This window comes from Rana temporaria, chromosome 3, assembly GCF_905171775.1.
Source record: "Rana temporaria chromosome 3, aRanTem1.1, whole genome shotgun sequence".
In the NCBI taxonomy this organism is placed as follows: Eukaryota; Metazoa; Chordata; class Amphibia; order Anura; family Ranidae; genus Rana; species Rana temporaria.
Window position 1 is genome coordinate 372,035,818 of NC_053491.1, and position 69,342 is coordinate 372,105,159.

Sequence of the window (69,342 nt, forward strand, 5' to 3'; positions counted from 1 at the left end):
GCAGGTCGGCTCTGCTGGGCGAGATCGCATAGATCTACGTCATCTCGCCGAACAGCCAATAGGGGCGCCCCCGCTCGCCCCTGACGCCGACGCACGTGCCCGACGTGCACGATCACCGCTGGGCACCAGCGATCGCTCGTTACAGAGCGAGAACCGGGAGCTGTGTGTGTAAACACACAGCTCCCGGTCCTGTCAGGGGGAGAAATGCCTGATTGTCTGTTCATACAATGTATGAACAGCGGTCAGTCATTTCCCCAAATCAGTCCACCCCCCCTTCAGTTAGAACACACCCAGGGAACATACTTAACCCCTTCCTCGCCCCCTAGTGTTAACCCCTTCCCTGCCAGTGGCATTTTTATAGTAATCAATGCATTTTTATAGCACTGATCGCTATAAAAATGCCAATGGTCCCAAAAATGTGTCAAAAGTTTCCGAAGTGTCCGCCATAATGTCGCAGTACCGATAAAAATCGCTGATCGCCGCCATTACTAGTAAAAAAAAAATATTAATAAAAATGCCATAAAACTATCCCCTATTTTGTAAACGCTATAACTTTTGCGCAAACCAATCAATAAACGCTTATTGCAATTTTTTTTAACGAAAAATATGTAGAAGAATACGTATCAGCCTAAACTGAGGAAAAAATATGTTTTTTAAATATTTTTGGGGGATATTTATTACAGCAAAAAGTAAAAAATATTCATTTTTTTCAAAATTGTCGCTCTATTTTTGTTTATAGCGCAAAAAATAAAAACTGCAGAGGTGATCAAATACAACCAAAAGAAAGCTCTATTTGCAGGAAAAAAAAGGACGCCAATTTTGTTTGGGTGCCACGTCGCACGACCGCGCAATTGTCAGTTAAAGCGACGCAGTGCCGAATCGCAAAAAGTGGCCTGGTCTTTGACCAGCAATATGGTTCGGGGCTGAAGTGGTTAAGAAGAAACCCCTGCAAGAGATAGGCATAATGAGCTAGTATGCATAGCAGTTACTTACCTGAGATCGAAGCCCCCGAAGCGACTCTCGTTCCTCACCTCCATTGATATCCGAGTTACTTCCGGTTATTGTGTAGGTTTAGAAGATATTTGTTGCACCTACAGGTAAGACTTAATCTAGGCTTACCTGTAGGTTAAAGTGGTCTGTATGGGTTTACAACCACTTTAAGGGACAACCACTCCAGTTATTAGAGGCCAGTTATGGAAGTCTGAAGAAGTACCAGAGCAGCCTTATTCGCTAGCCAGGGACGATGAACAAGTGGGAAAGCTTCAGCAGAGTGCCAAGCCAGGGACCCAGTGGGTTAGCAGGGGTGACGCCTGAGCAGAATACAGCTGGTTGAGCTGTGGAAGAGCTCAAGGGACAGCAGTTCTAAAAATACAGTTTCTGCATCAAGCTTAAAGGCCATCTACCTGTATAGCTGTCTGCCTACTATTTTTGTCTCAAAGTCTGCCAATTAATATTGCATCTGCCTAAGGGTGTACTGGCCCTAACCCTCCCTCCATCAGTACTGTTAGGATACAATAAATCTCTTTTTATTGCATTAAAAAAAAGAATGGGGCCCAATAATTAAACTTGCAAATCATGCCTAATAACCAGGGTCGGACTGGCCTACCGGGAGATCGGGAGATCTCCCGGTAGGCTGCCTGTCCTGCGTCCGGTTTCAGTTGCGGGGGCTGCAGCGCTCTCTGTCCCCCCTCTCCTGTGTATCATCACGGAGCTGGCCTGGCTGCCTGGGTCTGTGTTCGGCGATGACGCTGTAACACGGACGGTCCCGCCCCCCTAGAACGGCTCATGTGATAGTAGATAGAACCAGTCTTCATCTTATCACACGAGCCGGTCTAGGGGGGCAGGACGGTCCGTGTTACAGCGTCATCATCGAACACAGACCCAGGCAGCCAGGCCAGCTCAGTGATGATACACACAGGAGATGTCATGCCCGCCGCAAAGCCCGCCGAGGTGCTTAATAGGAGGATCGGATTTGACAGGGGGCTGCATATAGATTAATTGAGCTTTCTATATTCCTCCATACAGCCGCTGAATACTTGCAGGAGGGAGAGGGGGAGAATCAAGCATTCCGCGGCTGTATGGAGGAATATAGACAGCTCAATTAATCTATATGTAGCCACCCTGCTTCTCCTTCTATCAGGTTCTCCTTGAAGCTCACCCACCACAGTTCTCTCTACCCCTGTTCTTTCTGCCCCCCCCTGATCTCCCCATCCTTCTCCAGCCACCATCCCAGTGTATGCCCCCCCCCCCCACACTGCTCATCCACCCCTGTCCCCCCCCACAGTGCTCTCCACCCCTGTCCCCCCCTCAGTGCTCTCCACCCCTGTCCCCCCTCAGTGCTCATCCACCCCTGTCCCCCCTCAGTGCTCATCCACCCCTGTCCCCCCCCCAGTGCTCTCCACCCCTGTCCCCCCTCAGTGCTCTCCACCCCTGTCCCCCCCCAGTGCTCTCCACCCCTGTTTCCCCCCAGTGCTCTCCACCCCTGTCCCCCCCCGTGCTCTCCACCACTGTCCCCCCCAGTGCTCTACACCCCTGTTCTCCCCCCCAGTGTTCTCCACCCCTGTTCTCCCCCCCAGTGCTCTCCACCCCTGTCCTCCCCCCAGTGCTCTCCACCCCTGTTCTCCCCCCAGTGCTCTCCACCCCTGTTCTCCCCCCCCCCCCAGTGCTCTCCACCCCTGTTCTCCCCCCAGTGCTCTCCACCCCTGTTCTGCTCTCCACCCCTGTTCTGCTCTCCACCCCTGTTCTCCCCACCCCCCCAGTGCTCTCCACCCCTGTTCTCCCTACCCCCCTGTGCTCTTCACCCCTGTTCTCCCCCCCAGTGCTCTCCACCCTTGTTCTCCCCCCAGTGCTCTCCACCCCTGTTCTGCTCTCCACCCCTGTTCTCCCCCCCCCCAGTGCTCTCCACCCCTGTTCTCCCCCCCCAGTGCTCTCCACCCCTGTTCTGCTCTCCACCCCTGTTGTCCCCCCCCCCCACAGTGCTCTCCACCCCTGTTCTCCCCCCCCCAGTGCTCTCAACCCTTGTTCTCCCTACCCCCCTGTGCTCTCTGCCCCAGTTCTCCCCCCCCAGTGCTCCCCACCCCTGTTCTTTCTGCCCCACCAGTGCTCTCAAGCTCCACCCATCGCTCTCCAGCCCCCCAGTGCTCTCCACCCCTGTTCTTTTTGGCTCCCCCTCCAGTGCTCTCAAGCTCCACCCAGCACTCTCCGCTCCCTGCCCCTGTACTCTCCACTCCCCCCTGCATTTTGCCCCCACCCATGTGCTCTCCAACCCCGCCAGTGCTCTCCGCCCCCCCATAGTGCACCCAAGCCCCCCGTACTTTCCACCCCTGTTTTTTCTGGTCCCCACTGGTGCTCTCAAGCTCCCCCAATTGCTATCCACTCCCCAGTGCTCTCCACTCCCCCCTGCTCTTTGTACCCCCCCAGTGCTCTCCAGCCCCCGTGCGATCCACCCCTGTTCTTTCTGCCCCCCCAGTGCTCTCAAGATCCCCCCTTAGTGCTCTCCAGCCCCCCCCCCCCTTCAGCCTCCCGTGCTCTCCACCCATGTTCTTTTTGGCTCTCCCCCAGTGCGCTCAAGCTCCCCAGCGCTCTCCGCTCCCCACCCCTGTGATCTCCACTCCCCCCTGCTCTTTGCTCCAACCCCGCCAGTGCTCTCCCTTCTCTCCAGCTCCCACCCAGTGCTCTCACTTCCCCAGGATCAGAGGACAGGCTGACTGGGGGCAGAAAATGAGGACGGCTGAAGGTGCAGGTGGCCAGGGACCACTCCATCTCACAACAAACAGATCCTCTGGAAGGAGCATCCAAGATGAGAATAGACCCTGCATGCTGATGGCAATCATGGATATCCTTCTGGCATGGAAGGTACCGTACCGAGCATCAACAACACACCTTCCCACAGACAGGGACTGCAGACTGGGACATGGGCCACAGGAGGGGCTGCAATAATGGGGACAGTGAGACTGCATTTGATGGGCACAGTGAGGCTGCATTTGATGGGCACAGTGAAGCTGCAATGATGGGCACAGTGAGGCTGCAATGATGGGCACAGTGAGGCTGCATTTGATGGGTACAGTGAGGCTGCATTTGATGGGCTCTGATGAGGCTGCATTGAGCTCTTGTATCATATCTGCAACCTCTGACCATCTCCTGTATCATGTCTGCAGTCTCTGAGGGAGTCTGGAGAGGAGTCAAGAGTGGGAGCACCGCTGGGATGGGGGCCATGGGAGAAGTCAGATAGCTGTGGACTGTGGAGAGGAGACTATATAGGATAAAACTAGAGCCACCAAACTGGAGCCGACTGACTGAGCCCTGCATGGTGCACCTGAGAGGAGGTCGGTGACAGCACTGCTAGGCCAGTCTGAGGGGGGGGTCACTGATGTAAAGGGGAAGTGAATACGATAATGTAAGGGGGCACTGATTTAAAGGTTTCCCCCTTATATCAGTAACCCACTACCCTTACCGTATTCCTTCATGTGGAAGGTGATCCCCCCCCCACATTCTGAGTTCCTGGGGTCCCCCATTATGATTGACCACTTTTACCTGGAATTTGCCTTTATAGATATAAAGCCCTCTGTGCTTTCATATCTGTCTTATCTATATATAATACACTCTTCAAATGTGCTTTAAAATGTATGGTTTTCCCTTTCATGAACAAGAAAATAATGACGCTGTGCTGTTACGCTGGTATAAAAATGCTGTGGGGCGTATGAAATTTTTTCCAAGGCTGGTTTTTATTCCCAGTCCAGCCCTGCTAATAACCCACACTACAAGGAAGGATGTCAGCCCTCCCTGACTCTGGAGGTCACCATTAGGCCTTTGGAGGTTGGGGATGCTGCTTCACAGGGTACATGTAAGCAGGTTGTAATGTGTTTCCCTTAGTATGTCAGAGGCAGATCACACATATGTGTAGCACTACTACTAAGGAGCTGCTGGTTATTTTCGGGGGCCATGTTACCTCTATCTTCTTGCCATCCAGGGTACTAGATGAGAGCTGAGAAAATTCAATGTCCACACCTTGCACTTCTTTTTCTAGATTTATTTGCTGAACTTGATAGGAAGATAAAAGAAGTTATTGAAGAGGTGGAAGGTTAACAGGTAGATAGCCAGAGTGGGTCTTGGGCACCCGGATAGGCCTCTCTCACTAGCCTAGCAGGCGGGGTGACACACGGAAAATGGTAGTCTCTGCCACAGACCTTCCCACAGATGGAGACACTTTTCGGTCCAGAGTCCTCACGGTACAGGATTCAGCACCCGGATCTCTCCAGAGTAACTTCTTGTAGACCTTGTGACTGACAGGCGATCACCGTCAAGCCTTTCAGTAAACAGTGCATCCTTCGATGAAGTCCAAGGCCTCTCTTGAGACACCAGTCTCGTGCTTGGTCCTCTCCAAGATAGGTCCTTCATCAAGCGGCTTCCTCCCTCAGGACGGACAGCACAGGATCACCTTCCCATGCATAGACCCAATCTGCCTACTGAGCCTACTCAGAAGATCACAACCCCGGACCAACGTGGTCCTGGAGCCAGGATTGCAGGAACACGCACCCCCGGCCAGGAGGGCCACACGCGGGGGGTGGTGGGACAACAGACTCAGGATCGACGACCCCAGTCCAGTAAAGTCGGTCCCTTAAGTACCCCTCCCCAGCATGCACAGCGGGATGATCAAACCCACTGATTGGCTGCCGAGGGAGAATACTCAAATCACCTTGACCTAGCTGCTGCCACCCTTGGCCTGGAGTAACAACTACACCCCAGGCGAACAATAGTGGTCACTCATAGCACAGCCATGGCTGGAACAGAAGCCAAATTTTCTCAAAATTACAAATGTCTGACTCTCAGACTTCCCTCTAAATTTACAACAGCGCTGGCTCAAAAAGAGCAAGCTGCTACATATGTATTAATTATAGCCATGTTAATGTAATCTGATAACACATGTGTATGATGTACAGCTATGTTTACGGAAGCTACAGACCACTCAAGTGTATGGAGTACAGCTGTGTTTATGGAGTGTACAAACTTATTACAAATGTGTATGGAGTACAGCTGCAGATACAGAGGGTACAGACTGATCACACATTTGTTTTGAATACAGATGTGTTAATGGAGGGAACAGGCCGATCACACCTTCGTATGGGATACAGTTACGTTTATGGATAGTATAGACTGAACACACATGTGTATGGAGTACAGATGTGTTTATGGAGGGTACAGACTAATCACACATGTGTATGGAGTACAGATTTGTTTATGGAGGGTACAGACTAATCACACATGTATATGGAGTACAGCAGTATTTGTGAAAGGTACAAACTGCTCACACGTGTATGGAGTACAGTTGTGTTTAAAGAGTGCATGATCTGATCACGTGTATTGATTACAGCTGTGTTTATGTAGGGTACACACTGATAACATACAGTATATGTATGGAGAACAGATGTGCTTATAGAGAGTTCAGACTGAACATACATGTAATTACAACTTTGTTGTGGGTACAGATTAATCAGTGATCACACATGCAGTAGTAATGTGTTTACGGAGGATCACACATGTGTTTGGAGCACAGCTGTGTCTATATGGGGTACAAACTGATCACACGTGTGTATGGAGTACAGCTGTGTCTATGGAGGGTACAAACTGATCACACGTGTGTATGGAGCAAAGCTGTGTGTATGGAGGGTACAAACTGATCACACGTGTATGGAGTACAACTGTGTGTATGGAGGGTACAAACTGATCACACGTGTGTATGGAGCACAGTTGTGTCTATATAGGGTACAAACTGATCACACGTGACTATGGAGCACAGCTGTGTCTAAGGAGGGTACAAACTGATCACACGTGTGTATGGAGCACAGCGGTGTCTATATAGGGTATAAACTGATCACACGTGTGTATGGAGCACAGCGGTGTCTATATAGGGTACAAACTGATCACAAGTGTGTATGGAGCACAGCTGTGTCTAAGGAGGGTACAAACTGATCACACGTGTGTATGGAGCACAGCGGTGTCTATATAGGGTACAAACTGATCACACGTGTGTATGGAGCACAGCTGTGTCTAAGGAGGGTACAAACTGATCACACGTGTGTATGGAGCACAGCGGTGTCTATATAGGGTACAAACTGATCACACGTGTGTATGGAGCACAGCGGTGTCTATATAGGGTACAAACTGATCACACGTGTGTATGGAGCACAGCTGTGTCTACGGAGGGTACAAACTGATCACACATGTGTATGGAGTACAGCTGTAGCTTGTAACACATTTTTTCTACTGTCTATTTTTTTCCCTCTTTCATTAAAGAGCCGCCATCAATTCAAGCTGGTTGTCATTTTTACTGGAGCATGAAATGGCCAAATCTCCTGGGGACAATAAAGCGTTTTTATTTCTTTCCACGTGTAACAGAGGAATTAGGGGGACATGAAGAGGACCTGAGCAGACCTGCAGTTCTCAGACTCTTTAACCTTTGTTTTAGTGGAAGAAGCTAATGTTCAGACAAGCTACAAGATCAATAACATTAGGAAGATTTGTTCCGCCATATATAACCAGGCCTCGCCACCTTCTCTCTGCTCTGAAAATGATAAATCCTGAGCGCTAGGCCGGCAGAATGCTGCCAGGGATGAAATTATTCCTCTTATCAGTGACATGCTCCATACGGACAGAGTCCAGAAAGATATTACACATCGATTTGCTGTGTTCGACTGTGACTGTCCAGTTTCTCTTGACTCTAGGAAGATGGCGGATATTGTTGTCAGAAGATGGTCCCTCTATTCCTGGGTCACTCTCTCTGATAGCTTTACTTATTCATGCTAAATTCTGGAAATACAGATACCGTTCAGAGTCAGACTTTTGGGGTGGGTTAAAGCCCAGCTCCAGGAATTACAAACAACTACCTTGCAATCAGTAACTTAGAAAGCAATGAAGCCAGACAGATGGAGGTTATAAATCTTCATTTATTAGGAGGTAAATGTAGCCCTCCATGCATTCACATGCATTGAAACCGACCCTTAAGTGGAAAAGGGTTGCTGGCCCCTGCTCTACGGTTTCCTGGGTCACTGGGGAAGCTGCCAACCCATGTGACTCTGGCAGCCATCTTGGGTCAGGCAGAGCCTATATAAGGCCCTGGTTCTTAGGCTTGGAGCTCCTTTTGCATGTGGGTACGGTAAGGACAGGCTCACTTTGTGGTAGCACTCCAGAATCTCTGACCATCACCACAGTGGAGCCCTTTGCCCCTCAAAGCAATCTGCCAAGACCATGTTCCGCCAAACCAGCAGGAGATAGTGAACTGTTTGATCCTGTGGATGCCCCACTTGTGCATGATGTCCCCATTAAATGGTACCTGCCTCTTATCTTGCTCGAGCACCCAGCCTCTCCTGATTTTGAAGCAGGATACCTCAGTACAGAGACTAAGGACAGTCTAGCCACTCCTGCGAGTCCCACAGACTGTCCCAGGAGTCGTTCTGGGGCCCAGGTGAAGGGAGAAAATAGGATCCTGTTGACCCCTATCTACCTACAGCCCCCGAGTTGCAATTGGAAGATGATTACTTGACAACGTGACTCCACTGAGGACACTACTGTCCTTTGCAGTCTAACCGCGAGCATCTCCCTCAAAGTACTCTGGTTATGTTTTTGGACTTTTTCCTATTGTGCCTTAACCATGTTCATTGCATTTCTAATGTTGTTTACTGTGTTGCAATACCAAGGACAGCATCTGTCGAAGAGGGAGGAAGGAGAGTGTAGGCAGGTGCAGTCTATTTTCTTCACTCCAGGTGATGCTCATTCACAGCTGCATTGCATTGGGGGGGAAGTAAAAAGGAACATGGTCCTCTATGGTTTCCTGGGTCACTGGGGCAGCTATTCGATTGGATGCTGCTGCTCAATGTGACTCTGGCTCTCATCTTGGGACAGGCAGAGCCTAGTTAAGGCCCTGGCTCCCAGGCTTGGTGAGCATTTCACATGTGGGTAGTGTAGGGACAGATCACCAATCTGACAGAGACAGTAATTAGTAGCAGGAAGAGGTTCTAGATGAGTAGGGAAAGGATATGGATCTGCCATCCTTCCTGGAGACCTCCCCATTTGCCGCAAGACCTGATGTGCTTACCTTGCTGTTGTGTTCTGTAAGTGTTCCTGGTCGAGTGCCTTCCCAGTGAGCTTGTTGTGAATTGCCAAACCTTAAAGTGGAGGTTTACCCGAAAACGTAATATTTAACATTAGATTGATGCTCATTTTGTCAAGGGGAAATCGGATAGTTTTTTTAAAATCGAAGCAGTACTTACCGTTTTAGAGAGCGATCTTCTCCGCCGCTTCCGGGTATGGGCTGCGGGACTGGGCGTTCCTATTTGATTGACAGGCTTCCGACAGGCTTCCGACGGTCGCATACATCGCGTCACGATTTTCCGAAAGTAGCCGAACGTCGGTGCGCAGGCGCCGTATAGAGCCGCACCAAAAGCCTGTCGGAAGCCTGTCAATCAAATAGGAACGCCCAGTCCCGAAGACCATACACGGAAGCGGCGGAGAAGATCGCTCTCTAAAACTGAAAAGTACTGCTTCGATTTAAAAAAAACTACCCGATTCCCCTTGACAAAATGAGCATCAATTTAATGTTAAAAAAAATAATTCGGGTGAACTCCCGCTTTAACATTAATACAAGTTCTGTTCTCTGCAACTGAACTTTGAGTGTTTACTGCCACCACCGCCGCACCACGCTGCACCTCTCCACATGTGTATAGTCTGCCTATATACAGCAACAAGGGAGCTGCCAGAACTTCTAAATATTGTAATATTGTGTAGTGGTACTTTTATAGTTCCTGGCTTTGGAAGTGGGTAACGTTCACTGATTCATTAATTCAGTAAACTTTAAAGTACAAAGGTTTGTATGTATTAGAAAAATAAGCTTGAAATATCTTAAGCCAAAATAAGCAAAGGTACCCTACAATGCCAACCAAGTAAAGGACAAAAAAAAGTACAACGTTTGAATCACTGATAACAAACAAAAATTTGAGAGGTTTACATATTTTTTTTTTCAAGGCTGATTCTTAATCTGGCCATACACTGATCAAAATGAAGTCAGTTCAGCAGGGACTGGCCGAATTTCTGTCCAGATCTATTTTATTGATTTTCATGGAAATTAAAATAACAGCAGATACATCAACACATGGGGATAAAACATTTTCACAGAGTATTTGAACAGACTGGGAGTTAAGTGAGTGTAAAGGCGATTTAAAAAAAAAAAAAAAAAAAAAAAAGATGCTACACTTATGTAGCACCCCTTTACTTTCAGAAAGGACGCTATGTTAAATTTAGTGGGGGAATGAGAAGAGTTATGTTGCTCTCATTCTTGATTTTGTCAAATTTGGCTGTCGCCATATCTGGATTGTTCTGTGGGTCAGTCTGCGTTCCAGGGATGCAGTTCCATCTCTGGGCGGCAGGTGGCGCCAGAGGGGTCCAGGCGGAGCCGCTTCTTCCCAGCAGCCAATTGGAGGAGTTTTCCCCTCGCGGGGCATGCTGGGGAGGGGTATTTTTGTGGCGGAGGCCATGGCTCTGGGTTCTTCGCGGGTTCCTGGTTCGGCACCCACCTTTAAAGTGTGCGCACATCACGGGCCCCATCACTATGGCCTTCCTGGCCTGGGGTCGCGTGCTACGTGGAGTTGCTGACTCTGGACCCTCCTGGCCTGGAGCAACTGATGCTACCAAGGGGCCTCAGTGACTTACTGGGTCCCCACCTTTATTGAGAAGATCCCAGGCTGTATGCTGTTCGGTGGGGGATCGGCTTGAGGAGAACCCGGAGGCAGGTTATCCAAAAGGGCTTGAATGAACCATCGGGGATCTGGTGACCGGACATTGACAGGTACACTCACACTGTCAACCGGTGACCCTGACATAATTTACTGGGAGAAATCGTTCTATCATTCAGCTTAACCTTGCACTAGGCCTGTGGCAGAGGTCTCAACATTTAATCAGAGCCAAGTCTGTGGCAGAGACTTGTTCCTCCCAGCAACCTTAAGTGACACTCTGGCTGCCAGGCCTGTGGCAGAGGTCTGTCCGGGGGGCACTTCACCCACTCTGGCTGGAGTGGCGACGTACTGATACAATTACAGAAGGCAGGACTGCTTTCCTTATCCAAAGCCTGACACTGCGAAGTTACTCTATTTTCATCAACCTTTTCTGTCTACCTCAAGTTGATGTTGGTCGTGTTGGGCCAGGAAAATAAAGCATTCAAAACCTTTAATTACAGATTGGACATTCGATTACTGCTCTGCTCACTACCTTCACCCCTAGACACTACATAGAGGTAACTTAATACGCCGATCCCAAATCAATCAGCGGCTCCTTTGGGGGTAGCGCTACACTTACAGTACCTGCTCTGTGCAATTGCATTACGCAGAGCGGTCCCTTACCTTATGCTCTGGAGTCCCCTGCTGGCACTGTCTATTCCTCTTTTGTGGGTGCCCCCTCAGCAAACCCGTGCATGTGCACTCCCAAGCTTGGCTGTGTGTATTCATAGACACACTCAGTGTGGCTTCACCATGCTCCCCAGTCCCCACTCCATCCCCACAGGATTTTAATGACAACAAGTAGGAGCCTATGGCCCCGCTGCTCTCAAAGTCTCCAGTGAAACCAGGAAAAGAGAGTGTGGTTTAACTTCCACTACTGGTTCATCCTGTTTCCCTCCAGTTAAGTGTGAGTGCACCAGTGTTCTCTTTATGCACTCAAGCATACTATCCACCTGTGGCTAATAATAGTGTTATGTCACTAGGTCTCAGCCCATGTCCTGATGTGTCAGACCTGCCCTGACCTTTGCTTTAATCTCTGACTATGCAAAAGTAAACTCGAATTTCTTCAGAAAAAGGAAGAGCTATAACTTTACAATGACGTTTTTCTGATAATGTTTATGATTAAGTGTGAGAATTGTAATTTAGTAACATTAAAAGTGAAGCTATTCTTGACTAATGTATAACAGATGGACTTATTCTATTAACCAAATAACATCCCCCATTAACCTTACTATAGATATAAATAACATAATACTATAAAAATACCATAATAATATAAACTCTGTTAACAAACCATAATTTAACTAGTGTTGGTCTCGGCAGGCACTCAGTACCCATATCAGGGGAAAACCATAAAGCACTGCGGTACCAAACAATGTATAGATAGGCCTCCTGCTGACAAACTGGCCCGGAGACAGCCACTGACCGCAGTGCCCCATTACCACTTTCCAGCTAACCTCCGTTAGCTGGAAACCATTATCGGGACCCATAGCATCGATGGGTCCCCAAGACTCCTCCTTCTACCATATCTTCTCTCTCCTGCCAAGACCAACACCCGCCACTGCCACGACATCAATGAACTCGATCTCCTGTGAAAACAAAGCAAAAGAAAAAACACAAAAGAAAAAACACCATTGGAAAAACAAAAAAACCCTCAAACCATAAAATTAGGGAGGGTGGGTGAGAACTTTCCCCCGCGCTGTGCTTGCCTCTGATGGGATGGGCCAACCTTTTATATGCCTCCCAACTCCCCCCCTGAAACTCCTAACAAGTTTACTTCCCCTGTTAACTCTGTCATGTCCGTCCTGCGCATATGCCATTGCATTCTATTGCTCCGGGCTTCTCTTTAAGGCTAGATACTAATGGGCAATGTTTTGGTTGGATCATGTCTCTGCTATTTACTTATTATGTTATGTATGTGTTTTACTAGGGAAATTATAACACTGATGACATGGCAAATTCTTGGTTCCCAACAATGTGTACACTTGCCTGAATGATGATGTAATCCTGTGCAATCTGGAAACATTGCACAGCTTTTTTATATCTCCGTGGTGAAAGGTAAAAGAGGCATTCTGATATACACATTCTGATATACAGTCTTTTCGAATGGGAAGGAACCAACCACCTGTAGTAGAATTATTGAATGTTTGTTGATTGTGTGATCAGGTTATGTTTTTCCGGCACCGCACTCCAACTCCGCCAATCTGTCCCTGAAGGCATGCTGCATGGGTGGAGTGCTGCAGAATATGAATTGTATCCAGGACAGAGAAATGTAATTGGACTAGCCAAAAGGCAGAAGGCCATCTACAGGCGATGGGAATTTTACTTTTACCAGAAGAGTTACTTGAGAAAACATTTTGTGTTTCCAGAAGAGCTTCCGACTGTGAGCCATTGATTGACGATTCTCTGCCTGGAGCGGAAGAGGACTTGTTAATGCTTTACCTGAATTACTGCCATGAGGATGGCACTCCAGTCTCTGATCATTAGGGACTGAATTGGAAATGAGCAAATGGGGGGAAATTGGCAAGAGAGACTGCAGCAGCACACGGTGATGGCGCTCCAGTACGATGAAGAGTGTGTAATCATCGCTCTTCAGCACCTGCCGGCAACACCTGGGGAGACCAAATTAGATTTCTACAGCTTCAGCATAATTGTCATCATAAACTGCAAAGAGAACAGACCTGGGCCTTTCTGGTACCATCCTCAGGGGTATTCCTAACCAGACAGCTGCACCCAGACAGAGGTCAGGAAGTGTGGTCACTACTCACTACAATTCACATCAAAATAACCAGAGTTTGGGGTCACCAACCACCACAGTCTCCCCAAAATAACTGCTCCCTCCCACTTTGAAACCACAAGTCAGCCTTTCAGGGAATAGCACCCCCCTCCAACACTCCCACTAAGATACACCCAACCAGAGATAATGAGGTGGTGTCACACCCCACAACAAGGTCCTCCAAAATTACCCAAGCCAGACGTCACAGTGTGATTCAGTGCCCACCACAATGCCCACGCCCCCCCCCCCCAAATTCCACCAGTCAAGGTATTGCCTCCTATCCCTGTTGATGCCTGTTGAGGAGAAACGCAGCGTCGGGCGGAGCAACTATCATCTGACGTGACCACGCCCCAGCTGATCGGCTGAACGCGTAGCTGGAAGTTTTTTATCCTGTTTTTTAAACTGTTCTGCTTAAACCAAGCTTTTAATTGATGTCAGTTAAACCTACTTTTTCAATAAAGGGGTTTTTGGAATACCCAAAATAATACTGCACCATGAAGCTTTTTTTGCTCTTCCTCTAAATATATTTGCACACCACGCCACCCTATTGGAAGCTGACAGTGGAAGCTGAGAGTGCTTGGAATAGGATCCAGCATAGCCCCTGGAAATTTGAAGTAAGACAGACGCGTTTGCACACCAGAGCGCAGCCATAGAGGATCCCCGTGAGTGACACCTGGTTTTTGATGAGCCCATATGACCTCCATAACAGAGGTCCACCGAATCTGGTAAGCGGCTTCTCTGTCTGAATATATACCAACGGCTGAAAATCTTATGGATATTGTTGTTTGATGAATTTATCTCGTGATTACATCTAATCCATATCATCTGCAGTGGACACTTTCTTTGTATTATATTTTTTTCACTTGCATTTTTTTTTCATTTGGGTGTTACACCGTGTTGTTACCCTTTATGGTTACTCATTTGTTTATCATAGATATATTTTTTTATCACAGGACACTTTGTTTGGTTCTATTTTTATGTATATAATTTCTTTTGGTTGCGCATCTTTTTACCTATTTTTGACATGTTTGTTTAGCTGTGTATTTCAGCTTTTTTGTATTATTGCAGCACCAATTAGTTTCATTTTTTGAAACAACACTTTTTTCCTCCCGCCAGGTTGAAAACTTGGCACACATGTTTTGTTTCTTTTGTTAACTCATTAGATCCCACTTGATATATTTTGTAGCTCTTGCTGCATCGATTATTGTATTGGGGGGAAGCGCAGATTGCCCACGCTTTACAAGGTAAAGAGTCACCACATCCCTTTCACAAAGAAACCACCAGCCAGAAGTTAACGAGTAGGGTCACCCTCTCGCTCTCCTTCCAATAAGATACCCCAGGGAGAGGTTAGGGAGTGTGGTTAACTCCCATTCCAATTCCCATACAACCACCACAATACCTCCTATAATAACCCTAGCCAGAGGTCAGGAAATAGGGTAACTTCCCTCCACACCCCCCTTCCCCCTCCTTACACACACACCTATGCAACCCCAGATATAGTGAGTGGAGTCACCACCAACAACCCACATGCCCCAAGATAACTCTAGCCAAAGGTCAGGCATCACCAACCTCCCTTCCAACACCCAACTTCTCCCTCAGGGGACAGCCACATATCCAGTCATCAGCATGCTGAATCTCCTTGAAACAGCTCATTGGTGGAATCTGAAGGTGGTGATTCTGCCAAATAAGCATAAGCTGTTCTATGACAGAATTCTTTAATCAAACACTGTGTGATTGGGTCCTAATAAAAGCATTACTTTCCTGATTTATCTATCTCATGCTAGTTTTGGAGCAGTGCCGCTGAACTTATTCTCTGTGTCATTGCCCTGCAACTGGTATGGGTCACTTCAGTAAGGCAAGCGCTGCTTCCATCAGATCCTTCTAACAAAGGTGTAACAACCCAAACAAAGAGCACTGCTGTAATATGGGGTAAAGGAAGTGACAATGCCAGCACTGCCAATGTCATCACTGCATTGTGTATTTCTACTATTAGTAGCAGGACAAGGAACGGAGGAGCTCTAATTGAATTGCATCACCTCTAGGAGTTCATTCATCAATGTACAAAGCCAGGGAGATTATCGATCAATTATTCCCACCTCCGGCCCCAGATAATTAAATCTAGCCATTCACATTCCCCTTGTTTCCTGGACCCAGAGCGCGACTGTGTGGTGGATGTCAGGTGACCTTCACAAGCTGTACAATTTTAGCCATGTGAGCTTCCATGACAGCAGAGGATTCTCTGACAGCAACACAGATACTTTGTATGAAAATTAACACAAATGTCTGTATTTCTCATAAGCAAAAAATTCCAACTGTCATTTCTATTGCAAGTGGTGGTAAGAGGAATACTGACTGAATGTGTAGCCAGGTGCTGGACTACAGAAACATGAAGGAGACATTTCCCTCTTTACAATCAGTTTACTTTCACTTTCTACTATTATAGGGAATGTTGTGTTGCACTATCCTCTCCAGTCAGTAGAGGGAGAACTATTGCCAAAACAGCTTATGGACTTCTATTCAGAATGTTGAGTATTATGGGAAATATATGCCTAGATTCACATACCTTGCCGCAACTTTGCGGCGGCGTAGCTTAAGGCATTTAGGCTACGCCGCCGTAAGTTAGCGAGGCAAGTACATGATTCACAATGTACTTGCCTGCTAAGTTACGGCGGCGTAGCCTAAAGTGGGCGGGCGTAAGCGCGCCTAATTCAAATGTGTGTAAGGGGGAGTGTTTTATGTTAATGGATCTTGACCTTACGTTTTTGTCATTTTTCTCTAACTGCGCATGCGCCGGGCGCCTACATTTCCCAGTGTGCATTGCGGCTAAGTACGCCGCACGGGCCTATTGATTTCACCGTGGACGTAAACGACGTAAATTCCGATTCACGGACGACTTACGCAAACGACGTAAAAAAATCGAATTTCGACGCGGGAACGGCGGCCATACTTAACATTACTATTCCAACTAGGGCCTAGCTCTAACTTTACGCGGCCTATCTCTTACGTAAACGGCGTAAAAGTACTGCGTCGGCCGGGCGTACGTTCGTGAATTGGCGTATCTACTAATTTACATATTCTACGCCGACCGCAATGGAAGCACCACCTAGCGGCCATCCGAAATATTGCAACCTAAGATAGGACGGCGCAAGCCGTCGTATCTTAGATATGTTTAAGTGTATCTCTGATTGAGAATACACTTAAACATAAGTCGGCGTAGATTCTGAGTTAGGTCAGCTTATCTACTGATATTCAGCAGTGGGAAGCGGAGGGTGAGAGGATTATCTGGTCTCTCTGTGGCAACAATGCAGTTGAGATCATTATGAATTTGCAGTCAGTGCGAAGAGCTGAGGTGTACACATCGGTCCTGGTGCACACTAATTATCCACAGGGCAAGTGACCAGGAGATGGAGAAACCATGGGCAGTGCAGCACAGTCCATAATGATCTCAACTGCATTGTTGCCACAGAGAGACCAGAGAATCCTCTTACCCTCCGCTTCCCACTGCTGAATATCCAGAGGCGTTCTGTGAAGAGACTGCAGGGGGCCCCCCTTTCTACAATGAAAGGTCACTGCAGCATCCTGGGGACTGGTGAAAGGGTTATTCACCCATTGCTGATACTACTAGCAGGGACTGAGACACTCAGAGCAGGACACCAAGTGTACCCTATCCACCCATACTGCATTCTGTACCGCACTTATTCCAAACCTGCTCTGCACCTATATCAACCCTATATCACATTATACTGAACCTTTACTGCATCTGAACCACTTATACCTTTTAACCCTCCCTTGCTTTATCCAAAATGAAAAAAAAAATAAGTTTTGCCTATAGTTCTACTTTAAGTTCACTGACAGATTGTTCTATTAAAAAGCCTATGGCATGCAAAACACACCCAAAAAACTCCACCCGGTGCACCCGGAGTGAAACACAAAAACGTGCAACGGGTGCTATGTCAAACGGTCCTCCGTTAAGAAGGACCTGACCCTGATCCCCCAGGGCGTTAGGCTCCAGACGGAGACTGAGGTACTCAAGTGGTCCGAGCAGCCGAAGCCAACACGGACCCAATTCCTTGGAGAGTCTGCCGAAACAGAACCCTCCCAGTACTAGGTGGGGCTCCCCTGAAGGGAAACCCCATGAGAGAAGGCGAACTAAGCCAGAAGGCCATGTCCACCCACTCCCAAGACGTTCAGGGCTGGCCCGAGGACCGGCACCCTACTAATCACACGTGACAAACGTGAAACACCAAACAAAAGTTCACTGACAGATAAAGTGAATAACATTGATTATTTTGTTACAATGGCATCTGAAAGTCAGTGGGATGTATTAGGCAGCAAATAAACATGTTGTCGATAAAGTTGATGTGTTCAAAGCAGAAGAAATTTGCATTGCAGTTTGTTGTGTATGGGGCTGTGTTCCATGCCAAAAGTTCCTACTATGGGCACAGAGCATCAGAACTGGACCACAGAAAAATGGAAGAAGATGGCCTGGTCTGCTAAATTACGTTTTCTTTAATTTCATGTGGATGACTGTGTGTGTGTGCATCACTTATGGCACCAGGATGCAGTATGGGAAGAAGGCAAGCTGGTAGAGGCAATGCAGTGCTTTGGGAAATGTTCTTCTAGGAAACCATGGTCTTGCAATTTATGTAGATGTTACTTTGACACCTTTTAGAGGTCTCTTTTAGCAGAATAATGCACCCTGCCACACCGCAAAAATGGGTCAAGAATGGTTTTAGGAACACAACCACAAGTTTGAAGTAAAAAAGTTGTGCCTTTTATTCTAGTAAAAAACACTACAAAAGCAAAAAAACAGCAAACAGTGGGGTAATAGAGCTGACGCGTTTCACATTGATGAACAATGCTTAGTCATAGCATTGTTCATCAATGTGAAACGCGTCAGCTCTATTACCCCACTGTTTGATTTTTTTTTGCTTTTGTAGTGTTTATTACTACAATAAAAGGCACAACTTTTTTACTTTTCATTGGAGTGCGGCTGTCCATATTTCCTCTTCTTCCATTTATGCTCTGTGCATTGCCTGCACCCACCGGGTTTTAAGCCATCCATTTACCACTGAGGTGTATTCATCCGGAGCGGCGGTTTTCCCTTTCTATACAAGTTTGAAGTGTTGACTCCAAATTCTGCAGATCTCAAGCCATCAATCATCTGTGGGATATGCTGGGAAAACAAGTCCGATACATGGAGGCCCCATCTTGCAACTTACAGGATCTGCTTCTGATGGCTTGGTGGCAGACATCACAGGATATCTTCAGAGGTCCAGTGGCATCCATCCATGACACAACAGGTCAGGACTGTTTTGGGGGCAAAAGGGAGACCTACTCAATTGTAGGAGGGTCATAATATTATGGCTGATCGGTATAAGCAGTAGCAGAATTTGTTTGTATTCAGCCATAAAGTGTCATTATCATACATTCCTTTAGGCAAAAAGCTAAAATTTAAAGTGGTTGCAAAGGCAGAAGATTTTTTTTAACCTAAATGCATTCTATGCATTAAGATAAAAAGCCTTCTGTGTGCAGCAGCCCCCTAATATTTACCTGAGCCCCATATTTATCCAGTGATGTTGCACGAGAGTGCCATTGGCTCCCGTTGCTGTCAATCAAAGTCAGTGAGCCAATAAGAAGAGAGAGGGGGCGGGTCAGGCAGCAGCTCCATGTCTGAATGGACACAGGGAGCTGTGTCTTAGCTAAGGTGCCCCCATAGCAAGCTGCTTGCTATGGGGGCACTCAACAGGGGGGACTCTTGTAATTGACTGAGACAGCAACAAAGTGCCATTGGCTCCCGCTGCTGTCAAAGTCAGTGAGCCAATGAGAAGAGAGAGGGGGCAGGCCAAGCAGCGGCTCCGTGTCTGAATGGACACAGGGAGCTGTGACTCAGCTCGGGTGCCCCCATAGCAAGGAGGTAGGGGCCAGGATTGCCGATGAGGGTACCAGGAAGACGAAGATCTGGGCTGCTCTGTGCAAAACCACTACACAGAGCAGGTAAGTATAACATGTTTGTTATTTTTAAGAAAGAAATAAACGAGACTTTAGCATCACTTTAATCTACTATAATCCAGTATATTTATCCATCACACCCCTACCTCATCAACATGCTAATTACATTTTTAAAAATGTATTTTTTTCATACATACTTTATTTTAGGCCCAGTGAAATCATCACTGGATCTCTGTGCTTCTCTATGCAGTGCAGATCATTGCTGATGGAAGGGTCCAGCAGAGTGCTGTATGTGGTTTACTACAAACATCACAGCACTTCGTTCAAGAGCCCTGATGCTAACAGTGTGCTTGCTCTTTGGAGGAGTTATGCAAATATCAAAATGCCTTAATGCGTAGATGTCAGTCTGAAGGAGTGGGTGTTCCTAAGCAGGCTGCATTTGCAAGTAGACTGTCCTAAGTAATGCCTGTGTGAGATGCTGAGCCTCCATGATTAACTGAAATCCCAGGGCTTTTTTTCAGCAGGAACGCGGGGGAACGCAGTTCCGGCACCTCCTGGACTTACTGTATGTAATGGCAAGGGGTGCTGGGGTGTGGTGCAGGGTATTGATGCTCACTGCTGGGGATCTATTTTTGCAGAGGGGTCTAATGTTGCTGGGAAGGTCTATTGTTGCTGGTGGGGGACCTGTTGTTTCTGGGGGGGTCAGTTGTTGCTGAAAAAGATCTACTGTTGGGGGGGGTCTATTGTTGATGGCAGCCATAGAGTGCAGAGATCCGTTGATGCTGACGGGAGGCTTTTGTTGCTGAGGGGAATTTTGTTGTGGGTGGTCCATTGTTGTTAGGGGGATCTATTGTTGCTGGCTGCAGGGGATCTACTGTATTTTACTGCTTTTCTTGATATCATTATCAAATTCCATACAAATTACTTAGCACCACAAAATGATACTTGGTTCTATATTGTCTAAAAGGGACGGTACTGGGAGGTTGGTAGGGGGTGGAGAAAAGGGGTGACTTGGAAAGAGGAAGTTCCTGCACCTATTGTCTGAGAAAAAAAAAACTGTGAAATCCAATAACTGAAAGGGGTAGGCAAGGGACACTCAGTCTGGAGAGGAAAGGGTTACATGATGCTAGACATCCTCCAGCAAAGAAATGAGTCAAGCTCTATCTGAATCATAGCTCCCAACTGTCCCTGATTTCGAGGGACTGTCCCTGAATTGTCCCTCTGTCCCTCATTCCTCCTCATTTGTCGCTCGATTTGGACTGGTCTTTATAGATGCATATAAAATGCACTTTTTGTCTTAAAGGGGTCGTAAAGGAAAAAAAATGTTTTCCCTAAATAGCTTCCTTTACCTTAGTGCAGTCCTCCACTTACCTCATCCTTCCATTTTGCTTTTAAATGTCCTTATTTCTTTTGAGAAATCCTCCCTTCCTATTCTTCTGTCTGTAACTACACACCGCAATGCAAGGCTTTCTTCCTGGTGTTGAGAAAGCCTCTCTATCTGCAAAGTAGAGAGTGTCCTGACTTGCCTGCTCGTCCCCTCAAGAGGCTTTCTCCACACCAGGGAGAAAGCCTTGCATTACTGTGTGGAGTTACAGACAGAAGAACAGGAAGTGAGGATTTCTCAGAAGAAATAAGGACATTTAAAAGCAAAATTGAAGGATGAGGTAGGTGAAGGAGGACTGCACTAAGGTAAAGGAAGCTATTTAGGAAAATAAAAAACCTTTACAACCCCTATAAAAAAAGTGTTTCCCGTTTGCAAAACTTTTCATCTGATATCTAAATTGCTGCATTTGTAAATACCAAAAGCCAATATAAAGGAATTGTGGTGGTATAAAAAAAAAAAAAAACACTTTGGTGGGTTTAACCAATCTTGTTTTTTTTGTGCAATTTTCCTTTAAGGCCCCGTACTCACGACCAAACATGTCTGCTGAAACTGGTCCGCAGACCAGTTTCAGCAGACATGTTTGGCCGTGTGTTGGCCCGAGCGGACCATTTTGGGACGGATCGGACAGGTTTCCAGCGGACAACTGTTTCCCGGACTTGTTTTAAAACAGTCCGCTGGAAACCTGTCCGCCCGGACATGTACGGTCGTCTGTACAGACCTACCGTACATGTCCTGCCGCCCGCATCCCTCGCATGCGTCGAATGACTTCGACGCATGCGTGGAAGCATTTTTAAGGCGGCCCGCCCACGTCGCCGCGTCATTGTCGCGGCGACACCGCGTCATCGACGCGGCGACACCGCGGACACGCCCCGCGTAATGTTTACGCGCGGGCTTCTGTTCGATGGTGTGTATAGCCATCGAACAGAAGTCCCCGGGCAGTCCCCGGCCAGACATGTCCGATGGAAACGGTCTGCAGACCGTTTTCATCGGACATGTCCTGCCGTGAGTACAAGGCCTAAGGCTCGATTCACACCTATGCATGTTGCTTTTGAGCGTTTTTGCGGTGCTTGCTGCATTTTTACTGTGATTTTGCCGCGATTTGCGTTTTAATTTTTTTTACATCAATTTTCACTTTTTTATATTTCATTTAAAGTGGGGGTTCACCCGGAAAAAAAATGTTAACATTAGATTGAGGCTAATTGTGGGAAGCACAATCGGGTGTTTTTTTTTTTTAAATGAATGAATGAATGAATGAAAAACTTATAAAGCGCGGCGCATGCGAACTGAATCGCTTCTGGGCGAAAGTAGCCGAACGTCGGTGCGCAGGCGCCATATAGAGCCGCACCGACGTTTGGCTTCTTTCGACAACTCGTGACGCGCTGTATGCGACGGTCGGAAGGCTGTCACTCAACTAGGAACGCCCAGTCCCGCAGACCATACCCGGAAGCCGCGGAGAACATCTATCTCTAAAACGGTATGTACTGCATTGATTTTTAAAAAAACACCCGATTGTGCTTCCCACAATTAGCCTCAATCTAATGTTAAAAATGTGTTTTTCGGGTGAACCCCCGCTTTAAAAACCAGGTTAAAAAAAAAACGCAAAACGCAAATCGCGGTACTTGCGTTTTGGATGCGGGTCCATTGACTTCTATTACATGCAAAACACTGCTTTTTGCGGGAAAAAAAGTCCCTGACCCTTTCCAAAAACGCAGAGGCACAAAAAAGCATTGATGTGAACATGTTCTATAGGAACCCATGTTAAAAAATTTCCCTGCTTTTCTGCAAAATGCACCAAAAAACGCATTAGTGTGAATCGAGCCTTAGGGAGCGTGACCAGGGGCGTGTCCTGTGCCTGCATACTTTTTCTGTCCCTCATTCCCATCTCAAAAAAGTTGGGAGGTAAGTCAGAATAAGCAATTCCTGTACAACAGAGGAGCCTGTACTATTTTGCGAAGGACTGAAGGGAAGGATACTTCTTTTCAAAAGAGTAACACCTATTATTCACTGATTCCAGTAATGCCGCGTACACACCATCACTTTATGTGATGAAAAAAAATGACGTTTTTAAAAACGTCACTTTAATTGACCGTGTGTGGGGGAAAACGTCGTTTTATGTCTTGTAAAAAACGACCAAAAAAAATTGAAGCATGCTTCAATTTTATGTGTCGTTTTTCAAAAGTGCACTTTTTACTTCACAGAAATTGACCGTGTGTAGCAAAAAACGTCGTTTTCTAAGACGTTTTTTCATCCACGCATGCCCGGAAGCTACTTATGAAGCAAGCTTCAATGGTAAAACGTGGTGGAACGTAACCTCACTTTGCAAGAACATTGTGAGAAAAACGATGGTGTGTAGGCAACTTCGTCTTTGAAAATTGAAGTTTCAAAAACGTCATTTTTTACTTCACAGAAAGTGTCGTTTTTTTTCATCACATAAAGTGATGGTGTGTACGCGGCATAAGAATGAAAATTACAGTCAAATAAAGATCCTTATCATACCTCCCAACTTTTTGAGATGGAAACGAGGGACACCTATCAGCAAAAGTATGCAGGCATAGGACACACCCCTTGCCACGCCCCCTTAAAGGAGAATTGTACAAAAAACAAGATTGGTTAAATCCACAAGTGCTTTTCTTACCACTACTATTGCTTTATATTGGCTTTTGGAATTTACAAATACAACCATTAAGAAATCAGATGAAAGGTTTACCCCTGGAAACACTTTGTGATAGATAAAAAGTGAATTTTATATACATCTATATAGATCAGACCAAAATGAGGGGGAATGAGGGACAGAGGGACATTGCTCCAAATTAGGGACAGTCCCTTGAAATCAGGGACAGTTGGGAGCTAAGCCTTATCCTTGCTTATGGTTTTGTGAATTAAGCCTATAGCTGATCTGGTACGGTGGTGCTCATCTACACTACCAATTTCTATACTCTGCCATCTGAAACACTAAAAGAAAACATTGATTCTGAATTCACGGTTCCCATTGGTGAGATTTCTGAGATTTTTTCTTTTAAAACAATAACTACGAAGGAGGAAAGCTGACAGCGACAAACCCTCAACAAGCGAAATATGTGTGCTGAGCTCCCGATCATCAGAATTCTCGAGGAGGAAAAGATGGCGCATCTGTCTGACGGCAGAGAGGAAAATCAGCAGCACTTATCAGCCTGGAATTAAAGACACTTTAAGGAAATGGCAGAGAAATACTGTAATTATAATTTGTATCAGATGTTTATTAAGTGCTTCAGAGAAATCTTCACCTCAACTTTCTACTTCACTAATTATATACGGGCAAAATTCAGTTTGAACATTTAGAAGGTAAACACGACTCTTGAGGAACTGAAGATTTTCAACCTTTACTAGAAAATTAAAGTTTTGCCAGAGCTACAGGTCAGCGAGAGAGAAAAAGGGAGGGAGAGAGAAAGAGAGGGACAGGGAGGGAAAAAGAGCGGGCGAGGAGGGAGGGAGAGGGGGACAGAGAGAGAGAGGGATAGATGGGACAGGCAGAGGATGGGAGAGAAAAGGTGGGGCAGGGAGGGATAGAGAGGGGGACAGAGAGAGAGGGATGGATGGGACAGGCAGAGGATGGGAGAGAAAAGGTGGGGCAGGGAGGGATAGAGAGGAAGGCAGAGAGATAGGGATGGGGGGAAAATAATGGGGGAGAGGGAGAGATAGGGGGCAGAGAGAAGGGGACAGGGAGAGGAAAGTAGGAAAAGAGAGAGGGGCAAGGAGGGATAGAGAGGGACAGGGAGGGAAAGTGAGCGGGCGAGGGAGGGAGAGGGGGACAGAGAGAGAGGGATAGATAGGACAGGCAGAGGATGGGAGAGAAAAGGTGGGGCAGGGAGGGATAGAGAGAAAGGCAGAGAGATAGAGATAGGGGGAAAATAATGGGGGAGAGGGAGAGATAGTGGGCAGAGAGAAGGGGACAGGGAGAGGAAAGTAGGAAAAGAGAGGGGCAAGGAGGAATAGAGAGGGACAGGGAAGCAGATAGATTGTAACAGGGAGGGAGAGAGAAGGAGAGTCAGTGAAGGAGAGAAACGGAGGGAAAGAGAGGAGGGTAAGGAAGGAGAGAGAGGGATACAGGGAGAGAGAGGGAGACAGAGAGAAAGAAACAGGAGAAGGAAAGAGAGGTAGAGAAATGAAAAAAGGGAGGGAGAGAGGGGGACAGGGATGGATAGAGAAGGAAGGTCGGTGAAGGAGAGAAACGTAGGGAAAGAGAGGAGAATAAGGAAGGAGAGAGAGGGATACAGAGAGAAAGGTAGAGAAATTGGAAAGGGGGGGAGAGAGGGGCACAGGGAGGGATAGAGAGGGAGAGGAAAGCAGATTGATCGGAACAGGGAGGAAGAGAAATGGAGAGTTAGTAAGGGAGAGAGAGGGATGGGGAAAGAAGAATAGGGAAGGAGAGGGGTACAGGGAGAGCGAGGGAGACAGAAAATAAATAAACGGGAAGGAGCAAAAGAGAGGTAGAGATATTGGAACAGGGAGGGGGAGAGAGAGGAAGACAAAGAAATGGGAATAAGTAGGGAGAGAGGGGAACGAGGAGAGAAAGGGTGCCAGACAGATAGGAACAGGGAAGGAGAGAGGGGCAGATAATTGGGGATGGGGAGAGAGAAGGTGTGGGGGGGAGAGAGGGAGGAAGGATAAGAGAGAGGCAGTAAAGAATAGAGAGGGAGGGAAAGAGAGGGAGACATGGAGAGAGGGGGACGGACAGAGAAAGAGAGGGATAGAACGAGAGAGAGAGAACAGGGAGGAAGAGGGAGCAAAGTAAACAGGGGGCTGGGGGGAGAAATAGGGAAGCAGAGACATGGGACCAGGGAGAGGGAAAGAGAGAAGGCAGGGTGGGAGAGAGAGGGGCACACTGAGGGAGAGAGGTGGAGGGAAGGAGACAGAGTTGGGGAAAGGCAGAGAGATGTGAGGAGGGTGGGATAAACTTAGTTTGAAAAAGGGTAGGGAGAGTGAGGGGGCAGGGAGAGACAGGGAGTGGGGGGCAGGAAGGAGGGGTGAGTGAGGCATAGGGGGTAGGAAGAGACAGGGAAGCAGAGAAAAAAAAGAGTGGAGCTGGGAGAGAAAGAGAAATAGATGGTTTAACAGGGTGTTATAAGGGAGGGTGTCCATTGTAATTTCTGTAGGCATTTCTGAGATTATATGAGGTTCCTTTTCTAAGTAGTCCCAAGCGGGGATTGCTAGGTAGCCTTTATGTTGTTCAACCCTGCTCCCTAGGAGGAGATAACAGGGCTTGTTGGGAGGCTTCAAAAGGGTCCTTTGGAAGAGACAAGGTCATAGGGAACTGTGTTCTAACACACTTTACTCCAAGGGAGAAAGCATTGGAGAGTGAAATCCCCTAGGAAGGGATAGAAGGGCTGCCTGTATCTTATGAGTAGTGATGAGCTGTATATATTTAGGTTCAGTTCATTGGAGGTTCAGTAAACCGCTTCTAAATTTGACCATTTATCTGAGCACCCTCGTAACACCCATACCATACCCTCATCAAGGTTGTATTCTGTCATTTATTAGCAATAATTTTTCAAAAATATTTTTCTTTGTAAAACTTGGGGATTCGGTTCACCCAGAATCCATGCCAGACTCTTATCCTAAATAGTGGCCTGAGACATATTTTAATGGGATATTTTATGTAAAAAAACAAGAAACCTAGAGCCCCTCAAAATCCACACCAGATTCTTATCAATGCATGCCGCCTGGCTGGGCAGGAAAAGGGGGGTCAGGGAGTGTGCATTCAAATACCACATGTCTTCAACATGCCAGCCCCCCTACCCCCTTACCCCCCAGCATACCTTGCCCACATGTTGATGAGAAGGGCCAGAGTTGTGGTGGTTACCCGTAAATGTCACTTTGAGAATCGTGAGAGAATCATGATCTTCATTCTAAGATTCTTTGTGATTTTCATTTTTCCCAGAATCATGCAGCTCTACTGCCTTTGGAATTAATATGAGAAACACCAGCAAATCTATTGACGTAGCTTTAGGTGCACACTATACAGAGGACACAGACAGTACACCACGTGAAAATACTGCAGCTAGCACAATCACATGCCTGCCAGTATATTAGGAAGAGCGGATCTATCTAAACTATACAGTGTATAAATATATATATACACAACACCTGGGATGCATATATATCCTCTACACATGGTAACTGTAACTGACTAGCCTGCCTGCCTGCCTGCTCTATCTAACTCCAAAAAAATTACTCTCTCTCTCTGTCTTTCTCTGAAAACCACCAACACACTACACAAGGCCGACTTCCAGGCAGTATTATATAGTGTGGGGCCTGTACTAAACCCCCTGAGCCATAATTGGCCAAAGCCACCCAATTATGGCTCGCCGTTTTTTGGGCGCTGTGATTGGCCAAGCATGCGGGTCATAGTGCATGCTTGGCCAATCATCAGCCAGCAATGCACTGCGATGCTGCAGTGAATTATGGGCCGAGACATGCCACTCTAATTTGGCGCGAACGGCCCAAAACGTCAGTGATTCGACAAACGATCGAACATACGATGTTCAAGTCGAACGTGAGTTTGACTCGAATACGAAGCTCATCCCTACCGAGCAGATTACCTTTACTGTTTGCAATGTGGCTTGCCAAAATTTGAAATAAAGAAATATACAATTCCAGACAGATATATAGCAGAGACATTTCAGATTCCCATAAACTACTTACCAGTCACTACAAAGAAACTACAAACTAGCCCCTTACCTGGAGATGCAACAAGATCCCAAATACAGACCCTGAGCACATACAGCCTGGAAACTGAGTCAGGGCAGCACAGGCAGGCCTACAAGCCCAGGAGGAATAGACTATGCCAGTTGTGTGCCCAAAGGGTCCTAGAGGACGAGGCACACTTCCTGCTACAGGGCCCCAAGTAGGGATGACCATATTTTTTTAATGAAATCCGGGGACATATTTATTTTTTTATTGGCAAATGGCACAGGACTGCATAATACACAGAGCGCTGGGCAGAGGACTACATAAATACACAGAGCACAGGACTACATAAATACACAGAGCGCTGGGCACCGGACGTCTGGTCACCCTACCCCAAGTACTAAGCAGGCAGAGAAACTTACCTCAGTTCTCAGACACCCCACATTCTACTGGGAGAAAAGGAGACAGCTGCACAATATGTTATAAAATGTTGCAGACTGAGAGGAACATGAGAATTCCCCTACATAAACTCATCCCCTAGTCCACTTTTATTATTATTTTATTATTATTAATATTATTCCTTAACCACTTGACAACTGGGCACTTAAACCCACTTAATAACCAGACCAATTTTCAGCTTTCGGTGCTCTCACATTTTGAATGACAATAACTCAGTCATACAACACTGTAACCAAATGAAATTTGTGTCCTTTTTTTCCCACAAATAGAGCTTTCTTTTGGTGGTATTTGATCACCTCTGCGGTTTTTATTTTTTTCGCTATAAATGAAAAAAGAACGAAAATTTTGTAAAAAAATGAATTTTTCTTCATTTCTATTATAAGATTTTGCAAAAAATGAATTTTTCTTCATAAATTTGGCCTAAAATGTATACTACTACATATCTTTGGTAAAAAAAAAAAAATATTTGGATATTATTTAGTCTGGGTGAAAGTTATAGGGTCTACAAGCTATGGTACCAATTACTGAAAATTGATCAATTTGATCACATCTGATGTACTGACAGCCTCTCTCATTTCTTGAGACCCTAACATGCCAGAAAAGTACAAATACCCCCTAAATGACCCCTTTTTGGAAAGAAGACATTCCAAGGTATTTAGAAAGAGGCATGGTGAGTTTTTTTAAGTTGTCATTTTTTCCCACAATTCTTTGCAAAATCAAGGTTTTTTTTTTTTTTTCCACAAAAGTTTCATATTAGCAGGTTATTTCTCACACACAGCATATGCATACCACAAATTACACCCCAAAACACATTCTGCTATTCCTCCCGAGTATGGCGATACCACATGTGTGAGACTTTTACACAGCGTGGCCACATACAGAGGCCCGACATGCAGGGAGCACCATCAGGCGTTCTGGAACACCCAGACCAATTCTGACATTCCTCTCCTACATGTAAAAATCATCATTTATTTGCTAGAAAATTACATAGAACCCCAAAACATTATATATGCTTTTTTAGCAAAGACCCTAGAGAATACAATGGCGGTCGTTGCAACTTTTTATCGCGCATGGTATTTGCACAGCAATTTTTCGAACGCATTTTTTTGGGAAATAAAACAGTTTTGTGCTTTTTAAAAAAAAAACAGTAAAGTTAGCCCAATGTTTTTGCATAATATGAAAGACGAAGTTACGCCGAGTAAATAGATACCCAACATGTCACCCTTCAATATTGCACACGCTTGTGGAATGGCGCCAAACTTCGCTACTTAAAAATCCCCATAGGTGACGTTTTAAATGTTTTTACTGGTTACATGTTTTTAGTTACAGAGGAGGTCTGGGGCCAAAATGATTGCTCTCGCTCTAACGTTCGCAGCGATACCCCACATGTGTGGTTTGAACACCGTTTTCATATGTGGGCGGGACTTACGTACACATTCGCTTCTGTATACGAGCACGCGGGAACAGGGGCGCTTTAAATATTTTTTTTTATTTTTATTGTTCATTTTACTTAATTTATTTTAGTTTGACACGTTTTTCCCCAAAAATAAATGTTTTGATCACTTTTATTCCAATTACAAGGAATGGAAACATCCCTTGTAATAGGAATATAGCATGACAGGTCCTCTTTACAGTGAGATATGGGGTCAATAAGACCCCACATCTCACCTCTAGGCTGGGAAGCCTGAAAAAAAACAAGAAAAAAAACGATCCTGGCTTCGATCGCAGCGGTGAGTCAGAAGAAGCACCGGAGGGCGAAGGGAGTGGGGACGTCCCTTTTTGCCTCCCGTAAGAACGATCAAGAGGTGGAACAGCCGCCATGATTGTTCTTATGGTGTAGAGAATCGCCGGCTGAAAAAAATGATATCTGAATGATGCCTGTAGCTGCAGGCATCATTTAGATATCCCTGCACAAAGTCAAGGACCTCATATGACGTGGGCGGGAAGTGGTTAAAACACATTTTTTTCCCCAGAGTATTTTCTGGGTATTGCAAAGTATTGGCCGGGGTATTGCAAAGTATTGGTGCGGGGGTATTGCAAAGTATGGTGCGGGGGTATTGCAGAGTATGGTGCGGGGGTATTGCAGAGTATTGGTGCGGGGGTATTGCAGAGTATTGGTGCGGGGGTATTGCAGAGTATTGGTGCGGGGGTATTGCAGAGTATTGTGCGGGGGTATTGCAGAGTATTGTGTGGGGGGTATTGCAGAGTATTGTGTGGGGGGTATTGCAGAGTATTGGTGCGGGGGTATTGCAGAGTATGGTGCGGGGGTATTGCAGAGTATTGTGTGGGGGGTATTGCAGAGTATTGGTGCGGGGGTATTGCAGAGTATTGTGTGGGGGGTATTGCAGAGTATTGTGTGGGGGGTATTGCAGAGTATTGTGTGGGGGGGTATTGCAGAGTATGGTGCGGGGGTATTGCAGAGTATTGTGTGGGGGGTATTGCAGAGTATTGTGCGGGGGGTATTGCAGAGTATTGTGCGTGGGGTATTGCAGAGTATTGTGCGTGGGTATTGCAGAGTATTGCGCGGGGGTATTGCAGAGTATTGTGCGGGGGTACTGCAGAGTATTGCGCAAGGGGTACTGCAGAGTACTGGCAGGGGGTACTGCAGAGTACTGGCAGGGGGTACTGCAGAGTATTGCGCGGGGGTATTGCAGAGTATTGCGCGGAGGTATTGCAGAGTATTGCGCGGGGGTATTGCAGAGTATTGCGCTGGGGTATTGCAGAGTATTGCGCGGGGGTATTGCAGAGTATTGCGCGGGGGTATTGCAGAGTATTGCGCGGGTGTTTTGCAGAGTATTGCGCGGGTGTTTTGCAGAGTATTGCGCGGGTGTTTTGCAGAGTATTGCGCGGGTGTTTTGCGCGGGTGTTTTGCAGAGTATTGCGCGGGTGTTTTGCAGAGTATTGCGCGGGTGTTTTGCAGAGTATTGCGCGGGTGTTTTGCAGAGTATTGCGCGGGTGTTTTGCAGAGTAATTGCGCAGGGAAGGCAGAGCATTGCAGAGTATTGCGCAGGGAAGGCAGAGTATTGCAGGGGTTAATGCAGAGTATTGCACAGGGAAGGCAGAGTATTGCAGGGGTTAATGCAGAGTATTGCACAGGGAAGGCAGAGTATTGCAGGGGTTAATGCAGAGTATTGCACAGGGAAGGCAGAGTATTGCAGGGGGTTAATGCAGAGTATTGCACAGGGAAGGCAGAGTATTGCAGGGGTTAATGCAGGGATGGCTGAGCAGGGATGGATGGATCTGTGACTGCAATAGTCACAGATCCATCCCACACTGCTGCTGCCATCCGCGCTCTCCTCTCACACTGTACCGATCGGTACAGCGAGAGGAGGGAGGAACCGGCGTCATCAAATGACGCCGGTTTGTTTACCTGTGATCGCGCCGTCATTGGACGGCGCGATCACATGGTAAAAGACCGCCGTTGCCGGTCAATTACCGTGATCTGTGTAGCGCCGGGTCTCATAGACCCGGCGCGCACAGAATTTTCTGTGTGCGCGCCCGAGGCGGCGCGCATTACTGCTTCTGGTGGGCGCCGTTTCAGAACGGCGACCCCCAGTTAAGCAACCACCTTGCCGCCGTTTGTAGACGGCGGCTGGTGGTTAAGTGGTTAATAGGGATGAGCTCGTCTGTTCGACCGTGCGTCGAAATACGAACAAAACGGGTCGTTCGCACCAAATTTGAGTGACGCGCCACGGCCCATAATTCACTGCGGCATTGCGCGCTGATGATTGGCCAAGCATGCACTATGACCCGCATGCTTGGCCAATCACAGCGCCATCAGTACAGAGAGCCGTAATTGGCCAAAGCCAGGGTGGCTTTGGCCAATTATGGCTCAGGGCTTAAGTACACGCCCCACACTATAAAAGGCCGCCTGCAGGGCGGCCTCGTGTAGTGTGTTGCAGCGCTGATTAGAGATCAGTCACAGAGAGAGAGAGAGAGAGAGAGAGAATGTCTTTTTTTCTAGCTAGATAGAGCAGGCAGGCTAGTCAGTTAAATTTACAGTGTGTAGAGGATATAGATACATCCCAGGTGTTGTACATATATTTATACACTGTATAGTTTAGCTAGATCAGTTCTTCCTAATTTGTCAGGCAGTGTTCTCACGTGTTGTATTGCCCGTGTGCTCTTTAGTTTGCACCTAAAGCTACTTGGTGTGTACTTCACTTGTGCTGTGTAGTTTGCACCTAAAGTTACTAGGTGTGTACTTCACGTGTGCTCTTTAGTTTTCACCTAAACCTACTTGGTGTGTACTGCACTTGTGCTCTGTAGTTTGCACCTAAATCTACTTGGTGTTTACTGCAAGTGTGCTCTGTAGTTTGCACCTAAACCTACTTGGTGTGTACTGCACTTGCGCTCTATAGTTTGCACCTAAACCTACTTTGTGTATACTGCAAGTGTGCTCTGTAGTTTGCACCTAAACCTACTTGGTGTGTACTGCAAGTGTGCTCTGTAGTTTGCACCTAAACCTACTTGGTGTGTACTGCATTGTGCTCTATAGTTTGCACCTAAACCTCCTTAGTGTATACTGCAAGTGTGCTCTGTAGTTTGCACCTAAAGATTCAGGAGCAGCGATTTTAATGATGCTTAAGTTAAAAAAAAATGATTTGTAGTTTAACTGTGACTAGAGACTTTTTGGTTAACCAGTGGAAAGGGGGTATCATTTATAAGATGTCATGTGATTCTGGCTCAGGATTGGTTAGCTCCAGCGTGGTTGAAGTCATGTTGTCTCATAGAGATTTTAGGTGTATATTGCTCTAGGTGTGAATTATTTCTTATAATTGTAATAATGACATTATAGAGAGGAAGTAATCTCAAAGATTTATTTTCTCCCATACAGACAAAACATTCTAATAGAAAAAAAAACAACCATGATTTTTGTATGTGTGGTATTATGGGATCAGCTTTAAAAATAGGAGATGCTGCTCAGAATTGCATAACCCATGGAACAATTGACAAAAAATCCAGCGAAGAAGGACAGTGCTCGGCCTGGCTGTGGCAGTGGTGCTAGGTAGGAGATTGTGTGCGCAATGCGAGAACCGGCAAAAATGCGGAAATGTAAAAGTGCCGTAGATAATTCAGGATTACTGAGCACATAGAGCAGACCAAGTCCCACAAACGGTACAATGTTCTCAATGTCGTTCAAATGACACCTGTGAACACAAAAGGAAAAACTGTCACCTCCCTGGAAGAGCCAGATTTAAGTTCATACCAATAAAGCATAATTTTCCCCAGATATTTGGGAATCTATACAATGTGATGGATAAATCGATATGATGTTATGGCGAGGAGCTCTGTAGGATTTGTGATATTTTGGGACGCACTCTGCGTGATAAACTGGACGCAGCTTTTCCATTCTCCGCTGTCACAATGAAAGAATAGCCGCCGACACGCTGTAATGTCTTTTCAAATAAATGTCGACGTTGCCCATATAACCTGCTTAGCGGCTGTAATATTTTTACACCTTTTGCAAGTAAACTGGGAGCAAAGCTCAAATAGAAACTTCCTATAAATAGTAGAAATGCACAGTTTTCATTGCGGAGGGACCACCAACAACTACTGTACAAAGATCTGAGAGATGCTAAATATTCAAAATATTAACTTTTATCTGTACTCTTCTGCTGTGACTGTGGGACATTGAAACACCACTAAATTTTGTGTATGAATTGAAATGAAAGGCAAACGTTTGTGTATAGATAGAAAAAAAAACACATAGCCATAGGTTACACAGCGCAATTGCTTACTTTCCCCGGCGTTACGAATGCTCCTGATTCAGGAACATCGTAACGCCGACTGCAGCCTAAAATCTGCGTGGCATAAGGCTCTTATGCCACGCATATCTTAGGCTGCATTCTTGCGATGGCCGCTAGGGGGCGCTCCCATTGTGCTCAGTGTATAGTATGCAAATTGCATACTAACACCGATTCACAATGTTGCGCGAGCCCTGCGTACGCAATTTACGTTGTTTCCGTACAGCGTGTTTAGCGTAAGGCTGCCCCTTCTAATAGCAGGGGCAGCCAATGCTAAAGTATACCCGTCGTTCCCGCGTCGCGACGTTCGAATTTTACGTAATTTGTGTAAGTGATTCGTGAATGGCGCTGGACGCCATTCACGTTCACTTTGAAGCAAATGACGTCCTTGCGACGTCATTTGCCGCAATGCACGTCGGGAAAGTTTCCCGACGGAGCATGCGCTCTACGCTCGGCGCGGGAGCGTGCCTAATTTAAATGATTCCCGCCCCCTACGGGATCATTTACATTAGGCGCCCTTATGCAGGGCAAGTTTACACAGCGCACACGCAATTTACGGAGCTACTGCTCCGTGAATCGCGGGTAGCGCAGGAAATTTGCGGGGGCGCAGGGCAAAAACGCTGCACTGCGCCTCTGTAACTAAGGGGCAAATCTACCTGAATCCGGGCCACTATAAATACCCTCTGTTCTCAGCTGCATAAGAGTTGGGGGGAGGACAAGCAACAGCACACTGAGCTTTCCAGTACAGAGCAGCCTGAGTTTCCAGCACAACAAGGAAAATGACTACAGTGAGCTCTCCTGCCTAGCGTTGTCAGTTTTTAACAGCAAAGCAGAGGGACTGGCAGGAACACCAGTGATTTCACACAAAGGAGTCAATACAAAGAGAACAGGATACTTTGTCATGCAGATGCATGGTACAGCAGGCACATATCAGGAATATGAAATGCTGGGGTAACAAACACTTTAAGGAACTGAATCTTTTTTTACACTGGCTCGTATTAATACAAGAAGAGATAATCTATAGCAACCAAATATGCATTTATAAAAGGTTGCATTTCATAGGCGAGTACAAATCCTAAAATTTCCCTAATGGGAATAGTGCCATTCTTTGGACTGTCCAGTGGGGTTGGCACCATTCTAAGGCAGGTTCAGTTGGGGTGGCAACATTCTTAGGACTGGTCAGTGTGGATGGCACCATTGTGTAGACTGGTTAATGGAGGTGGCATCTTACTGTGAACTGATCAGTGGGGTGGCTCTGTTCTGTAGAGCACGCAGTGGGGGTGGCTCTATTCTATGATCAGTAGGTGGGCATGGCCCCATTCTGTGCAATAACCAACAGGGTAAGTTTACTTCTGTATACTAGTCAGTGGGAGTGGCTCCATTCTGTCAACTGGTTAGTGGAAGTGGCAGTGGCATCATTCTGTGGACTGGTCACTGGACCTAACTATAATTTGTAGATTACTCTGTGGAGGTGGCTCTATTTTGTCTACTGGTAAGTGGGAATGACATTATTCTCTGTAATGGCCAGTGGGGAAAATTACATTCTGTGTATTAGTCAATAGGGATGGTTCCATTCTGAGCCTGGTCAATGGGAGTGGCACTATTCTGTGGACTTGTCAACGGAGGTGGCATCAATATGAGGACTGGTCAGTAGGGATGGTTATATTCTGCAGACCACTCAGTGGAGGCAACTCTATTCTATGCAGTGGTCAGTAGAGAAGTTTTATTGTGTATATTAGTTAGTGGGGGTGGTTCCAATCTGGGGACTGAGAGATGGTGGTACCATTCTGGGGACTGGTCATTAGGGGTAGCTCTGTTCCATGGACTGGTCAGATGGGGTGGCACCATTCTGGTGACAAGTCAATGGGGTCGGGTCTTATTTCTGTGGACTGGTTAGTGGGGGTGGCTGTATTCTGTAGACCAGTCAGTAGAAATGGCACCATTATGTGCAATGACCAGTGGGAAAATCTAAATTCTGTATATTAGTCAACTGTTCTGGTTCAATTCAGTATAGAGGATTGGGTTCTCCCCCTTTCACCTGTCAAATATGGGTATACATGATTTAGTAGATATGTTCAGACCAAAAGGGAGTGGTCACATACATGTCTTGGCTGAGGAGCAGACAAACATTCTCATTGCTGCCAACATTGTCACATGTCAGGACTGGGTTGCTCATACTGCCGATGTTCTGTCAATTTCTCCAACCCATCAGAAAATCCAACCATGTCATTTCCGGTTTATTTAAACCATTAGTATTTGGAGATTTTGACAAATTGGTGGTTGGACACAACACCGACTGAATAAAGTCCGGTACAGGAAGACTGAGCTGTTTTGACAGCACAGCGGCTAACGAGGACAAAGTTGTCGCCGCCTCGGAGGTGGCCATTTTGTTGGCTCGTATCAGAGCATCGTAAGAATCTCCACTCATAGAATCCTGCACTGGATTCTATTCATTTGCCGATGTTGTGTCCAACCACCAATTCTTCAAAAACTCCAATTACTGCTGGTTTAAAGAAACTGGAAGTTAGGTGGTTGGAGTTTCTGATGGGTTAGAGAAATTGACAGAACACCGGCTGTACCTGATTGGCGGCACCTGATCTGCTGACACTGGGGATAGTTCCATTACCTGCGTACTCGCTCCACAGATTCATCTCTTCTGACAAATTTCTTCACATCTCCCCCCTTGGCATGACCAAGAGCATCCTCCGGATTTGCAAAGACCTAAACACACACACAAGGGATGAGAGTAGAGTGAGAGTCACTTCCATCTTTTTATGACATCACCTTCTAATAGATAATAAATTGTCATAAATTGGTTTGATTTAATTCATAGTGAGATGCAGTCACACAATCCGATGCTCCCCAGAGTATTAAATACCCTGTATATTTATATCCCAAGTATGTTCAATTGGAGCCACTTACCCCAAGTGTAATCCTGTAGTAGGCGGTGCAAAGACTCATTAGCATCATTTTCAAGAGGACAACCGCCACATATGTAGCATAGGCTCTGAACACCTCACTGTCTGCGAATTGCTCTATGGCGGACATCTTGTCTGATGGGAGAGGATAAAGGTATTAGACTTTCAGATTCTATATGAAGCCTATTCCATTTCCTGGTGTCCATGTTCATGGAGAAAATAATCCTAGCGGCTCATTCAGATCGGTGTTACAGTTTGCACTGTTGCGGGACATCATATATCAACTAGTGATGTTATCAAGGAATCCTGGGGTCTTCTCCCCAGTGTTCTCATATGAGACCCCCTCATTCCCAGTTGCTGCGTTTATGATCTCCGGAGAGTTATTCGGAGCTGTGGGAAGGTGTTTTAACAGTAAAAGTTAAGGCCTCGTGCACACAGGAGTTTTTTTTTTTTTTTAACTCTCCTAGAAACCAACAGCATTTTTTGCAGAAAAAAACTCCTGACACTTTTAACCACTTCAATACTGGGAACTTTCGCCCCTTTCCTTCCCAGGCCAATTTTCAACTTTCAGCGCTCTCGCACTTTCAATGAGAATTGTGCGGTCATGCAACGCTCTATCCAAATTTTTATAATTTTGTTCACACAAATAGAGCTTTCTTTTGGTGGTATTTACTCACAAATCCGTTTGTTTTTGTTTTTTGCGATATAAGCAGGAAAAAAAGAGTGGACATTTTGAAGAAAAAAAACATTTCTACTTTCTATTTTAAAAGAAATCCGATAAAATCTAATTTTGTCATAAATTTAAGCCAAAATGTATTCTGCTACATGTCTTTGGTAAAAAAAATCCTGTTAAAGTGTATAATAATTGGTTTGTGTGATCACGGACAGATGTGCGCAGGTGATCACGGACAGATGTGCGCAGGTGATCACGGACAGATGTGTGCAAATGATCATTGGTACATGTTACATATGTGGGGGACAGGTGTTTGTACTGTGTGGGGACATGTGTGGTGACAGTGTTGTGGGGACACTATTTTGGGGACATTGTGTGTTTACATTGTTTGGGGGACACTGGGCGGGTGATCAGTGTGTAAAAAGCTGTAAAAAGCTGTTCACTCACTGATCAACAGCCGGCTGCAGCGATCTGCTCTCCTCACTGACAACTTCCGTAAGGAGAGGAGAGCCGATCGCCTAGCAACAGGCTTTCTTTTTACGTCACATGATGGCTGTGATTGAACACAGCCATCATGTGATCAGGAGGGCCAATCACAGAGCCCTTCTGCCGATCAGAGATGCGCTGTGTCTGGGTGATATGAGCGCATCAGGATCGCGCTGCTGCTTGGGCGCGCGATCCCCCTCCTGAGGGACGTTCCTGAACATCCACTCAGAAGGAGGAAGCACCCATCCGGCCGTATATGTGCAGTGGCCGGGTGGGAGGGGTTTTTACAAGCATTTAGGCTTCATTAACACCTTGTAAAAAGCTCGTAAAACGCCTGAAAAAATGCCCAAAAAGCAAAAGCCCATTCATATAAATGACCCCTGTTCACATCTGAGCGTTCTGCCTGAAAATGAAACGCTCAGGTGTGAATGCCGCCTTAGGCCCCTTTCACACTATCGCAACTTTTGCGTCCACTTTTTTGACGCAATTTTTGCCTCGATTTCAGGGAATGCATGTGCAACTCGCATCAAAGTCGGACCAAAGTAGTGCAGGGACTACTTTGAAGTCGGAAGACTTGAAGTCCTACTAATATGAATGGTAGTCATTGAAATACATGGGGAAGGACTTGTCATACGACTTTGCAGTCCCAAGTCACAGGACAGGTCATACAAGTGTGAAAGGGGCCTTAGGCATGTTTACAGGCATCAAGCACTTGGGTGTTAATTTATTTAATTGGCCAGAATAATTTATTCTGGCCATTAGAATGAATTGACTCTCAAGCGCTAAACACGCCTAGTGTCAACACGTTACGATGCGTCAAGCGATTTTCTGCCCAAACTCTGCTGCTCCTGGATGCACTGGCAGTGTTTTGTTTTTTTCCTGCCTCTAAACTCGTAAACAGTATTGAGTGCTTCCTAAATATATTTAGTAGTTAACCCTGCAGGCCCCTCCTGGCATGGATTAAAGCACAGTTCCGCCTGCAAAAAAAGAATGGTGTAGATCGCCGTGGATTCTGCGGCGCTCTTTCGCCAGAAGTGGGAGCAAATACCTGGACTAGACAGGTATCTGCTCCCCCATTCCCCCTGAAAGGTGGCAAATGTGACACTGGAAGGGGGGAGGGGAGGAACCGGGTGAGCTGAAGTTCCATTTCTGGGTGGAACTCCGCTTTAAGAATATACCACCCAGCTAAAACGAGTGTGTAAACACAGGAGGAGAAAGCAAGGATGGACACAAAAATGTTAGCTTTTCAAGCAAGTCCCATCGCTTTTCTGTAGGATACCAAGCAGTATGTTGAAAAACTTTTACTATTGCTGCTAGTTGACTTGTGAAATGAAATCTCTTGACTTATATATAAAGAATATTTTATATTAGCGAAATTGTGAAGAGGAAGGCATACCTAATACCTTGGGGTGCTCTTCCTAAATGACATAAAACAAACGTGTTTGAGTTGGCTAAGATCTTGATTATTTTTCTTATTGCTATAGTCAGCACACCCACAGGCCCCGAATAAGATTCAGAAGATTTTATAGCTGTGAATGTCCAAGATAAATGTGATGGATCAGACAGAGCTGGAAAGTAGCCAGTATCCAGTCTGGAGGGGAGACCGCAGTTCTGACTTGGGAAACTTTCTAAATTACTGTAGGATAAATCTTTCCACACTCTTAGTAGATAGCGACCTTCCAGACTGTTTGTTAGTTACTTCCTCAGATAGAAATTGTATAAAGGCCTGTATACACGATAAGAAGATCAGAAAAAAAAAATCATACGAACGAACGATCGGCCGTTTATCTGATCATTAGCATATTGCTTTCAACAGCTCATTATGACTTTTCAGAGGATAAAAACTGAAGGTACAGGTTAGAACATTTTTATCGTACGTAAACACAACTTCCAATTTTCGTGTAATTAGTACTGTTTTCGTCCGGGGGGGAAAAAAAATGAAAAGCAAGAATCAGAAATTACCCATGAGTAAGTCACGTGACGAGTGACGCAACGCGTAGGGGAGGAGCCTACAGTGACGGGACCATCGGATGCCGAGGCTGTCGGATCCGAGTGAGGAGACTGCTTACTGAGTGGCGTATTACATGCTTGTGAAAAGCGGGGTTTTGTGAGTGAACATATTGCAGATTTGGCTTGTTTACATTCCAATATCTTGATATATTGCGCAATGAGGTTTTCTTTTTCTCTTTTTTGCACGCAATTGATCCTGAGTGCCTGCATACCTGATTTCTACAGCTGGAGTGCTGGGAGTGTTATTATACAAAGGAGAGGCATTGTTGATTCATTCTACATCAGGACTTTCATACCACTTGATTATTTGGGTAGATTCAGGAAAGAATTACGCCGGCGTATCCATAGATACGCCGCGTAATTCCAAAGCTGCCCCGGCGTATCTACTTTCTGTATTCAGAAAGCTAGATACGCCGACATTAGCCTAAGATACGACTGGCATAAGTCTCTTACGCCGTCGTATCTTAGGGTGCATTCTCACGCTGGCCGCTAGGTGGCGCTTCCGTAGTTGTCAGCGTAGAGTATGCAAATTACATACTTACGCCGATTCACAAACGTACGTGCGCCCGGCGTTCGTTTTTTACATCATTTGCGTTAAGTCTTTTTCGGCGTAAGGCTGCTCCTGCTATTAGGAGGCGCAGCCAATGTTAAGTATGGACATCGGTCCCGCGTCGCGATTTGAAAAATTTACGTCGTTTGCGTAAGTCGTCCGTGAATGGCGCTGGACGCCATTTACGTTCACGTCGAAACCAATGACGTCTTGCGATGTCATTTTCCGCAATGCACGTCGGGAAATTTTAGGGACGGCGCATGCGTAGTACGTTCGGCACGGGAACGCGCCTAATTTAAATGATCCATGCCCCCTACCGGATCATTTGAATTACGCGCGCTTACGCCGGCCCCTTTTTCGCTACGCCGCCGCAACTTACGGAGCAAGTGCTTCGTGAATACAGCACTTTCTCCTGTATGTTACGGCGGTGTAGCGTAAATACGATACGCTGCGCCGCGGTTTAAATTGCGCGCCCCTACCTGAATCCACCCCATTGTGTTTATGTTTGGGGATTTGATTCACTGTGAATATATAAATAGCATCTTTTGTACTGAGTACCATACATTAAGTTAATTTAAGCGCATCTATATTATCACATCATTTTTACTATTGATTTGGTTTATCACTCAGATTGCAGCTTTTATTATTTGTTTTTTTATGTTTTGTTTTTTTCCTTTAATTATTAATTAGTAGCGCTGTAGTCCATATTTACATACATTTTTTTTATTTCTTATTTTTATTAACCACTTAAGGACCGCCTAACGCCGATATACGTTGGCAGAATGGCACGGCTGGGCACAGGCACAGGCACGTACAAGTACGTTGCCCTTTAAGTGCTCAGCCGTGGGGCGCGCTCGCGACCCGGTCTGAAGCTCAGTGACCTCGCCCGCAGGACCCGAACGCCGCCAGTGTCTCGCAATCGGTCACAGGAGCTGAAGAACGGGGAGGGGTGAGTGTAAACACACCTTCTCTGTGGCAGTGTCACTGATCGTCTGTTCCCTGTTATAGGGAACGACGATCAGTGACGTTGCACGTCCAGCCACGCCCCCCTACAGTAAGAATCACACCCTTAGGGCACACTTAACCCCTTAGTGCCCCCTAGTGGTTAACCCCTTCACTGCCATTTTCACAGTAATCAGTGCATTTTTATAGCACTTTTTGCTGTGAAAATGACAATGGTCCCAAAAATGTGTCAAAAGTGTGTGTCCGCCATAATTTCAGTCACGAAAAAAAATTCGCTGATCGCCGCCATTACTAGTAAAAAAAAAAATATTAATAAAAATGCCATAAAACTATCCCCTATTTTGTAAACGCTATAACTTTTGCGCAAACCAAACGCTTACTGTGGATTTTTTTAACCAAAAATAAGTAGAAGAACACGTATCGGCCTAAACTGAGGAAAAAAAATGTTTATTTTTTTATATATATTTTTTGGGGATGTTAATATGATAGCAAAAAGAAAAAAATATTGCATTGTTTTCAAAATTTTCGCTCTAATTCTGTTTATAGTGCAAAAAATAAAAACCGCAGAGGTAATCAAATACCACTAAAAGAAAGCTCTATTTGTTGGGGAACAAAAGGACGTCAATTTTGTTGGGGAGCCACGACCGTGCAATTGTCAGTTAAAGCGATGCAGTGCTGAATGGCAAAAAGGAGCCGGGTCCTTTACCTGCATAATGGTCCGGGTCTTAAGTGGTTAAAGGGCCCAGAGGTCCCCAGGGCCCCAGATGGCTACCCCTCCCCTTTTTTATATATATATTTTTTATTCATCAGCCCCCCGACCTCAATTCGCAGCGGCAGCACCCCCCCCCCCCGCTTCTCAATTCGTGGCACCCCCCGCTTCCTTCTCAATTCACGGCCCCCCGCTTCTCAATTAGCGGCAGCACCCCCGCTTCTTAATTTGAGGCGGCAGCACCCCCCCCCGGCCCATGCCTGAAGTTGTGTAAGGGGTAAGGGGTCCCATAATTCCTGGTGGCGGTCCTGCATGGGTATAGCAGCATAGCTTGTTAAACCTACCTCCCAGCCAGGGCTCCCTTTCAGTTAAAAAATGTAGGCCAAACTCATATTTAAAAAACCCTTGATAAAGCAGAGTTCCACCCAAAAATGGAACTTCCGCTTTAAGTGATGGTGACCCCCTGACATGCCACATTTGGAATGTAATTTTTTTTGGGGGGGGGGGCAGATACCCAGTTTTTATGGGCACCAAGCTCCCACTTCCTCCCCGGGCTCCGCGTCGCCAAAGGAAGTTCACCTCTTCCCCTCCCTGCAATCTTCTGGGACATGTCACAGGTCCCAGAAGATTGTCCAACCATTCACAGTGTGGTGGCACGCTCCCGGCTGTAAAGCCACAGCTGGGCGCCCACAATTAGAATGTCGGCTTTGTGATCCCGCATTGCTGGACCATGGGACATGTGAGTGTCTGATTATTAAAGGTCAGCAGCTACACTTTTTGTAACTTTTGACTTTTAAATGGGTGGAACTCCATTTTAAAAGTAAAACCAAAAGGAAAAACTTATTTTTTTCCCCATTTTGGATATAGTAAGGAAGGGTTATAATGTGTAATTTTGTTGCTCTTTCCCACTGGGAAAATGTACCTGCATTTCCTGTCCCATAACCAAAACAGCATGAAAGGAAAATCCATGGTTGTCACCAGGGTCATATAACTAGTGTCCCCATTGAAAGAATTTCCCTTAATTGCCCCCTAGGAAGGAGCGCTGTCCTGTTCCTTCAGGCCATACATGTGCAGTGTGTTCTCTCTCATGTTGCTTTTGATTAGCTCAGCAGGTGAGAGAGATAAAGTAGACACTGCTCATGTATGACCCAAAAGTTACTATATACTGATATACAGAGAATCTATAATGCATAGAGAAGACTGAGATGGAGAGCATACATTCTTCTGTAAAGACCTTTTCAGAGAAATCACATTGAACATGTGCAGATCTGGCCTTCATATAGAGATAATGTATAATGTACAGGGCAAAACTGGCCTCTAGACCGTTATACATGTAGCGCCCTGCTCCCATTGAGTGGGCGCTATGTGTTAAATTATAGTTGCCTGAGCAGTAGTTTTGGCTCAGGCTAATTATTCTAAATTGTTGCTTCTGTTCAGTTCAGCTGCGTTGCACAAGTACCCCCTGACGGTGGGTGTCGCTGTAACCTCAGGTCACGGTTGGAAAGGCAACGGGCTGGATACATTGGGTATCTCTCTCTCAGAAGTGGCTCAGGGGGCGTGGTCAACACGCTGTGCATTCTGGGGAGGGGTACTTAAGGGACAGACGCCGTTTGGAGGGGTTCGTCTTCCGATCCCGACCTGATGGCCCTCCTGGCCTCAGGGATGTTGAACTGTTTCGTAGCCTCGGAGCCGGCTGGCCCGAGGCCTAGTAACTGAGAGTAGGCCCAGGAGTTTCTGGGGCCTACTGATCCAGTAATGGTCCTACAGGAAGGAAGCTGAACCAGTGGGATTCAATTGATGGACGTACCCTGGCGGATTTACCTCACTGTGCTGCCGGTCCGGCTGAAAGATTCTTGGCACCGTGAGTCGTGTAACTTTTGTTTGGAACTATATCGAGTGTGCAGTCTAGGGTGACCACATTTCCGAACTGCCATTCGGGGACACCCCGCCCCCCTCCTCACCTTCCCCCCAAAAAAATGAGGGGGAGGAGGGAAATGTAGTCTCGGTGTTGCTGGGGAATTTGGAAGTGGGTTATTTGTCAGCTGAATGTGCCACTTGCCATCAGATGCAGTGCCGCTTGCCACCCATAGCCTGCCGCAAGCTGCAGTGCTGCTGTCACTTCATCTGCATGAGTCACGTGCATTGAAGGAAAGGAGTGGCGTTACTATCTGGAGAGTGAAGATCACACCAGTCCCTGCTGCTTGCCGATAGGTGCCGGAGAAGGAGGAGGTGCCAACGTGGGTGGGGACAGCAGCGTTGCACTAGGCGCAGGCCTCGCTCCCGGCCTCACTGTCTGAGAGTAAATTGTCACTGGTTGCAAGACGCCAGGCAGCGCTGGCCCTAGCAGCCATTTCCGGAAATATAGTTACTAGTTAGTAGGGGGTGACTGTGTCCTCTATTTCATTCTGGGACACTGTATTGTCCTGGAATGAAGGTGCTCGGGACCCGGGACAGACATGTCAATTGCAGGACAGTCCCGGGCAATCTGGGACACGTGGGCACCCTAGTGCAGTTGGTTACATGATCTTGTGGCAGAAGATCGTGGGACAGCCTGACGACACTTATCAAGTCCGTGGCAGAGACTTTGTCGAGTGTCGCACCTGCTGCTAGCCCGGTGAGAGTAGGCCTATCTGGTGGTTGCCGAAATCCAGTGTGGAGCCGAGTTAATTCTCTGGATCTAAGTGGTACCCGTGATCCGCAAAGCAAAAGTACCTGAGTCTTTCCCTGTCCCTCCACCCCTCTGTTGGAGAACGTTGCCTAATAAAACCCTTGAAAGAGACTTTGTGTTGGTGCGTACATTCTTATGGACAACTCTTCAAGGACAACCCCTGAAATGAGCGTATGGAACAATAAGGTAACGACAGGCCAAAATCTAAACCACCAGCTCCTTCGGGGGTAGTGCTACATACACACTTATAGAGAAGATCTATAGTTTACAGGATGCTCTCCCATATAGATCTATAACATACAGACAGCCCCTTCCATATAGATCTATAGAGAGGATCTATAAGGTACAGAAGGTCCCTTCCATAGAGATCTATAATATACAGACACCCCACCCAGATTTACAGAGAGGATCTCTAATGTACAGACAGCTTCTATCATATAGATCTATAGGCCCAGATTCACAAAGCACTTGCGCCGACGTATCTCCAGATACACCGCATAAGTGCAAATATGCGCCGTCGTATCTGTGCGCCGTGCCCACAAAACTAAGATACGCTAGAAAACAGGCTTCATCCGACCGACGTAACTTGCCTACGCCGGCGTAGAGTGGGCGCATATTTACGCTGGATGAATGTGGTGCTCCTATTGATTTTCTATTCACATATGCAAATGAGGGATATACGCCGATTCACGAACGTACGTTCGTCCGACGCAGTGCGTTATGCCCCATAAAGGAGGTGTAACTCAGCAGCATCCATGCAAAGGGCTGCACCAGGGAACTCAAGCCGACGTATTTTACGTAGGACGTGAATATGACTAGGCGTAGGTTACGTTCACGCCGTAGGCAGTGATCCGACGTATCTTAGGCAGTTGTTCCGACGTGATTGTGAGCATGCGCACTGAGATGCGCCCAGCGCAGATTTGGAAGCACTGGCTTTGTGAATTCAGTGCTTGCCTCTCTGCGCTGCGTCGGCACAGCGTAAAGGAGATATGCTACGGCGGCATAAATATGCGCCAGTGTCTGTGAATCCGGGCCATAATGTACATAAAGCACCACCCCATAGAGATCTACAGATAGGATTTTTAATATACAGACAGCTCCTATTATATAGATCTATAACGTAAAGGCAGCTGCCCCCCCCCCCCCCATATAGAGCTATAAATTGTAGATAGCTCTCCTGTATAGATCTAGCGTTTACCTACCCCCCCATATAGATTTATAATTTGCAGACAGCCCATCCCATATAGATTTATAATGATCAGGTCAACACCCCATATATAGATTCATAATGTACAGACCCCCCCATATAGATCTATAAATTGCAGACAGCCCCTCCTATGTAGATATATAATGATCAGGTCAACGCCCCGTATATAGATCTAAAATGTACAGCCCCCCATATAGATCTTTAATTTGCAGACAGTCCCTTACATATATACACATATAATTATCAGGTCAACACCCCATATATAGATCTATATTGTGCAGCGCCCCCATATAGATCTATCATTTGCAGACAGCCCCCTCATATAGATCTATAATGATCTGGCCACCATCCCATATATATATAGCTCTATAATGTATAGCCCCCCATATAGATCTATAATTTGCAGACAAACACCCCCCCCCCCCCCGCATATAGCTCTGTAATTTGCAGACAGTTCCCCCATATAGATCTATAATGATAAGGCCACCACCCCATACATATATCTATAATGTAGATCTAGAATTTGAAGACAGCCCCTCCCATATAGATATATAATGTTCAGGCCAACACCCCATATATATCTATAATGTACATGCCCCATATAGATCTAAAATTTGCATACAGCCTCCCCCCATATAGATCTATAATGATCAGGCCACCACCCATATATAGATCTATATGGGGGTGCCTGTAAAATATAGATCTATAATTTGCAGACAGCCCCCATATAGATCTATAATGATGAGGTCACCACCCCATATATAGATCTATAATGTACAGCCCCCCATATAGATCTATAATGATGAGGTCACCACCCTATATATAGATCTATAATGTACAGGCACCCCCATATGGATCTATAATTTACAGACAATACCCCATATATAAATCTATAATGTACAGGCACCCCCCCATATTTAGATTTATAATGATCAGGCCACCACCCCATATTTGGGTCTATAATGTACAGGCCCCCATATAGATCTATAATGATCAGGCAACCCCACCATATATAGATCAGGCCACCACCCTATATATAGATCTATAATGTACAGGCCCCATAAAGATATATAATGATCAGGCAACCACACCAAATATAGATCTATAATGATCAGGCCACCACCCCATATACATTATATCTATAATGTAAAGGCACCCCCCATATAGAGCTATAGTTTTCAGACCACCCCCTCCCCCATATAGATCTATAATGATCAGACCACCAGCCCATATATAGATCTATAATATACAGCCCCCCCTCCACATATGGATTTATAATGATCAGACTACCACCCCACATATAGCTCTATAATGGACACCCCCCATATAGATCTATAATGTACAGGCCCCCCATATATATATGGAATGATCAGGCAATCACACCATATACAGATCTATAATGTAAAGGCACCCCCCCCCCCATATAGAGCTATAGTTTGCAGACAACCACCCCTCCGTCCCATATAGATCGATAATAATCAGGCCACCACCCCATATATAGATCTATAATGTACAGGCACCCCCATATAGATCTATAATGTACAGCCCCCCCATATAGATCTATAATGATCAGACCACCACCCCCCATATAGCTCTATAATGTACAGCCCCCCCATATAGATCTATAATGTACAGCACCCCCATATAGATCTATAATGTACAGCCCCCCCATATAGATCTATAATGTACAGTCACCCTTGGCACAGATACGCTTTTGTGTAATTCCTTCCTCTAATGCTGGAGGCTATGGCTCTGGGTGAAATGTGAGCTGAGCAAATTCCAAAGTCTGATAAGAATTGAAGAAATCTGAGTCACGTTATATCATAATCCACATTGTATTCACACACAGAGGAGATTTTTCATTGCTTAGTAAATGAACCCCTTGTTGACAACAGCCCAGTCTTCAGCACACTTTAATTAGTTGGGGCATCAGGCATTTGTCAGCAAGGGGTTAATAATCTCACATTGCTAACCCAAATGTGTGAGGACAGACATGACTACACAGACAGAAAATGTGTTTCAGCTGTATTACTTCACCATAGAAATAAATGGGGACCGCTTATACCTGTCAGGCATGGGCATGACACCCCCCCCCCCTACAATCCCATGATGGGGATCCCCCCCCCTACAACCACCACACCAACCTGCAAATCTCACCTGTTCTTGAGCAGTCTCTGATTGTGACAACACTGAGGATAAAAGAAAAACTTTCTTCTGTTGCCCAGAAAGACACTCCTTCTAAACCTGACACCTCCCTCCTACATCCAGCCTATCCTCCTCTCTATATCCAGGGGAAAATCCTTTGGTGGAGAGGAGTACAATATTTGGGGTACAGAACTGCGGAAAATATTTAATATGATTGAAAAATGAGCAGTGTGGCCAGACAGTGGGAAAAGTTAATAGAATTCTAGGGTGTATTACTAGAAGGATCACCAGCAATAGATAAAGATCCATAGGGCCAGATTCACAAAGGAGATACGACGGAGTATCTCAGATACTCCGTCGTATCTCTCAGAGTATCTATGCGACTGATTCATAGAATCAGTTACGCATAGATAGCCCTAAGATCCGACAGGTGTAATTGTTTTACACTGTCGGATCTTAGGATGCAGTACCGCGGCCGCCGCTGGGGGGAGTTTGCGTCGTAAACCAGCGTCGGGTATGCAAATTAGGAGTTATGGCGATCCACGATGGTTTTTCGCGTTCGCTACTTCGCTGCTAGTCTAGTTTCCCGTCGCAAATTTAGTCGTTGTTTTGGGTGCCCTAACTTTACACAGCACACGTATGTGCTGTATAAAGTATGGCAGTCGTTCCCGCGTCGAAATTTAAAAATTCACGTCGTTTGCGTAAGACGTCCGGGAATACGGAAGTACGCTACGCACGTCGCCGTTCGAAAAAATGACGTCAGTTCGCGCAAAGCACGGCGGGAATTTCAGAACGGAGCATGCGTAGTAGGTCCGGCGCGGGAGCACGCCTAATTTAAATGGCACACGCCCCTTTGAATTACGCGGGCTTACGCCGGAGGCCGCCAGCGTAGGTTTTCATTGCAAGTGCTTTGTGAATCAGGCACTTGCGTACGATACGTTACGCCACCGCACTTCTACGTGAATCTGGCCCATAGCTCCCAACTGTCCCTGATTTCGAGGGACTGTGCCCGATTTAGAGCAATGTCCCTCTGTCCCTCGTTCCTCCTCATTTGTCCCTCATTTTGGTCTGATCCATATAGATGTAAATAAAATGCACTTTATATCTTTCAAAAAAGTGTTTTTCAGCCCTAAACCTTTCACCTGATTTCTAAATGGCTGCATCTGTAGATTCCAAAAGCCAATATAAAGGAATAGTAGTGGGTTTAATCAATCTTGTTTTTTTGTACAATTCTCCTTTAAGGGGGGCGTGGCAAGAGGTGTGTTCTATGCCTACATACTTTTGCTCATAGGTGTCCCTCATTCCCATCTCAAAAAGTTGTGAGGTATGTAGATCTTCAACTAACACTGCATTTGTTAGTGTAACTTCTGCCTGTGCATGGATGTGGGATGTTCTGGGCACTTCTGGGCATGTAGTACTGAAGTGTGGGATGTGCCCGGCGCTGCAAGATAGCTGCTCAGAGATATCCAGGACCAGCGTGCAGCACAAGCGGCATTGAGGCTGTAGGTAACAGTGTTGCCAACCATCAGTATTTTTACTGGCAGCCAGTAAAAAATGGGCACCTTTCTCCTGCCAGTAAAAGAAAAAGGTTGCCAGTAAAAAATATGGCTATGACGCTTGGCCGAGACCATCTGAGTGCCTGTGTTTCGTCAGATTTGGCGACCCGTCAGAATTGGTAATGGAAGTGACGTTCTGTTGCCGCCATCTTGCTACACCCTCCATTGTAGGGATACTCTGAGAAGAGGGAAAGCAGAGATCTTGTTACACCCACCGGAGTTTTGCATTTTACACTTATTTTTAACAGGAAAGTGAGTTTATATAGTGAAATACAGTACTTAGAAGTCTGTCTGACTGGTTAGATATTGAATTTTAAAAGCAGCGAACTTCTGTCAGATTAGCAAACCTGTGAGATCAGTAGGCTTGCCGCTGCTTTTAAAATTAAACATCATAACAGTCAGACGGAGTTCTAATGCCGCGTACACACGACCGTTTTTCGGGTTGTAAAAAATTACGGGTCAGATTCACGTACAATTGCGCCAGGGAATCTTAAGCCATTTAAGTTACACCGCCGTAAGTTTTCAGGTTTAGTGCTCGATCCACAAAGCACTTACCTGGAAACTTGCGGCGGTGTATCGTAAATGCGTCCGACGCAAGGCGGGCCAAATAGAATGGGGCGAGTACCATTTAAATTAGGCGCGCTCCCGCGCCGGACGTACTGCGCATGCTGCCGTCGCAAATTTCCCGACGTGCTTTGCGCGAAATTACGACGCACCGACGTTTTGTGAATCGCGACGTGAAAAAAGATTTACGCCGGGAAAAATAAAAATGTTTAAAAAAATTCAAAAGCGATGCGGGAAAGACAGCCATACTTTAACATGGTGGAGTACTTTTACACCATGTTAAAGGTGCCCTATCTTTGCGACGGCAATCTAACACTCGCGACGACGTAACGACGGGAAAAATCTTCGTGGATCGGCGTAACTCCTAATTTGCATACCCGACGCTGGTTTACGACGCAAACTCCCCCCAGCGGCGGCCGCGGTACTACATCCTAAGATCCAACAGTGTAAGTCCATTACACCTGTCGGATCTTCTGCCTATCTATGCGTAACTGATTCTATGAATCAGTCGCATAGTTAGAAACAGAGGGCCAGATTCACAAATGAGATACGACGGCTTTTCTCCTGATACGCCGTCGTATCTCTGTTTCTATCTATGCGACTGATTCATAGAATCAGTTACGCATAGATAGCCAGAAGATCCGACAGGTGTAATTGTTTTACACTGTCGGATCTTAGGATGCAGTACCGCGGCCGCCGCTGGGGGGAGTTTGCGTCGTAAACCAGCGTCGGGTATGCAAATTAGGCGTTACGGCTGATCCACTAAGGTTTTTCGCCTTCGCTACGTCGCCGCTAGTATAGTTTGCCGTCGCAAAGTTACACTTTTTTTTTGGTGCCTTAACTTAAGTGTATTGCTGTCTAAAGTATGGCCGTCGTTCCCGTGTCGAAATTTAAAAATCAACGTCGTTTGCGTAAGCCGTCTGGGAATACGGAAGTACGCTACGCGCGTCGCCGTTCCAAAAAAATTACGTCACGGCGCGCAAAGCACGGCGGGAGTTAGGAAACGGAGCATGCGCAGTAGGTCCGGCGCGGGAGCGCACCTAATTTAAATGGCACACGCCCATTTGAATTGGCCCGCCTTGCGCCGGAGGCCGCGGGCGTAGGTTTTCATCGCAAGTGCTTGGTGAATCAGGCACTTGCGTTGAAAAATTGCGGCGGTGTAACGTATCTAGGATACGTTACGCCGCCGCGATTCTACGTGAATCTGGCCCAGAGATACGACGGCGTATCAGGAGATACGCCGTCGTATCTCTTTTGTGAATCTGGCCCTACGTTTTTAATGGTCTAGAAAAAACTATGTTTTTTTCAACCCGATCGTTAAAACGGCCTTGCCTACACACGATAGTGAAAAAAAAAAATGCTCTAGCAAAGCGCGGTGACGTACACCTGGATGGCGCCACCCTTGGGGCTGCTTTTGCCGATTTTGTGCTAGTAAAAGAGGATTCGTGCTTTTCAGTCTGTTACAGCGTGATGAATGTGCTTACCCCATTATGAGCGCTAGTTTTACCAGAACGAGCGCTCCCGTCTCATAACTTGCTTCTGAGCATGCACGTTTTTTTCACGTCGTTAAAGCCTACACACGACCATTTTTTACGATGTTAAAAATGACAACGTTAAAAACGTTGTGAAAAATTAGAGCATGTTCTAAATTTTTATTGCCCATTTTTTACAAAACGGTTGTGTGTTCGCGGCATGAGTACTGTATTTCACTATATAAACTGACTTTCCTGTTATAAATAAGAGTAAAATGGAAAACTCCGGTGGGTGTAACAAGATTTTCCCTTCTCCTTACAATGGAGGACTGAGGGGGTATAGCAAGATGGCGGCGACGGAACGTCACTTCCGTTTCCATGGGTCGCCATATCTGACGCAAGGGCGGATCCAGATTCTAGTCTCGGGAGGGGCACTGCCAGAAAAAAAGGTGTTGCTTACAGAACTGTATTTAATGTATCATACAGTCCTAAATGGACAGAGGAGGAGCCACTTATTGGGTCCGGCGGAAGTGATGTCCACCACCCGCGATCGCTCCCCACAGAGATTGTAAACAAGGCAGACCGCCATTCTGTCAGAGATAAACAGAGTGATCTTGTGTTCCTGCTAACCAGGAACATCAATCTCTCTGTTCATCTAGTGAATCCAATCCCCCACACAGTTAGCAAGCACCCCCTAGGGATATAGTTAACCCTTTGATCACCCCTAATGTTAATCCCTTCCCTGCCAGTGTCATTAGTACAGTGACAGTGCATATTATTTAGCACTGATCAGTATATTAGTGTCACTGGTCCCCAAAAAGTGTCAAAAGTGGCAGTTAGGTGTCCAATTTGTCTGCTGCATGTCACAGTCCTGCTAAAAATTGCTGATCGCCACCAAAAAAAAAAAATTGTAGATGCTATAACTTTTGCGCAAATCAATCGATATACATTTATTGCAATTTTTTTTACAAAAAATATGTAGAAGAATATATGTCGCCCTAAACTGAGTAAGTTTGTCGGTTTTCTTTTGTTTATAGTGCAAAAAATAAAAACTGCAAATACCACCAAAAGAAAGCTCTATTTGTGGGAAAAAAAGGACATCGATTTTATTTGGGTACAACGTCGCACGACCGTGCAATTGTCAGTTAAGGCGATGCCGTGCCGTATCGCAAGAAATGGCCCGGTCATTAAGGGGGCAGATCTTTCCGGGGCTGAAGTGGTTAAGAATAAACAAGATGAAATCGTTCCTATACTTTGGTGCTCTTGTGGGGGGGGGGCTTCCAAGGACCAATAGAGATGAGCAGTATCCGGGATTGCAGGCAGCATCTCTTCACGTGACACACAGCCACTGCAGCCTGCATGACTTCTTCATCCAGAGTGTCAGTGAGTGTTACTGTCTTCACATTCACGCTGCGCTGGAGATTACTTGGAGAAGATCATGGAGGGAGGAGGTGGGTGGAGCCAACACTCTCACACTATGCGCGGAGGAGGAAGAAGGCTCTGAATGCCATGCCTTGCTCTCCTCCATCTCAGCAGCGGCTTGGACGTGACTGACCTGACGTCACAGGTGCTTACCTCCCTCCATCTTCTCCAGGCTCCAGTGCGGCATTAAGAGAACAGGGTCTCTCTCTCTTTTGGCTCCGCTGCTGCTGATGTGACAGACTCGGGATAGGAGCCATTTATATATTTTTTTTTGGGGGGGGGGGCAATTTGTCCCCCCCCTCCGGATTCCCCTCTATGTACAGCCTATCTTCTTCCTGCCTTCTATATGCAGCCTATCCTCTGCCTCCCTCCATGTCCAGCCTATCCTCTACCTTGCATCTCTATCCCTTCTATCCTCTGCCTGCACTCTGTATCCAGACTATCCTCTGATTTCCAACTGTATTAAACTGTATTGGTAGCTATGACTAAGCATTAGTTCTTAATGCGAAACGCGTCAGCTGTTCATCCCACTGCTTGCTGTTTGTATGCTGTGCATTTTTCCTTTTTAATAAAGAGCACGTCTTCCTTTTAAAAGACCCATTTGGAGTGCGGCTGTCCATCTATTCTCTCATCTGCATGTATTAAAGTGGAACTTTAGGCTCCAAAGTGAAAATGGGTGGACAGGCAGGATTTTTAATGCAGACGAGACGTGCTTTGTCTCTTCTGCATTAAAGCTACTTACCTGCCTGTCTGCCCCTGTACAGAAAGCTGCACAAGCACAGATCACTGCACAAATTTGTCAAAAGGGACATCATCTCAGCCCCCCCAATGACATCGGCCGGCAATCAAGACTCAGAAGATGGCTGGCCGAAGATGTCAGTAGCACACTCTACTGACCACGTCCATCCTTCATTTGTAGCTATGCCACAAAACCACACCTCAATTTTTACCACATCCTAAAACAATTGGCATACAATCAATGCCTTGAGAACAGAGAACTGATGTGATGCGTTATCTGTGCCACAGAAAATTGTGTGTGTGAATATTTCTTATCAAAACCTGAGCCTACTCTGCTCTGGGTCAAAAATGTATCACGCACAAAGCACAAGAGTAAGGATCAAGTAAAAACAGAGTGAAATGGTTCACGAGTACATAACACAAAATGCAGGGGTCAGGAGTATGCAACACACATGAGTGCATAAGTCAGGAGTGCGTAACACAGTGTGCAGGGGTCTGGAGTGTGTATTTCACAGAGTACAGGAGTCGGGAGTGCATAATACACAGACTACAAGGGTACATAATGCACAGTGTGCATGAGGGTTATGAAGACTAAACACACAAAGTGCAGAGGTCAAGAGTGGTAAATGCACAAAGTGAAGCTGTCACAATAAAGTAATCCACAGGGTGCAGAAGTCATGAGTGGATATCACACAGAGGTCAGGTGTCAAGAGTGTGCTACACACAGAGGTCTGGGGTCAGGAGTGCCTAGAGCACAGAGTGCAGGGGTCAGAAGTGCCTAGAGCACAGAGTGCAGGGTCAGGAATAATAATAATAGGAGTCAGGGGTAAGTAATGCACAGATTGCAGAGGTAAGGTGTAAGTAACGTACAATGGTCAGGGGTAAGTAATGTACAGGGGTCAGCGTAAGTAATGCACAGATTGCTGAGATCAGGGGTAAGTAATGTACAGGGGTCAGCGTAAGTAATGCACAGATTGCTGAGATCAGGGGTAAGTAATGTACAGGGGTCAGCGTAAGTAATGCACAGATTGCTGAGGTCAGGGGTAAGTAACACACAGAGTGCAGGGGTCAATAGTACATGATACATACATTTATAACCATATCTATATTTGCACTAACCTAGAAAAGTGGCAGGATGTTTTTATTCAGATGCCACTTCTCCAGCATGCTCATCTCCATATTCTCGGTCTTCCACTCAATACTGTAATGCCTTGTACACACGATCAGAATTTCTGTAGGGATAAACTCCGACGGATTTTTCCGACAGAATTCCGTTCAAGCTGTTTTGCATAAACACTGTCACACCAAATTGCGACCATCAAGAATGCTGTGACGTACAACACTACGACGAGCTGAGAAAAATTAAGTTCAATGCTTCCGAGCATGCGTCGACTTGATTCTGAGCATGCATGTTTTTTTTCTCCGTCGGAGTTCCATACAGACGAACGGAATTTCCGATAGAAATTTTTTCAATCAGAAAAAAAGAGAACATGTTCTCTTTCTAAGTCCGTCGGAATTTCCAAAGGAAAAACTCAGATGGGGCACACACACAGTCGGAATATCCGATGAAAAAAACCCGTCTGACTTTTTTCATCGGAAATTCCGATCGTGTGTACGCGGCATAAGCACATATATCTTCTGTGATATCACCCAATCTTTAATGCCAAATACAATGGTATGCGCCACTCTTTTAGTCATCGTGTAGTTGAAGTACAAGTTCTCATCGTGGACATTAATTCATTTCTGACCAGGCAACACATACAGTATAGCCAGTTGTATACTGCTTACTGTAGAAAATGTAAAAGCTTTGCATCAGCCACCCCAAGTGTTACTTTACCCTAATGCCAATTTCGCATATGCAGCAATACTCTGGCAGCAGGCTGGCCACAACAATTTTCACACATGTGCAACTGGCTACAGAGTCAATGCATGCCATAGGGTTGGCTGCAGTGCATGTACAGTGCAGATGATACTGGCAGACTACACAGTGGGGACTCTCTCGTGAATGCTTGTTTGCCAGGGTAAGACCCCTCTAAATGGGCACAGTCCTCAGAAAATGGGGACAAACGGTAGCCTTAACTCTGTATTTATCCTACCTGCATCCCCTCTGGATCCAGCCTTTCCTCTGCCTTCCATCTATTCCCACTACGCTGATTCTGACTTTCTACAGAGTATTTCAAGAAAGTAATTTTCTTCATTTAAGGCATTCTGCACAAAGCTCTCACACGTTTTATCCCTGTTGAAAAATGTTTTTGTTTTTTTTAGCTGGTTTTACAACTCTGTATATCATGGTGCAGTTTGCAACATTCAAGGCTTCTGCTGATCGAGGTCAGCAGATATCTCAGAACTGTATGACTAAACCATTTCTTTTCCAGAATAGGCACAAAAAAGGATTGTTTATCATTCACATTAGTCATAATCACAACTCGGCTATAGTTCTTCTTTCTTATTTGTAGCACCCTCTACCATAGGTAGGTGCTGAGTGCAGAGGTTTTTGGGTGTTAGCTACCAGGCAGGTAAATTTAAGCAGGCTTATGCCTCAAGCTAGGCCTGTGTTTGTTTTTGATCTGGGGGCAGGGAGTGGTTAGTGTAGCAGTGGGTGACTGACATGTACTTCAGCTTTTGGGCACCTCCCCTGCTTCCAGTGAGAATGTTCTGGAAGAGGGGCTGGGCTGAGAGTTGGAGTGACATGGGGTACATGTAAGGAGCTCTGACCAATCCCCAACTAGGATTGACAGGGGGCAGGCCTCCTGCATATACCCATGGTCAGCCTGCTGGGGGAGGAGTTGTCGACTGGGTGAACTGAAGGATGGAGCGCTAGCCTGTCATGCAGGAGGAATACCCCCATCTGGGGGAGTGTAATTCTGGTGGAGTAGAGCAGGGAGGGAGCCTCTCCTTACACGGTCATGGAGAGGCATCCTGGAACAGGAGCTGGAGAGACAATTGGTCTGCACGCCTGGGAAAATCTTTCAGGAAGGACAATGGGCAGGAGTCGGTGAGTGAAGCACAGTGGAGATCTGGAAGAGGCATGGAGCTGGGTACAGAGCCAGAGGGAGAGACTGTGGAGTTTTGTGCCAAATCTATGCAGAGCCATGAGGTCGGACTCGCTGGGATCAGTATTCCATCACCGTTAAAGTAATTTCTACTAACTGGAAACAGATATGAGGGGGTACTGAAGGCCCGTGGCCTAGGGTTGCCACCTGTCCAGGATTCACCCGGACAGTTCGGGTTTGGGATCTTGTGTCCGGGTATCAGTCTGCCTGAAACCCGGACACATTATTTAGACTGGGCTGTGGCTCCCCAAGTAACTGAGGTAGTCACACAAAAATCTGTTGCCATTCGGGAGATGCGGGCCGCTGTCTGGGGGCAGGTTTGGCATCACTGAGGGGGAGCCACGATGTCAGCAAGAGCAGTTTGGCCACACCTACTGTTTGCCACAGCGTGCTGCAATACCACTGTCCTTGAGGCACCCAAAGGTGCCCCAGGTCTTTTATTATCCGATTGTGTATACTACGAAAAAAAACGTGCCCTGTGCCGCTAAAGTGTTCGGGTTTGGCTTGAAGAAAAGGTGGCAACCCTACCGTGGCCTTCAACGGTTATATCTTCTATCCATGCTGGGGGCTTATTCAGAGTAAGGCCCAGTCATATCTGATGGCGTGACGGGAGTACTAAGACTGTGACAGGGAAAGTGGTCAAGCTGTGTGCAGGAGGAAGAGAAGTGTTGTGGAGCAGAAATCTGTCAAGTTTAGTGTCAGACATTTTTGTTCTATATCAAAAGTGTGACGCATCTATAGAAATCACACATCATTTATTCATTGTTACTATGGGCATCCCATGCCCCTTCCCCAACTAAGTTCAATTCCCCAAATAAAATAACAAAACAAAGCAAAAGACGTTTTCATTGACTACAGAGTGTGTCGGATGGATGTTTGGCAGCAGGGGGAAATATGCGTGGATGTTGTAACTAGTAGCAACCAACCGCTACATATTATTAACATGTAGGAAAATACAAATCAATAACAGAAATAAAAGTACATATGTAATGCAGGTATGGGTATGCTGTCTCTTCAGAGCGCGTGCAACAGTGACGTAACCGGCTGAAGAAACACTGGGCCAAATCCTCAAAGGAGATACGCAGGCGGAACTGCTGTTCAGCCTGCGTATCCCTGTGCCTATCTTTGGATCTGATCCTCAAAAGGATTTTTCCAAAGATAGGCAGAAGATCTGACAACTGTAAGACACTTACACTGTCAGATCTTAAGATGCAGTACCGCATCCGCCGCTGGGGGCATTTCGAGTCGAAATGCCGCTTTGCGTATGCAAATGAGTACTTAGGCAGATCCACAAAGCTTTTTAGCTTTGTGTTTTCTGCGTAAGTTACGTTTTGCATACGTAAAATTAGTTCTGCTTTTACAAAGTGTAAACTAGTAACACCTTGTAAAAACAGACCTTTTTTTCGATCGCCGCAATTTTTTTTAAATTTTGAATTTTTTTTCCAGGCGCGTAACTTTTTTTTTACCCGACGCAACTTTATTGTCCCGTCGCAATCCACAAAGCCCGACGTAACGTAATTTCGCGCGCTGCCCGTCGGGAAAAATGATGTCACACGCATGCGCAGTACGTCCGGCGCGGGAGCGCGCCTAATTTAAATGGGAATCGTCCATTTGAATTAGGAACGCCTTGCGACGGACGGAGTTAAGTTGCACTGCCGCAATTTTCCAGGTAAGTGCTTTGAGGATCAGCACCTAACTTCGGAGAATTGCGGCAGTGTAACTTAACTCTGAAAAGTTAAGTTACGCTCCGTTTCTGAGGATTTGGCCCACTGAGTTGCACGTTTAGGGGATATTCCTGGTACCTACAGGTAAGCTTTATTCTAAGCTTTATTATAAGCTTACCTGTAGGTAAAAGTGTTTAAGTGGTGTTTACTTTCACTTTAATTGCCTTGTCAAGCATTTTACCATTCCATTGTAGCTCTGGCTGTATATTTAGGGTCATTGTCCTGCTGGAAGGTGAACCTCTGCACCAGTCCCAAACCTTTTTCATATTCTAACAGATTTTCTTCTATGCCCTGTATTTGGCTCCATCCATCTTCCCATTAACTTTGACCAGCTTTACTGTATCTGCTGAAGAAAAACATCCCCACAACATGAAGCTGCCACCACCATGTTTCACAGTGGGGATGGTGTGTTCAGGGTAATGTGCAGTGTTAGTTTTCCGTCGAACTTAACGTTTTGCCTTTAGGCCAAAAAGTAAAATTTTGGTCTCATCTGACCAGAGCACCTTCTTCCATGTGGTTGCTGTGTCTTCCACATGGCTTCTCCCAAACTGCAAACGGGACTTCTTATGGCTTTCTTTCAACAATGGCTTTCTTCTTGCCACTCCTCCATAAAGGCCAGATTTGTGGAGTGCACAACTAATAGTTGTCCTGTGGACAGATTTTCCCACCTGAGCTGTGGATCTTTGCCGCTCCCTCAGAGTTACCATGGGCCTCTTGGCTGCTTCTCTGATTAATGCTCTCCTTTCTTGGCCTCTCAGTTTAGGTGGATGGCCATGTCTTGGTAAGTTTGCAGTTGTGCAATACTCAATTTTCGGGTTAAGGATTGAACAGTGCCCTGTGAGATGTTCAAAGCTTGGGATATTTTTTTACAACCTAACCCCCGTTTTAAACTTCTCTGCAACTTTATTCCTGACCTGTCTGGTGTGTTCCTTGGCCTTCATGATGCTGTTTGTTCATTAAGGCTGGGTTCACACTGGTACGACACGACAGTCGTACTACTTTGGATCCGATTTTGTCCTGTGACTTGAAGTCCGACATGCGTCCGACTTCATTGAACAGGGATTCGACTTCGCTCCCCGACAATACCAGGCACTGTGTCCGGTATGAATCTTGAGGGGGAACTCCATGCCAAATGTAAAGAAAAAAATGGCATGGGTTCTCCTTCCAAGAGCATACCAGGCCCTTTGGTCTGGTACGGATTTTGACGGGAATCCCCTATGCCAAAAAAATGGCCTGGGGGTCCCCCCCAAATCCATACCAGACCCTTATCCGAGCACGCAGCCCGGCCGGTCAGGAAATGGGGTGGGGACGAGCGAGCGCCCCACCTTTTGAACCGTACCAGGCCACATGCCCTCAACATGGGGTGGTGGGTGCTTTGGGGCAAGGGAGGCCTGCGCCCCCCCTACCCCAAAGCACCTTGTCCCCATGTTGATGAGGACAAGGGCCTCTTCCTAACAACCCTGGCCATTGGTTGTCGGGGTCTGCGGGCGGGGGGCTTATCGGAATCTGGGAGCCCCCTTTAATAAGGGGGACCCCAGATCCCAGCCCCCCACCCTATGTGAATAAGTATGGGGTACATCGTACCCCTACCCAATAACCTGGGAAAAAAAGTGTCAAAAATAAAATACACCACACAGGTTTTTAAAGTAATTTATTAGGCAGCTCCTGGGGTCTCTTCCGACTTCGGGGTCTTTTCTGACTTGACTTCTCTGCGCTCTCCGGTTCTTCTCCTGCTGTCGGTGTCTTCTGCCGGGCTCTTCCGCTATCTTCTGTTTTTTTGGCTGCTCTTTTGCTAGCTCTTGCCCGGTCTTCTCCGTCGTCTTCTTCCCTCTGCTCTTCTTTCGATACTGACTCAACGCTCTCTCCCGCTGTAATGCCGTGTGCGGTGCGCAACGACTTATATTGGCATGGCCCGTGGTCACCGGATTATGTCATCTGATGATCCCGCTACTTATGACATCACCGTCACATCATGCCCCGGGCGGTGACGTAATAAGGGGGCGGGGTCACCGGATGACCTCACCCGGTCACCCTGCACCATGCCTATATAAGTTGTGGCTCACCGCGAAAACGGCATTATAGCAGGAGAGAGCGTTGTGTCAACATCAGTAAAAGAGAAGAGGGAAGAAGTTAACGGAGAAGACCGGGCAAGAGCTAGCAAAAGAGCAGGAAAAAGACCAGAAGATAGCAGAAGAGCCCGGCAGAAGACACCGGACAGCAGGAGAAGAACCGGAAAGCGCAGAGAAGAGGCCAGAGAGAGCGGAGAAGTCAGAAGAGACTTGTTGTGTTGTGTTATTTTGAGAGGACAGCAGATTTACACTGTTATACAAGTTGTACACTCACTACTTTACATTGTAGCAAAGTTTCATTTCTTCAGTGTTGTCACATGAAAAGATATAATAAAATATTTACAAAAATTTGAGGGGTGTACTCACTTTTGTGAGATACTGTTAAATCCCAATAAAATACACTTAAGTTTTTGGTTGTAACATGACAAAAGGTGGAAAGTATGAAGGGCTATGAATACTATTTCAAGGCACTATACATGCAAATTAGATACGGAAAAGAACCTTTGTATACCGAACCCAAAAAAAGATAGAAATCATTTGAACGGGAGATACATAATCTGATCTCACTGATCTTTGAGAATGTACAGTATATACAGAACTACTTGTGTATATAGTACCCAGTGTGAATATAAATTAGTGTAGCGCCCCCTTTACTTTCAGTAAGGGCACTACGCTAAAGTTAGTGGGAGAATGAGAGAGGTAAGTTGCTCTCATTCTAAATTTTGTTAAATTTGGCTGTCGCCAAATTCTGGATTGTCCTGTGGGTCAGTCTGTGCGTCCAGAGATACGGTCTCATCTCTGGACGTTAGATGGAGCCAGAGGGGTCCAGGCGGAGCCGCTTCTTCCCAGCAGCCAATGAGAGGAGTTGAGCCTCGCTGTGCATGCTGGGAGGGGGTATTTCTGTGGCGGAAGCAGTTGTTCTTGGTTCTTCGCGGGTTCCTGGTTGTGGGTGCGGCACCCACCTTTATGGTGTGCGCACATCGCGGGCCCCACCACTATGGCCTACCTGGCCTGGGGTCGCGCGCAACGCAGAGTTTCAGACTCTGGGCCCTCCTGGCCTGGAGCAACTGATGCCACAGAGGGGCCCCAGTGACTTACTGGGTCCCCAAATTCTACTGAGGAGATCCCAGGCTGTATGTCGTTCAGTGGGGGATCGGCTTGAGGAAAACCCGGAGGCAGGTTATCCAAAAGGGATTGAACGAACCATCGGGGATCTGGTGACCGTGACATTGACAGGTACACTTGCGCTGTCAACCGGTGACCCTGACGTGATCTATTGGGAGGATTCGCTCTGCTGTTCACTTTGTCAGTATTAAGCCTGTGGCAGAGGTTTCATCTGGCATCCTAACCTAATCGGAATCAAGTCTGCGGCAGAGACTTGTTCCTCCCAGCAACCTTAAAGTGATGCTTCGGCTGCCAGGCCTGTGGCAGAGGTCTGTCCGGGGGCACTTCACCCATTCTGGCTAGAGTGGCGACGAACTATACTACTATAGAAAGCCTGATACCGCAAAGTTCTTTTACTTCATCAACCTTTTCTGTCTACCTCAAGTTGATGTTAGTCGTGTTGGGCCAGGAAATAAAGCATTCAGAAAACCTTATCTACGAATTGGACATTCGCTTATTGCTCTACTCACTACTTTCACCCCTAGACAACACATAGAGATAGTAACTCAATACGCCGATCCCAAAACAATCAGCGGCTCCTGAGGGGGTAGCGCTACATTAGGAATTGTTTTTTTTTTATCACTGTATGTACTGTATGTATTATTATCACTTTCTATATTTATTTATATGGTGGAGTTTTTTGTGTATTATTAAAAGTTGTAAGGAAATAGTTTATTACTGCTATTATCTACACCTGTGTTATAAACTGCTGTTTGAAAAATGTAACTTACTGTGTATTTAATGGCACTTGGATCATAAATCACTGTGTATGTCACAAAACATTGGTAATTTTGTTATGGCCTTGTCAGCTGGCTGAAATTTGCATATCCCTAACACATTGATGTCTTTACCGGACAGACATGACAGGCATTGGATGTTACATGTTGTACTGTGGCCTCCACGTCTCTTTGTCTCATTACCCAGTGCAGCACGTTGTTCTCACCGTAGTGCTGAATAGCCATCTATGAGCGCTGGGTCAACAAACAGAACTCTAATAGAGTGGAATGGCTGTGGACTCCCCGAGTGCCAAGCAGCCTTCTTTTAACATCTTGGTGATGAAACTGTAACGTGCAAGCAATTAAACGAACTGGCCGCTGGCAGCAGCACAAAGGCCTCTCCGCTATCCGCCGTGTCCTGAGGGCTTTCACATCAAATCCTCATCTTCCAAGCTGAGCAGGAAGGTCTCATTGCAGGCTGCGGTATGATGTTTATTACATGGGCCACAGGTGATTGTTCAGGTGGATCTGCCAGAGTTTGTAGAACTTGATAAAACAAGCGGGACTAATTAGGGCTGCAATCTGTAGAGCTGTACGAGGAGGGGAGAGGCCTGAAAACCTTCTCTGCGCTGAATGTGAAGCCTGGAGATGGAGTAAATAAGCACAATAGTGTTAATTGCTCCATCTCATCCTCTGCCTGTCTCCTGACCATCGCCTGACCTTTTATGTACACGTTGCAGCTTCTATCACACTTCTATTGTTGAAAGGATTATTGCTTGTTAGGCCAAGCTGACAAAAGGACAGACATATTTTGAAATAATACAACTTTAAATGATCTCAGAGGGGCCAATTTAGGAACGTTGGTAAAGCTTCTTCTTGGTGAAGGTTGCCCGTTCTTTCCATGTGCTGTAATTTGGATATTTTATAGCAGTGTTATCAGTGCTTTGTTTTGCTGGATGTAATAAAACCATAAAAGGTTATGAGTTTGTTCAGCATTCCTTTCATGTTTATTACAATAAGTTCTGTCTGTGTGATGAGGGAGATGGGGGGTAGGAAGTTGCATCCTGACCCCCGGCAGGTAACTCAGACCTTAACCTTAAGCCCCCGTTCACACCTAGGCGTATATACGCCTGTAGTGCGACGCCGCTGCAGCCCCGAGATGCCATAGGGATGATTTAACATGCACCTCTATGGAGATGGTTCACATCTCCACGCCGAACGCCGTACGCCTGCCGCCTGAAAAAAAGTCCCGGACCTTTTTTTCAGGCGGCGTTCGGCATAGGAGATGTGAACCATCTCCATAGAGGGGGTAAAGGCTGCATTCACAATCGCGGCGTTTTGTCGCAGCAAATCGCAGTACAAAATGCCGCCATTTGTCGCCGCAATTTGTGGGACAAAACGCCGCGATTTTGTACGCCGAGGTGTAAATGCAGCCTAAGGGTCCTTTCACACGGAGCGGACCGTTTCTGTTTCCGCTCCGTGTGTCCGCCAAAGCTCAGCAGGGATCATCCGTCATCCCAGCTGAGCTGTCGGCGGATAGGGCGGTCCCCGCACACAGTGCAGAGACCGCCCTGTCTCTGCTCCGCTCTCCCCTATAGGGGATCGGATGCAGACGGACCGTCTGTCCGTCTGCATCCGATCCGTTCCGCCGGACGGAAGAAAAATAGGGTTTCTTCCGTTCGCAAAAGCGGATCCCGACGGACGCGGACGTTAGCGGATGCTCCATCCGCTAACGGACGCGATCCCATAGGGATTCATTACAAGTCCGTAAACGGACTTGTAATGAACGGACGAACGGTCCGCTAGTGTGAAAGGACCCTAATAAAGGCAAGGCTTAGGGACTCTGGTACAATCCTTGCTTGCAATACAAACTATATAGCAACTCATGTCAGCCCTCTTGGGATGCAAGATAACCATATTAATATATGAGAGGGGAGTCAATTAAAATATTCCTGCATATGTAGGATAAACTCTGGAATATAGAAAGTAATATCCCATAACACTACTGTACTGAATGACACCTGACCACCTGGTCACTAAGCTGGAACTTATCACATCTCTCCATAGCCACTGAGTTATGTCATCCATAGAAAAGGCAAACACGTTGCAGCTTTGGGGACCTATGAGCAATAAATCTACTTCAAGAAATGTGTCTGCAGCAAGTGTGAATGTCTCTCATCTCAAATATTAGACCTTTCACCTTGCACACCTTTTACTTGCTATTGTTTCCTACTTATATACCAGCTGGGTCCTGTTCTTTCCCTCTCCAATGGAGTAAACTGGTTTTACCAGCAGAGTTGTGCATGCTAGTTCCTGGAGTGTTCCGCTGTGTTCCGAGTTGAGTTGAGTTGAGAGGTATCTTAACCACTTTGGGCCAGATTCACAGCAGAGATACGACGGAGTATCTCAGATACTCCGTCGTATCTCTCAGAGTATCTATGCGACTGATTCATAGAATCAGTTACGCATAGATAGCCCTAAGATCCGACAGGTGTAATTGTTTTACACTGTCGGATCTTAGGATGCAATACCTCGGCCGCCGCTGGGGGGAGTTTGCGTCATAAACCAGCGTTGGGTATGCAAATTAGGAGTTACGGCGATTCACGACGGTTTTTCGCATTCGCTACATCGCTGCTAGTCTAGTTTCCCGTCGCAAAGTTAGTCGTCGTTTTTGGTGCCCTAACTTTACACAGCACACGTATGTGCTGTATAAAGTATGGCCGTCGTTCCCGCGTTGAAATTTAAAACATTTTCCTTCTTGCGTAAGACGTCCGGGAATACGGAAGTACGCTACGCACGTCGCCGTTCGAAAAAATGACGTCACTTCACGCAAAGCACGGCGGGAAATTCAAAAGGGAGCATGCGCAGTAGGTCCGGCGCGGGAGCGCGCCTAATTTAAATGGCACACGCCCCTTTGAATTACGCGGGCTTACGCCGGAGGCCACCGGCGTAGGTTTTCATTGCAAGTGCTTTGTGAATCAGGCACTTGCGATGAAAACTTGCGGCGGTGTAACATATCTACGATACGTTACGCCGCCGCACTTCTACGTGAATCTGGCCCTTAAGACCCGGACCAAAATGCAGCTAAAGGACCTTGCCCCTTTTTGCGATTCGGCACTGCGTCGCTTTAACTGACAATTGCGTGGTCGTGCGACGTGGCTCCCAAACAAAATTGGCGTCCTTTTTTTCCCACAAATAGAGCTTTCTTTTTATGGTATTTGATCACATCTGCGGTTTTTATTTTTTGCGCTATAAACAAAAATAGAGCGACAATTTTGAAAAAAATTCAATATTTTGTACTTTTTGCTAGAATAAATATCCCCCAAAAATATATATATATATAAAAAAAAAAATTTCCTCAGTTTAGGCCGATACGTATTCTTCTACCTATTTTTGGTAAAAAAAAATCGCAATGAGCGTTTATCGGTTGGTTTGCGCAAGATTTATAGCGTTTACAAAATAGAGGATAGTTTTATTGCATTTTTATAAAAAAAATTTTTACTACTAATGGCGGCGATCGGCGATTTTTTTCATGACTGCGACATTATGGTGGGAACTTCGGAAAATTTTTACACATTTTTGGGACCATTGTCATTTTCACAGCAAAAAATGCATTTAAAATGCATTGTTTATTGTGAAAATGACAGTTGCAGTTTGGGAGTTAACCACAGGGGGCGCTGTTGGGGTTATGTGTTCCCTGAAGTGTGTTTACAACTGTAGGGGGTGTGGCTGTAGGTGTGACGTCATCGATTGTGTCCCCCTATAAAAGGGATGACACGATCGATGACAGAGCCACATTGAAGAACGGGGAAGCCGTGTTTACACACGGCTCTCCCCGTTCTTCAGCTCCGGGGACCGATCGCGGGACTCCAGCGGCGATCGGGTCCGCGAGTCCCGCGGTCATGGAGCTTCGGACCGGGTCGAGGGAGTGCTCCGCGGGCGCGCGCCCGCGAACCCACGGCTGGGCTTAAAGGACAACGTACCTATACGTTGATGTGCCCAGCCGTGCCATTCTGCTGACGTATATCAGCGTGAAGGGGTCCTTAAGTGGTTAATATAGCACAGTCTTACCCCGAAGGGTCCCGACGTGCATAGCAGACTTCCTGGGAAAAGAGGAACCAAAAGCAGCACAGAGCGGCAGAAAGGGGGGAAGAAAGAGGCTACGCAGGAAAGGCTTGCGTGAAAAAACCAAGTCTTCAGTAATCCGCGGAAGACCGGGATAGTAGGGGCCTCCTGGAGCTCGAAAGGGAGGTTATTCCAAATTACGGGACCCTGGTAGGTGTGCTGCCCCAATAGGGGCATAGAATATGAGATGCATAGCCTCAGTTAATATTAGCATTGTTATATAGATTAGAGTTTATATAGTGTGGTTTGCCTACTATTTTCTCATAGCTAAATCTATGTGTTATCCTATGCTGCCATCTAGTGGCCTTTGTTGCAATGCACATGTTTATGTGATTCTTTGAGTTACCACATATTTTCACTGTATGTATGCCCCTCCCTGCTTCCTGTGTGGAGTACTTCCTGTGTCATCTCTTCAGCCAGCAAGCCACATGTAGAAGGACACTCATGTACTCTGCCCAAGGTAGGAAAGGCATCATCTTTTGACCGCACAATACTATCACCATTCATCTGCTGTTCCTGTTATCTGCTGTAACCCCTGAAGTTAAAGAATAAACACCTCTTTTGAATGAATCGGTATTGACGAGTTCAGCTGTCTGACAAGGATTGTCCGCAGTGAGTATATCTGCTTATACAGGCCAGGCATAGAGGTCTCAGCAAGGGATATATCGCTATCACAACAATCGGAGTCAGAACAGTCAAAAGATGCATAGAATTCTTACAGCATGCTGTGTATATGTGTGTGCCTAATCTGCAATCAAGCTCAGTGCCAGCCGCCATCTTGTGAAAGCACATGGTCGCACAAGCTTACTGCTCTTCATGTGAATGTTGAAAGCTGTTTCTCTAATTGAACTGTGTTACCCCACCTGTCTAAGCTGCTGTTCGTCTTCTTAAAGAGACAGTACCATTTTTTACAAAACCGTGAGAAATGTCTAGACAAGGCTCTGAACACTCTTTTACGGCTGAACCAACGCAGATTCATCATGCCTCTGAACCCGCAGACGTACAGGGAGCAGACTCTGCAGATATTGCTGAACAGAGCGTAAGACCCAAGCGTACAATAAAACCAATACAGAAACTCAGAGAAAACTATGAATACACTAGAGATAAGTTCTCCAGCAAGCTATCGGACTTCTGGGACAGAACTTCACACTGCATGTCAGTTTTGCCACACTTTAATGATCAACCGGCTGAACTAGGAGATTCTATAGTTCGCCTATCTGCTGCGTATGAACATTACCAACGGCTGTCTGCAAAATACACTGCTTTCTTGCAAGACTGTAATATAGAGGACTCTTCAGCAGAACTGACCAAGACTGATGCATTGAACCAACAAAGGGATCTCTTAGTGAAAAATGCTCAGTGTAAGGCAGAACTCCGCATTGCTCAACTGCAAGAGACCAGATCTCACAGATCAACATCAACCAAGCACACTGCACGTTCTTCTAGATCCTCTCGCTCCAGAAGTTCAACATTAAGCGACAAGCTAATAGAGGCCCGCGCTGATGCTGAATCCAAAAAAGCGCAAAGCTCCCTTGCTAAGAAAGAAGCAGAGATGAAGGCCCAAAGCAAAGCTCTTGAAGCCCAAAGCAAAGCTTGCCAAGCAGAGATGGAAGCCCAGAGAAAAACTCGCCAAGCAGAAATGGAATCCCAAATAAAGATTCTGCAAATAGAGAAAGAGGAAGCAGGTGCGCTAGCAAGGCTGAAAGTCCTTGAACAAGCAATGGGTCAAAGTACTAATTCAGACTGTCTTATCCCAGCAGAACTGGAAGATCCAATTGATCGCACCAGTGATTATGTGCTAAAGCATAATGTTTACAAAGATACAGAGTCATCTCCTGTTCCTCCTACTAACAACACTGTTCTGACTCTCAACTCAGGGACCTCCCAGCTCCAAATGCCTGAGTCTCCTCAAGTCCACAACGCAAGAGCATCTACGCAGCAAACCACATCAACTCCTGCCATCAACAAGGTGACTTCCAGCGACAAGCCGCAGCTCCAGCCACAGCCAGCAGAAGCCTTAAAGACTACACCAAAGTTAAGCGCTCATGCAACATCATTTCATCCTGGTAAACCTCACCTTTCTTCACCAGAGAACTTTCACACCCAAGGGGTTCCACAGATTACTTTGGCACCAAAGAGTGAGAGATCAGACTTGAATGACTTAGCCAGCTATATGGCGCGCCGTGAGCTCATTATTACCAGCCTCTCAAGGTTTGATGACTGTCCAGAGAGCTACAGGGCCTGGAGATCAACCTTCAAGGCTGCTATTGCTAATTTCAACCTTAATAGCAAGGACGAACTTGATTTGCTCATAAGGTGGCTGGGGCCAGAATCTGCAAATCGTGTTAAAAGACTGAGGACAGTACATGTTGACCACCCAGATGCAGGTCTTGTTGCCACATGGGCAAGACTTGAGCAAGCCTATGGTAGCTCAGAAGCCATAGAAAGCGCTCTATTCAAGAGACTGCAAAACTTCCCAAAAATAGGGAACAAAGACTATCGCAAGCTCCAAGATCTAAGTGACCTCCTCATGGAGTTAGAGTTGGCAAAGACAGACCCACGTCTACCTGGTCTAAGCTTCCTGGACACTGCTCATGGTGTCAATCCAGTGGTGTCTAAACTGCCATACGGCCTGCAGGAGAGATGGGCGCAGCAGGGCTCAA

The 69,342-nt window shown here is 46.3% G+C and overlaps 1 protein-coding gene across 3 annotated transcripts; it reads right to left on the reverse strand.

Moving 5' to 3' along the window:
- Positions 1-32,806: 32,806 nt before the first annotated feature.
- Positions 32,807-56,010, reverse strand: MGST1 (microsomal glutathione S-transferase 1). Of its 3 annotated transcripts, none has more exons than XM_040345497.1 (4): positions 55,925-56,010; positions 36,670-36,800; positions 36,374-36,468; positions 32,807-33,150 (listed from the first exon to the last, which is right to left on the reverse strand). In XM_040345497.1, exons 1-4 carry the CDS (start codon positions 55,962-55,964, stop codon positions 32,904-32,906), a joined length of 513 nt encoding a protein of 170 aa, XP_040201431.1. In that variant the 5' UTR covers positions 55,965-56,010; the 3' UTR covers positions 32,807-32,903. The 3 variants fall into 3 exon arrangements, with proteins under 3 accessions (XP_040201431.1, XP_040201432.1, XP_040201433.1); XM_040345498.1 differs by lacking the exon at positions 55,925-56,010 and adding an exon at positions 48,089-48,196; XM_040345499.1 differs by lacking the exon at positions 55,925-56,010 and adding an exon at positions 48,076-48,162.
- Positions 56,011-69,342: the final 13,332 nt, after the last annotated feature.

Coding starts and splice junctions, on each gene's coding strand:
- MGST1 (XM_040345497.1), bottom strand. CDS start 55,964: ATGGAAGGCAGAGGAAAGGCTGGATCCAGAGGGGATGCAG. Junction 36,801..55,924: donor TGGATCCAGAGGGGATGCAG/GTAGGATAAATA, acceptor CTCTCCCATCAG/ACAAGATGTCCGCCATAGAG. Junction 36,469..36,669: donor ACTACAGGATTACACTTGGG/GTAAGTGGCTCC, acceptor GTGTGTGTTTAG/GTCTTTGCAAATCCGGAGGA.